The following is a 72,089-nucleotide window of genomic DNA, read 5'->3' on the forward strand; positions in this document are numbered from 1 at the left end:
GGTCTCCCTTCCATATTTTAAGTTTGCCAATGCTTGCTGACATTTATATAACCTGCAATTATTTTATACTCATCCCACTGTGTCTCTCTTGTCCTCCTTTCCTTCCCTTCACTTCCCTTCCCACCCGAATCATCCCTTGCTCATACTACATGTATTAGTTGATGAATGTTTGTTTGAATGTGATCTTTCGCACTTTTATGATTCTTAGTTTTCATAAAGGAAAAAAAAAACATTTGCCATGGTTTACAGTTATTTTATGGTTTTATAGTTGATTTTGCTAACAACTGTCCATCAAAATTTGACATAATGTCCCAGCACCCCTACAATATAACTAGCTAGTGGTATATTATGATAGCTAATTTTGTAATGGCATAGCACTTCAATTGAGCACCAGTATTACAGTACATAATATTTGACATGATATTCTGAAGTAAAGTTTTTCTGTGGTATGTAGACTTGTTTGTTGATGAACCTGTATGTGTCATACATAATTTGCACTGGTATGGCAGCTGTGATGTTTTCCGACAGATACTCTGAAGATGGGCATTGCCTGAAATGCATTAATAAGAAAGTTTCAATAACAATTGTTTCAATTTTTACTTTTTTAAATTGAATAATTTTATAATTTTTTGCTATCTTTAGTGTACTTAAAAATACGTAGCAGATGATTCATACAAGCCATTGAAATATTAAAAAGAGTTTAGTCACAGCGCTCCCAGAAATTCTATGGACTGAGTTAATACTGTAGTTACGATCACTTTACAGAGAACTCTCAAAACAAACATGTTTTACATATATGAGCTATTGCATGTATGTGTCCACATAGCATGAAACTGGTTACAGTTGTGACACACCCATCAATAACATTATAATTTGAAATTGCTGAAAGACTGAAACTGGCCAGTAATGCAATAAAGGCATCTTCCATGATAAAACAGACAACCTACAGTGATTTTTCAAAATGCTTTCATCATTTAGAAATGTGACAGTGGATAACGGGTTCCCTTCAATAACAATTATAATTATAATAATGACAAGAACTTTAGTCAGCTTCATACGATACAAGGATTATTCTGCTGAATTTGTCAGTTCATAATAAAAGGCTACACATATGTACATTTTTTAAAACAAACTGTGAGACAGTAGGGCACAGGTCTACAAGTAATTTAGTTATAGATCAGGCTTTATTTGAAGGGAGAGAGCATTTCCCCTTAGCTGCTAAGATCTGTATCAACAATATAAGGAGAAGATAGATTACTAGTCACTGTATATGTCATGTTCTGTTGCAGAGAGGTCAGGCATAATGAAAGGACACTTTAAACCAAAGCCTTTTTTTAAAAAAAAAAAAAAAAAAATGTGTGTGTGTGTGTGGGGGGGGGGGGGGGGGGGGGGGTATGTAGAGGCTTTGGCAGGAAGATAATGTTCATTTATTGTGCCTGACTGCAACTCAATGTATTACCTTTATGGTGAGCAGCAATCTATCTTTTCCTTATATTGTTGATATTCCAACCTGGAGTTTTCATGTTTGATTTCAACTAAGATCTATTTTAGATTAGTTAGTTAAGAAATAATTTAAAACTGGATGATAAAGCATTTATGTTAAATGATGCTAAACATACATAATGAAGCCTATAAGAAATTGCCTTTATTCTGTGCAAAACAGAAATACTCATCTAGTGGTTAATGTGGGCTAGCAATAAATATTATTTTTGGTTTGGCTTTAAATTTTGGAGTGGGGAGTGATTTACTGAAGTCTCTAATGAATTGACAAGTGCCAATCCTCCATATAGTACATTTCTCTGATAAAGTGCAGTTCAGTGGCTTATGAGATGAAACTGATCTATGTTTCTGCTATTCTGTTTGTTCAGGTCAGAGTTTACATTTAGATTAAGTGCTTGGGCAACATAATCAGTTTAAAAATATACATTGATCAACGAGAACATTATGATCACCGACCTACTACCAATATAAACCCATCCAGGCAATAGAAGCGTCACCTGGTGAGGAATGACTGCTATTCAGACACACTCATGGTGCATTGTAGTATCAGTGTATGTAGGATGGAGAAGGTGCATAATCTGAATGAGTTTGACCAGTTCAGATAGTGATGGCCCGGAGGCTCGAGTTGAGCATTTCAGAAACTACACGACTTGTTGGGTGTTCAAGGAGTGCTGTGGTGAGTGTCTTCAACATGTGGCGAAACCAAGTCTAGACATCATAGGGTTGGGCAGCCACCCCCAGTAGTACAGATGTCAAACATTGTAGTCTGGGTAGACTGGTAAAACAGGACAGGTGGCAAACTGGCAGAACAAACATCAGACTTTAATTCTGGGCAGAGTGTGAGTTTCTCTGAACACACAGTGCACCAAACACATTTAATGACGGGCCACCGCAGCTGATCACCCATGCATGTGGCGATGCTGACACCATGACATTATCAACTGCAACTCAAATGGGCATGTGACCATTGGCACCGAAAATTAGTGCACTGGCAGAACATTGCATGGTCTGATGAATTCTGACACCTTCATCATGTTGATGGGAGGGCGCAAATCTGTCATCCTCCAGGGGAACAGCTCCTTGTTACCTGTACTGTGGGATGCAGACAAGCTGGCAGCAGCTCCATTATGCTCTGTAGAACATCCACATGGGCATCCATAGGTCCAGTGGAGCTCGTGCAAGGCACCCTGATGGCCAAGGAGTATCGTACACTGGTTGCACACATGCACCCCTTCATGACAATCATGTTTCCCAATGGTAGAGGCACTTTTCAACAAGATAATGCATCATGTCACAACACTGGGAGTGTGATGGAGTGTTTCAAGGAACACAGTGATGAGTGCCAATTGTTGTGCTGGCCCCCTAACTAGCCAAATCTGAACCTGACTGAGTATATATGGGATGTGGTTAAATGAGGTATCAGAGCTCATAGAACCCCCCCACCCCCCCACCCCCTGGGAATTGGGTGACTTGTGGGTGTGCATATGTGGTGGCAACTCCCTCCAGTGACCCACCAATGGCTCATTGCTTCCATGTCATGATGCGTTGCCCCTGTTACCTGTGCCAAAGGCGACCATACGGGGTGTTAGGTAGGTGGTCATAATGTTCTGGCTGATCAGTGTACATATTTATAAAGTTAATATACCAACTTCAGGGAAGGACACAATATGAGTCTCTTGGTTTTGCACCACAAATTATTCGTACAGCCTTTTTCTGTAACTTTAAAAGCTTGACATATGATAAGCAGACTGTAGTACATGGGTATTTGTTTAAATATTTGAGTGAAAATATATTTTAAGCCAGTTTGCTTGCCAAAGAGTGAACATGCGTATCCCAGCATTGTTATTCCCAGAATTTTTATGTACCAGGTGGCTATAATTAAACTTTCCCTATTTAACTTGTTATAACACAGAAAATAATTACTGTATGAGTACCAAACTTGGTAGCATTAACGTCCAAAGTATGGGGCGCATGATTTCCGTGAGTCACAGCGCCACAGTCTGGTTTCAACTATGGCCACCAGGTGCCATGATCAGTCATCATGATTCATAGTCTCACACATGTGACCAATCGCAGTGTATCAACATGAGCTTGGACAAAAGGAGCAGGGCATTATTGGTGAAGCTCTATTATCAAAACAACAGTAATGCTGTAGTTGTACTTTGAGAATATACCTGGCTGAAAGGATTACAGAAGGGTCCTCTTTCTCCACCTGCTGCACGGAGCATGATGAAGAAGTTCGAATCAACTGGAGAAATGGGTGTCACTCCCTGCACGGAGCATGATGAAGAAGTTTGAATCAACTGGAGAAATGGGTGTCACTCCAGGAAGAGGCTGATGACCAGTTGCAACACAGGTGGTTGATGAAATTACTGTTGCTATGGCAGACAATGCTGTACACAATTCTCGATCATCAGGCAGTGCACGTGCTGTGTCATGACAGGTGAACATCCCATGATACACCGTATGGAAGGTGCTTCGAATCATTCTCAAATGGGAGCCATACAAGATACATATCACATAGCAACTTGCACCACAGGATGCACAATAACATGTTAACATTGCTCTCCACTTTCTCGCAAGAACTGTCCATCATATGGACAGATGAAGCTCATTTTTCTCTGACAGGTGAGGTGAACACACAGAATTGCCAAGTGTGGGGATCTTCACCTCCAGCCTCTGTGCAGGAAGTTGCTCTGTATGGTGAATGTGTCACCGTGTGGTGTGGCATTACGGTTACATTCACCACTGGCCCATTCTTTTTTGAACAGATTGATGCTCAAGGACCAAAGATGTGCCAACATTACTGGGATGTGCTTCACCAACATGTCATACCCACCCTACAGGAGAGAGACTCATTGAACTCAACAGTTTTCATTCAAGATAGGGTCCCACCACACATAGCTCGTGAAGTTCACCTGCCTCTCCAAAACACAATTTGAAACGATCAAATTATCAGCCAATCATTTCCAAATGCCTGGCTAGCATGATCACCTGATCTCACTCCTTGTGATTTCTGGTTGTGGGGCTACCTGAAGGACAAGGTTTACCAGGGAACATCTACACATTTGCTGATGTGAAGTGCAGCAGCATATCAAGAGAGGTAGCCAGCATAAATACTTTCAATTGAATTAATTCTGCATTACTTCTCTTCCCCATGTCCTTGACATTAATGCTACCAAGTTTGGTTCTCATACAGTAATTAGTTGCCATGTTATAATGTGTTAAATATAGAAAGTTTATTTATAACCACCCGGCCCCCCTGTGGGTTCGGGTGTTAGAATAGGCCCACAGTATTCCTGCCCGTCGTAAGAGGTGACTAAAAGGAGTCTCAATCATTTCGACCTTATGTGATGGTCCCCTGTTGGGTTTGACCCCCATATCTCAAAATTTTTCCGAAGAGCGAGCCGACTGGGGAAGGGCGCCTTACTTGGTGCATTGTGTCCATCTTGCGTTGAGAACTTTCGCCAGCTTATTTGTCATTGCATTGTAGTCCTGCCTGCTCTCCATCTCTTGGGCATGGATACGTTCCTGCGTGCACTTTCCGCTATGCACTGTGCAGTGCCACTTTCTGCAGTGACAGCGACCATGGCCTACATGTCACCTAAAATCCAGCATGGTAGCCAGTCCGTTGTGGTGGGGCCACCATTTACCCTGTTGGTTGTAGCCCCCTGACAACACAGGGATCGCTCTACTGATGCCTGCGCCATTAACTCCCCACGTATGGCAAGGAGTAGATGCCCATCTCCCTGGGGCATCTGGACTCGCAGCAATGGCCATCCTGCCAGGTGGCCTTTGCCATGTCTGAGTGGCAACCGTGGGGAGGGCCCTTGGTCGGGGTAGGTGGCATCAGGGTGGATGACACGCAATGAAGCATGGCACATCTTCTCTTACTGGTGGCCAGCCACCAGCAGTCTCTAAGCATTCAAAAGCTCACTTTAAGGCTAATGTGTATGACCCCAAATTGTTCCCCTCTCTGGCCACACCATGGGAGGAACGAAAGGCTATGAATGACAGCGAAACGTATTTGCCCTGGCATCTTGTCTGTACCAGAGCTGAGGGGGAATCCTTTGTGTCCGTGAAGCCTCAGTTCTTTGTAGAATATTTAGAAGACAAGTTCGGGGAGGTGGAGGGCTTGTCCAAAATGCGGTCAGGGTCAGTCTTAATAAAAACATCATCCTCTGCCCAGTCATGAGCCTTGCTTGCTTGTTCGAAGCTGGGGGATGTTTCTGTTACTATCTCCCCACATAATAGCTTAAATATGGTCCAGGCCATTATTTTCCACAGAGATCTTCTTTTACAGTCTGAGAGCGAGGAGGTGTCCATTTCGTCCAGCACATCCACCGGGGTCTGAGGGATCACCAAGTTGCCACTGATGCCTTCATCTTGGCCTTCGAGGGTGATACATTACCTGAGAAGGTCAAGGTGATGTACTGTTGTGATGCCAAGCCATACATCCCTCCCCCGATGCGGTGCTTCAAGTGTTGGAAGTTCGGCCATATGTCTTCTCGCTGTGCTTCCAGCCTCATATGTCACAATTGTGGTCGACCATCCCATCCTGATACTCCATGTGCCCCGCCTCCCATCTGTGTCAACTGCGGAGAGCACCATTCCCCTTGCTTGCCGGACTGTAAGATACTACAGAAGGAACAGAAAATAATGGAATACAAGACCCTGGATAGACTGACCTACACTGAGGCTTCATCCCGTGCACATGATATCATCTTATGCCGCCACTGTCACTCCTGCTCCAGCTCCATCAGCTGCACCACATACAGTCAGCTCTCAGAGTCAGAGGACCTCACCTGCCTCCTTGACGATGGGGGCCACTTCTCTTGTTGTTGCTCCCACACCACCTACCTCGGGAGCAGCACCCCTTCAACCACCGGGAACACCAGTCCCCACTTCTAAGCCGGAGAAGCGTAAGTCTTCTTCGGCTTCTCTCGCTCGGAAGGGATCCCTTGGGTCACTCCCTTCCCAGGTTCCTACCAGCGGCACAGTAGACACCCACCAGTGGCTGAAGAAGACACAGGCCGCTGGTCGTCGAGCTTCGCGATCATCTTTGGTCCCGGAGACTGACTCCAATAAGCCCTCCCAGCAACGGCAACCAAAGGAACAGTGAGAGAAAATGACATTGAAGACCCGTAAGACCAAGGCACCTGCGGTTGCACCTACTCCACCGCTACCTAAAAGCTCTGTGTCTGAGGATGAGGTGGAGATTCTTGCGTCCACTGAGGACCTCAATCTCCCCGGTCCCTCAGACGCAATGGATAGCACTTGCACAGGTGCTCCATCAGAGGCAGCAGGTGACCCAGCGGCATAATCTGCCTCCCCAGTCCCTTCACGCCTTTCTCTGCCATGGACAATATCATCCTACAGTGGAACTGCGGCGGCTTCTTCCACCATCTTCCTGAGCTCCGACAACTTCTCAGCCTTCACCCTTTCTTCTGCATTGCTCTTCAAGAAACTTGGTTTCTGGAAATGCAAACCCCCACCCTCCGTGGCTATCGGGGTTATTATAAGAACTGGGCAGCTTATGAAAGGGTGTCTGGTGGCGTCTGCATCTATGACCTTCACTCTCTTCACAGCGAGTCTGTTCCTCTACAAACACCTTTAGAGGCTGTCGCTGTTTGGGTGTGGACGCCACAGGCTGTTACCGTCTGCAGTCTCTATCTTCCACCGGATGATGATGTCTCGCAGCATGTCCTGGCGGCGCCGATAGCCCAATCGCCGCCACCTTTCTGTTACTGGGCGACTTTAACGCCCATAACCCTCTGTGGGGTTGGTCAGTGGCAACAGGTCGAGGTGCCACCATTGAGAACGTATTGGCACAGCTCGACCTCTCCCTTTTAAACGATGGTGCCTTCACACATTTCATTGTGGCACATGGCACGTACTCCGCCATCAACCTTTCGATCTGCAGCCCTAGCCTCTTACCATCTGTCCAATGGAGTGTACAAGATGACCTGTGTGGTGGTGACCACTTTCTGATCTTTCTGTCACTGCCACAGCGTCACTCTTCTGGGCACCCTTGCAGATGGGCTATGAATAAGGCTGACTGGGTCTTGTTCTCCTCCATGGCCGCTATTGCGCCTCTTTCTAATGACGCCGTTGATGCGGTGGTTCACTCGGCCACCACCGTCATCGTTACTGCCGCAGAATCTGCTATTCCCCGTTCTCCTGGGTCCCCTCGGCGGAGGATTGTGCCTTGGTGGTCGCCAGGGATTGCCGAGGCAATTAAAGCTCACAGGCGGGTGCTCCAGCGTCACAAGCGGCATCCATCTTTAGAAAATCACGTCGCCTTTAAACGGCTCCGTGCGCGGGCCAGCCGCATCATTCGCCAACACAAGCAGGAGTGCTGGGACTGGTATATTTCCACCATTGGCCTCCATCTCTCTCCATCACAGGTCTGGGCAAAGATAAGACGCCTCTGTGGCTATCGGATCCCTGTCAGCGTCCCTGCACTGTCACTGAATGGGGAAATTTGTACTGACTCCGACATATTTGCCAACCGTTTAGCAGACCAGTTTGCTCTCAGTTCCACATCTGTGAATTACCCACTGGCTTTCCGCTCCATTAAAGAACAGTTGGAACATTGGAGCCTTTCATTTCACACCCACCATCCTGAATCCTACAATGTCCCATTCACTGAGTGGGAATTCCACAATGCCCTAGCCGCTTGCCCTGATACAGCTCCTGGGTCAGATCGCATCCACTGTCAGATGCTGAAACACCTCTCAGTGGACTGCCAGCGACGCCTCCTCGATCTTTACAACCGAATGTGGGTCGAGGGTGAGTTTCCATTGCAATGGCGGGAAAGCATTGTTATCCCCATTTTGAAACCTGGCAAGAACCCATTGGAGGTGGACAGCTACCGCCCCATTAGCCTCACCAACATTCTGTGCAAGTTGCTCGAACGCATGGTGAGCCGGCGGTTAAGTTGGGTGCTCGAGTCTCGGGGCCTTCTGGCTCCATCTCAGGGTGGTTCCATAAAGGTCGCTCTGCCGCCGACAATTTGGTGAGCCTGGAGTCAGCCATCCGTATGGCCTTTACCCACTGTCAGCACCTCGTCGCTGTCTTTTTCGACATGTGGAAGGCGTATGATACGACATGGTGCCATCACATCCTCTCTACGCTTCATGGTTGGGGTCTTCAGGGTCCACTGCCGATTTTCTTCCGAAATTTTCTGTCGCACCAAACCTTCCACGTGCAAGTCACGGCCTCCCATAGTTCCTCCCGAGTTCAGGAGAACAGGGTACCACAGGGATCTGTTTTAAGTGTCTGCCTGTTTTTAATTGTAATTAATGGGCCCACTGCGGCGGTGGGAACGTCTGTCTCAGCGTCTTTGTATGCTGACGACTTCTGCCTCTACTATAGCTCCATTGTCATTGCAGCTGCTGAACGTCAGCTGCAGGGCGCTATCCAGAAGCTGCAGTCTTGGGCTGTAGTGCATGGCTTCCAGTTTTCGGCTGCCAAGACCTGCGTTATGCATTTCTGCCGGCGACGAACAGTTCACCCGGAGCGGCAAACTTCTTGCTGTGGTGGAGGCACATCGCTTTTTCAGCAGCTTAAGCAGATGTGTTGGTGGCATCTTAATGCTCTGCGATGCTTGAGCCATACCAGCTTGGGCACCGACCGCTCTACCCTCTTACCAGGCATTAATCCAGTCCCATCTGGATTATGGGAGCCTGGCTTATGGTTCAGCATCCCCATCTGCATTGCGGATGCTGGATCCAATCCTCCACAGCGGAATCTGACTTACCACTGGTGCTTTCCAGACTAGCCCTGTGGACAGCATACTTGTGGAGGCAGGGGTCCCTCCATTGTGGTTACGGCGCCAATGTTTACTGGCCGCTTATGTTACACATGTTTGTAGTTTGCCTGAGCATCCTAATTATCATCTCCTGTTCCCGTAGTCGGTCGTCCGTCTCCCAGAACGTCGGCCCCGGTCAGGTTGTACGATCGCGGTCTGCGTCAGAGAGCTTCTCTCTGGGCTTTGGGTTTTCCCTCTTCCACCTCCTTTCCAGGACCCTCTGCATACAACCCCATGGTGTATGCCCCGCCCTTGCCTTCAGCTCGAATTGGCACAGGGCCCGAAGGACTCATTCAATCCGGAGGCCTTCCGCCGCCGCTTTCTTTCCATCCTCACCACGTATCAGGGCTCTGGCGTTGTTGACACTGATGATTCGATGGTTGCTGGTCGTGTCGATTATGCTCTGTCTCTAGGAGACCATTACGAACAATATTCATTGCCGACTGGCTGCAGCATTTTCACTGCTGAGCTGGTTGCCATCTTTCGTGCCCTAGAGTATGTCCGCTCCTGCTCAGGTGAGTCCTTCATTATCTGTAGTGACTCCCTGAGCAGTTTACAAGCTATCGACCAGTGCTTCCCTCACTCTCATCTGGTGAGGGTTGTCCAGGAGTCCCTCCATATTCTTGCCCGCTGCGGTCGCTCTGTGGTCTTTGTGTGGACCCCGGGCAATGTTGGGATACCCGGCAATGAACATGTTGACAGCCTGGCCAAACAGGCCAACAGTAAAACATCTCTGGACATTGGCCTCCCGGAGACTGATTTGCGAGTGATCTTACGCCGCAAAGTTTTTGAACTTTGGGACGCTGAATGGCGCGATCTGCCCACACCCAATAAACTCCATGGTATCAAGGAGACAATGACTGTGTGGTGGTCATCCATGTGAGCCACTTGCAGAGACTCAGTTGTCCTTTGTCGGCTCCGCATTGGCCACATCTGGCTGACTCATAATTATTTACTGCATCGTGAGGACCCGCCTCTTTGTCGCTGTGGGGCGGCCTTGACGTTGGTCCACATTTTGTTGGCCTGTACACTTTTATCTGTGGTCAGGCAGACATTTGCACTGCCTGATATGCTCCCTGCCCCTTTAACAGATGACACTGCCATGACAGGCTTTGTTTTGCATTTTATTCAGGCAGGGGGCTTTTATCATTTAATCTAAGTGCTTGTCCTTTTATGAGTTGAGTCTGGCCTTTCACCTACAATTTTAGACTGAGTTTTTAATGTGTCTCTCGGTGGTTGGCCTTTCCCTTTTTGTCGGCCAACCACTGTCACACTCTGTGTGATTTTAATTTCTTTTGTCTGGTCTCTGTCTAAGTCTTCCTTGACCTGTGTCATCTGTCGTCTTTTCCATTGTTCATTTTTTTTTATTCTGTGTGTGTGTTTGAAAGTTTGGAACAAGGGACCAATGACCATAGCAGTCTGGTCCCTTTAAATCCCCCCAAACCAACCAAACAACTTATAACCACCCAGTAGTTTTTTCTTTTTATGGCAATATCAGTTCCAGTGCACAACTGAATTTCAAAATCTGTCTTGTGGGGTTAAAATCCATTACTGCGGTTATCTTAGTGCTGATAATGAGATGACTTTCATTGAAATTCAGCATTATTTCATTTGTAATACAGTTTCTTAGTATTTGCAGTTGCTCACAATCTCTATGCTTGTGCACAGTAGATGTAGCACCAGCATACGGAACTATTTTTGAATTTGGGATGCAGTATTTTAAGTCATTTACATAAATCAAGAAAAGAAGGCATTCCAGAACAGAGCCCTGGGTACCCTGTATTACGTATCAGCAATGTTAGATCTGTGTGTGCCACTCACCATTTTACCAGTAAAAATTGATTCCTGTTAGATAAGATTAGACCATGAACAATTATCAGCATATTTACCCAGCCATTTTCCTAGAGTATTTACTATCTCTGTACAAGCAATTGATAGAGATTAGCTAAAAAATATCTATACTCACAGATGGAGGTCTGTCTATATCCAAAATTATGTTTTCTTTCCCATCTATAGTTTATTGCATAAAGTTCAGTGACACCTTCAACACTTAAAGAACTTACATCTTTGGGGCACTAATTATTACCACTTTTTGCAAATATTGAAACATCACCATAAGGCTTTATCTCCCTACTGAAAGATAAGCAGATATTCTTTGTTAATGGGTGCATAATAAGCTTATTCTTTGGTATACCAGTGCTCAGTAATAACTGAAACATCTGGTTTATCAATACAGTGTTATTACATGTGATTGAAACGATTTCACAGCTCTACAATAACTTTATTATTTGAGATATTTTCACAATGCTTTGCACACACATACAAAAACTCAAAAAGTTTTTTTAGGCATTCACAAATGTTCGATATGTGCCCCTTTAGTGATTCGGGAGACATCAAGCCGATAATCAAGTTCCTTCCACACTCGGCGCAGCATGTCCCCATCAATGAGTTCGAAAGCATCGTTGATGCGAGCTCGCAGTTCTGGCACGTTTCTTGGTAGAGGAGGTTTAAACACTGAATCTTTCACATAACCCCACAGAAAGAAATCGCATGGGGTTAAGTTGGGAGAGCGTGGAGGCCATGACATGAATTGTTGATCATGATCTCCACCACGACCGATCAATCGGTTTTCCAATCTACTTTTCTTCTGCTTTAGCCTTTTCCGTAAGATTTTCCAAACCATCAGCTGTGGTACATTTAGCTCCCTGCTTGCTTTATTTGTCAACTTCCGCGGCTACGCGTGAAACTTGCCCGCGCGCGTTCAACCGTTTCTTCGCTCACTGCAGGCCGACCCGTTGATTTCCCCTTACAGAGGCATCCAGAAGCTTTAAACTGCGCAAACCATTGCCGAATGGAGTTAGCAGTTGGTGGATCTTTGTTGAACTTCGTCCTGAAGTGTCGTTGCACTGTTATGACTGACTGATGTGAGTGCATTTCAAGCACGACATATGCTTTCTCGGCTCCTGTCGCCATTTTGTCTCACTGCGCTTTCGAGCGCTCTGGCGGCAGAAACCTGAAGTGCGGCTTCAGCCGAACAAAACTTTATGAGTTTTTCTACGTATCTGTAGTGTGTCGTGACCATATGTCAATGAATTGAGCTACAGTGAATTTATGAAATCGCTTCAATCATTTGTAATAGCCCTGTACATGCCATGACGTCCAAATCATTGTACTTATTTCCTAGGATTGTAAAGTTTGGTGGATAATCTTGAAACTGTATTTGGATTGGTGGATCATATCTACAGATTTAATTCCAACCTGTGTATTAACTAAGTTTGCAGGTTGCATTGTCACCACATTTTTTTTTTCTTTTTTTGTTTGAAGCCATAAATATCCTCATCTCATTAAGTAAAGCAGATGTACTTGTCAAACTAGTAAGAGGACACAAAAGGGCCATGCATGCAAAAAATAAAATAAAATAAATTAAAAGGACAGATTCCAAATGTGTTCCTGGCATCTGAATGTAAAACTTATTTGTTTTTGGAGATATTACTTATTTATCTCTTTCAACCAAAAACATATGAAGTCTGTTAGTTTAGTGTCTTTAATGCATAATGCTGCTTCATTGTGCATGGCAACAACCAAGCCTGAGATAACAGAGTACTGTGATACTACCTAAGAAGAAATTGATGCACTGGATGTGAAGTGCACAATTTACTCTACCAACAGGTGTTCCAGAAGATAGCCTCACACTGTTCTGTACCATCATGAATATTTCTGTGGTGAATACATTAGTAATATATTCAACACTGACAGAAAATTGAAGAGTAATGTTTTTGCTTCAAGTCTGCACAATGGTAGTTGATGAGACCATATCTGAAGAGACAGCTATCAACCCACACTTTCCGCAGGAGGTAGGACTACCAATTATCAGAATTCTGAAATGTGGATCTTGTAAACCTAGAGTTAATCTAGCAAAATGAGTAAAATGTGATGTGACCCAGATCAAATACCAGAAAACAAAAGGTTGCTGTATTAGTTATTGCACACAAATATAAAGTGACTAAGAAGTGTGTGCAATGACTGTATTCAAAGCTATATAGATTTCTTTAATTCCTGGTTTAAGTAATTTACATTATTTCATTGCTGTGGTTCCTACTGTTATCCATTAATATCAGAATATCAACAACTACTTTGTTACTTCAAAATCTTCAACATGTTCACTGTGGCTGACACTTATACATGTCAACATGAGCCACTAAAGCTGTTCTTTTAAGAGTCAGTCACAGTGAATGTGCAAAACAAGTAAATTTTTGCAATTTATTTGAAAGTCCTAATTCAGCTTCCTTTTTCAGGCATGTTCATTTTGAAATCTGCAACAAAAAGTGCACCATACACATGACAGGATCAATGTAATATCTCCTCTACCACAAATTTGCATCTCAGATGTGTTGGACTCACAGGAAACTGCACCAAATACAGTTTGTTTTCCATATGTCTGGACAAAACCAGTTTTTGCCTGCCCAAGTTTACCTTAACTATAGCCCACTGTGTAGCCGAGCAGTCAGGGGCGTGTTGTCACGGTTCGTGCAGCTGCCCCCATCAGAGGTTTGAGTCCTCCCTCAGGTATGGGTGTGTGTGTTGTCCTTAGTGTAAGTTAGTGTGAGGTAGATTAAGTAGTGCATAAGCCTAGGGACTGATGACCTCAGCAGTTTGGTCCCATAGTCCTTACCACAATTTCCAAATTTCCTCATCTATGCACTGCATCTTTCCCTTAACTTTAGTGTGCTTTACAATACAATTTATATGGAAGGTTTTCTGACTAAATTACCTACTCTATACCTACAGCTAATGCTTATGTAACTCAGTATGCCATTCAGATGGGTTTACTTGTGTGTCATAACAATTGTTAGGTGATTCTGGAGGGTTTCTTGAAATACATTCCCACATCAATTTTTATGTATCTATTTGCAGTTGCAAAATATATTATGCACTGTCAGTGGAATTTCAGTGTAAACATTTTAAATCATGGATGGGAATATACTGATAACACAGTTCCAGCATATCCCAGAAATTTAATTTTAGTAGCTTCAACCAAAGAGAACTAGGGGCCAAGTCTTGCACTGCCCTCTTTTGTGTATTAACCCATTGGCTGGAATGAAGGTGCTGGTGGTCATACCACATAGCTCTGCTGTGGCCAGCAGTGGTCTCATGATAACAACCAGATATCAGCATTTTTACACTTTAATATTACTGAGCAAAAATATTTATTAAGTGTACCATATGCCATAAAATTGTGTTAAATGGATTAAGAATTTGCGCGTTCAATCGTAAGTGGTGCCATACCCATTGTTTCTCACGATCGGAAGTTCTAAATAAGTGCGGGTGCGGTATAGAATGCAACGGGCGGGACAAAGCCAGTGAAATGCACAGGGCAGGTTTGCAAGTGAATGTAGAGAACGAACTCAGGAAAGAACTCGATTATATTATAAAATATGCAAAAACACTTGAAAACTTGGTAATAAGTGTGAGAAATTCCTCAAAACCTAGCCTACAAGAGTTCTCAAATACCAGTCAAATAAGCAGCACATGACCAAAAACAAAAACAGCGGAACTTACTTTAAAACTAAGTAATAGGTTTAGTGTGCTTGAAAATAGCACAGAGGAGAAAGAACAATCAAATTGTACCATCATCCACATGGACAGTTCAGTGATCAACGCTAAATTGCGCTCACAAAGCAAAACAAATAGGCCTGCTATTTGTAAACAAAACAAAAAACACACGTTGGAAAATAGACATGAAATCCTTATTCTAGCAGACAGCCATGGAAGAGGTGTAGCTGAAATTATGAGTTCTAAGAAAACAGGATTCAAGGTAACTGGCGTAATCAAACCAGGAGCCCCACTATGTGAAATTTTAAATAGCTGTAATCAATCTATGACGAATGGCAGCACATGTGTGATAATTGGAGGCACCACCGATGTATACCACAATGAAACTAGATGTGCTACAACAGTTTTAAAGCAAGTAATTTGTAAAATTCCTGAAGCGAAATTTTTTGTTATCAGTGTCCCTCATAGGTATGATCTCATGGAAAACTCTTGCGTGAATACTGAGATTATTACCGCCAACAGACTTTTCGCTAAGATATGTCGAGGTTATCCTAATGCTACATATGTTGGGATAAATAGTGATTGCAGAGAGCATTTTACAGAGCATGGACTTCACAGAAACATGAAAGGGAAAGAAGCCATGAGTGCTGAAATATCGAATGCTATTAAAGACTCTAAAGTAGAACGAAACACTATTACACTGTCTGAAAACGGCCTTATTAAAGTATAAACATTAGCGGAAATAGGAAGAGCTGATGTCCCACAATCATTGGTAGCAACAGAAGATTCTTTGACGTTAGAAGAAGTAAAAAAATCTGAAGTGTCGTCCAGTACAGCAACCACATCAGCCAAATTGTCATTAGTGTCGAAATCATCAAAAACAGCTGAACCATTATCATCAGCAGCAGATGTACCACCCTCCCCAGCAGGTTCAAAATCAAGTCCAGAATCTGTGACTAGTCCATCAATCAGAAGAACAGAGGCAAAAACAGTGGTACAAAATGCCACTCAGATATCATCAACAGAAGAAAAATCAACACCATCGGAGCTTCATTTATCAGCTTCATACGCGGCTTCAACGTCCACAGTAACGTCAGTGCCAACTGTAGTTCAAGATTTAAACAAAAATACAGTTTCAGCAAAAGTTCCAGTATCAATTGGAAAATCACTTACAAAACCAGACTCAGCATCAAAACTGGCAGCATCTCCAACATCCACTGAATCATCAGCTTCAGAAACACCTCCAGCATCCACTGAAACAGCAGCTACAACTACAGATACAACAAGTATGGTGGCACGTCCAGGGGTAAGAAATACAAGGAGCAGGAAATGTGTAATTCTTAAGGATTTTTGGTACCCAGCCTCAGCAAGGAACAGCCGGTAACATTGGGAAACATGAGTACAAACTCCTCTCAATGTAATTTCAATAATTTAAAAATAATGAGCCTTAACATACAATGCATTAAAAATAAAATATTAGAACTTGAGATTGCAGCCAGTGAAGCTAGTATAGATTGTATTTGCATTCAAGAACATTGGTGCATGAGTTATGAACTAGAAAAATTTGCATTTCCCCATACAAATTAGTAAGCCATTTTTGCAGGAAGGAAACAAGACATGGTGGTGTCTGCATTTATGTAAAACCTGGAGTAAAGGTTAAAAATATGACTGTAACTGAATACTTGAATGAAGAAAAACATTTTGTGGCTGCAGCAATACAGTTGAATATGCAAAAGAGTAAATTAATAATAATGTCAGTGTACAGACCACCATGTGGTGATCCTGAAATTTTTAGAAATAAGTTAGAGGCATTGCTCAAAATATTACATCATAAAAAATCAACAATAATTATAAGTGGAGATTTTAATGACAACTTATTGACTGAAGGTGCATCAAAAGGTCAGTTCCTGAATGTTTTACTTAGCTTCAATTTGTATCCACATATAACGAACCCTACAAGAATAACAAACTCTTCAAAAAGTCTCATAGATAATATCTTCACAAATATAGATGCCATAGATTTAGATGTAATAAATGTTGACCTAGGAATATCTCATCACAATGCACTTATCCTTAAATTTCCCATAGCCCCTGTGACCAAAAATAGTTCATACCAAATCAAAGAACTGCAAATACTTACAATACCATCACTGTATATTTTTAAAAGTATTCTGTGTACAAGAGCACATATGAAAAATCTACGTACAAATGAGGACTGCCATAATTATAATACTAGAACTCGTAAGAATTTGTATGTAGAAATGGTAAGGACAACACAAACCCAAAAGCATGTAAGTTATTTTGGAACAAAACTCTACAATGCTCTGCCAGTGTACATGAAGGCAATAATAGATGAAGTAAAATTAAAGACTGAGCTTAAAAATTACCTTTTAAGCAAAATTTTCTATGACGTAGATGAGTACTTTGATTGTGTGCAAATTTATTGCCAAAAATTTTAATTTATATGTCTAAATTTGTACTTTTAAAAAATGCCTTGAAAGTGATCTTCCATTATTATGTCTGTAGTACTTGTACTAGTATGATAACTTTGTTGTGACAATTCCTACATCATGTAAATGATATACAGGAAGATAATAAAATGAAATGAAATGAAATGAAATGAAATGAAATGAAAAATCTTATATTCCTTACCATTTCCAAACGATTTTTGGGTTTGCAGTATTGTTATTTGGGTTTGCAGTATTTTTATTTCAATATCTTAAAAAACTAAATGATTAAATGAATAGAAAGTTGTTCATGAATTACATTTTAGATACATATTTAACATAAGATAATTAACTGTGTAAAGGATAATCACTAAAACAGTAATTAGCATTCTAGCTCTTTAGCCAAGGCTATTGTAGATGCACATACTTAATGCTCAAGGTTCCTGAGAGCCTGTTTAACACACTGATTGCCATGCTCCTACCACAGGCGACAGCAGAGCAGCATGCTTAATGCTGTATGCCTGACCTGGTGGTGAAATATCTGTCACAAACTATGTCAGTAAATTTGTTAAGCTTAGAAAAACTATGCCCAAGAAAGCCAGTGAGATAAACTCTCAGGGAATACTATAATCTAAAAATGTAAAGTTATGACTAAAAAGGCAATTTCCAATTACATCTACCAAGTGAATTATGCTTTGAGTCAGTGATTTCTTTAGCCACAACTGACTAGTAAACATGCATACGGGAGGACTGGTGAATATTCACACTTTACCTGTGAAAAACTATGCACATAGTCCAATTTATGTTGAAATTATCAACTAGGTATTTCACTTAAATTTCATCAACTATAGGCAACATGACAAAGGAATCAAAATTAACAGGCAAACAATGAATAAATTTCTTTATTAACAATGCTCCTATTTCCACATCACCATAGAGGTACCAAGCTTGATGCATTACTCGTTTTTTTACATGGTGAGTTTCCCCATTAGGCCTATAAACCATGAAACACATAAAAAGCTACTTCTTGCTGTCTTCTCGTCTTTGGATTTCCACTTCAGAAACTCTGAAACATCCATTACAAAAACAGATTACACTACTCACAAATCTGGGTTCTATCACTGCAGTTCATAACTATTATACTGTAAAAAAATAGTGACTATGGTCACTGATGTAATCTTGAAAATTCAAAAGTTTTCATGTGTGCAGGATCATATTACTGAAAGCAAATATTTGAGCTGTACTAATGATAGAATACAGTTACTACTCAATTTCTGACCAACAAAAAGTTACGATGATTGCAACTTAAAAACCAAAGCCACTTCTTATGAGAATATGCTGTTATCACAAATAATCCACATAGATGCAGTGAAAGGAACTTTACAGTGTAACATTGCATCAGAATACTTTAGGCACAAAGAACAAAATTCTATAGATTTACCAGACACTTTACTTGTCTTTCACATCATAAAATTATTATACAAAGTTACTTACTATCCATTGTCTGGAATATAAACTTTCCTTTCTACGTTGCAACCATGCACTTTTACTGCATTTTGTTGTTTTGGTCTTCAGTTCAGAGACTGGTTTGGTGCAGCTCTCCATACTACTCTACCTGTGCAAGCTTCTTCATTTCTGAGTAACTACTGCAGCCTACATCCTTCTGAATCTGTTTAGTATATTCATGCCTAGGTCTCCCTCTATGATTTTTACGCTCTGCACTTCCCTCCAATACTCAATTGATGATCCCTTGATGCCCCAGAACATGTCCTAGCAACTGATCCCTTCTATTAGTCAAGTTATGCCACAAATTCCTCTTCTCCCCAATTCTATTCAGTACTTCCTCATAGTTACATGATCTGCCCATCTAATCTTCAGCATTTCAAAAGCTTCTATTCTCTTCTTGTCTAAACTATTTGTCATCCATGTTTCACTTCCATACATGGCTACACTCCGTACAAATACTTTCAGAAAAGACTATCGAGACGGTTGTATATACAAGGTTACTGGAGCAATTAAATTCACATAATTTGCTGTCAAATGTACAGTTTGGTTTTAGAAATGGCTTAACAAGTGAAAATGCTATAGTCTCTTTTCTCTGTGAAGTTTTGGATGGATTAAATAAAAGGTTGCGAATGTTAGGTGTTTTCTTTGATTTAACGAAGGCTTTTGACTGTGTTGACCACAAAATATTACTGCAGAAGTTGGACCATTATGGAGTAAGGGGAGTAGTTTACAAATGGTTCGCCTCTTACTTTAAGAACAGAAAGCAGAAGGTAATTCTCCGCAATATTGAGAGTGGTAGTGATTTTCAGTCCCAATGGGGCACTGTTAAATGGGGCGTTCCCCAAGGGTCGGTGCTGGGGGCCACTGCTGTTTCTTATTTATATAAATGATATGCCTTCTAGTATTACAGGTGATTCGAAAATATTTCTGTTTGCTGATGACACCAGCTTGGTAGTGAAGGATCTTGTGTGTAATATTGAAACATTATCAAATAATGTAGTGCATGAAATAAGTTCGTGGCTTGTGGAAAATAATTTGATGCTAAATCACAGTAAGACTCAGTTTTTACAGTTTCTATCTCACAATTCAACAAGAACTGATATTTTAATCAGACAGAATGGGCATATTATAAGCGAGATGGAACAGTTCAAGTTCCTAGGCGTTCGGATAGATAGTAAGCTGTTGTGGAAAGCCCATGTTCAGGAACTTGTTCAGAAACTAAATGCCGTTTTATTTACCATTAGAACAGTATCTGAAATAAGTGACATTTCAACATGAAAAGTAGTTTACTTCGCATATTTTCATACGCTTATGTCATATGGTATTATTTTTTGGGGTAATTCTTCTGATTCAAAAAGGGTATTTTTGGCTCAAAAACAGGCTGTTTGAGCTATGTGTGGTGTAAGTTCGAAAACCTCTTTTCGACCCCTATTCAATACTCTGGGAATTTTGACATTGCCCTCACAGTATATATTTTCTTTAATGTCGTTTGTTGTTAGCAATATTAGCTTATTCCCAAGAGTTAGCAGCTTTCACTCAGTTAATACTAGGCAGAAATCAAATCTGCATGTGGAATGCACTTCCTTGACTCTTGTGCAGAAAGAAGTGCAGTATTCTGCTGCATCCATTTTCAATAAGCTACCACAAGAACTCAAAAATCTTAGCAGTAGCCCAAACACTTTTAAGTCCAAACTGAAGAGTTTCCTCATGGCTCACTCCTTCTATTCTGTCGAGGAGCTCCTGGAAGAGCTAAAAAATTAAGCAAATTCCAGTGTTACATTCTTGATTTTCTTTATTCAAACTAACGACTTGTCACCTGAATATGTTTCTTATATTTCATTTTATCTGTTTCTACAATCTACAACTGAATATGTTTCTTATATTTCATTTTATCTGTTTCTACAATCATGTTATAATTTCATGTATTGACTTGTTCCATGACCATGGAGACTTCTGCTTAATGTGGTCCCATGGAACAATAAATAAATAAAAAATAAACTTAAATCTACACTCAATGTTAACAAATTTCTCTTCCTCAGAAATGCTTTCCTTGCCATTGCCTGTCTACATTTTATATCCTCTCTACTTCGACCATCAGTTATTTTGCTCCCCAAATAGCAAAACTCATCTACTAGTTCAAGTGTCTCATTTCCTAATCTAATTCCCTCATCACCTGACTTAATTTGACTACATTTCATTACCCTCATTTTGCTTTTGTTGAGGTTCATCTTCTATCATCCTTTCAAGACACTGTCCATTCCGTTCAACTGCTCTTCCAGGTCCTTTGATGTCTCTGACAGAATTACAATGCTGTCAGCAAACCTCAAAAGTTTTTATTTCTTCTCAATAGCTTTTAATTCCTACGCCAAATTTTTCTTTTGTTTCCTTTACTGCTTGCTCAATATACAGATTGAATAACACCGGAGATAGGCTTCAACCCTGTCTCACTCCCTTCGCAACCAGTGCTTCCCTTCCATGCCTCTCGATTCTTATAATTGCCATCTGGTTTCTGTACAAATTGTAAATGGCCTTTTGCTCCCTGTATTTGACCCCTGCCACCTTCAGAATTTGAAAGAGAATAATCCAGACAACATTGTCAAAAGCTTTCTCTAAGTCTACAAATGCTACAAACACAGGTTTGCCTTTCCTTAATCTATCTTCTAAGATAAGTCATAGGGTCAGTATTGCCTCACATGTTACAGCATTTCTACGGAATCCAAACTGATATTCCCCAAGGTCAGTTTCTACCAGTTTTTCCATTTATCTGTAAGAAATTCATGTTAGTATTTTGCAGCTGTGACTTATTAAACTGATAGTTCAGTAATTTTCACACCTGTCAACACTTGCTTTCTTTGGGATTGGAATTATTATACAGGGCTTTTGAAAAAGAAATCCCTAGTTTTAAGTATAAATTTAATGGGGAAATTAATGAGAAATTACATCAATGAGTACATATCATGGAAGAGAATTCCTTCAAGTTTTGTTTAATGTTAGTAGACTTCAATGTGGGATCCATTCGATGCCCTGCACACATCAAGACGATATTTCACTTCTCACCACATATTCACCAACATTTCAGGTGTAACTGTCCCAACCACCAAGATGATTCTTTGCCAGAAATGATTGATGTCTCTGATCTTTTCACTGTACATAACATTTTTTATGTGGCCGCAAAAGGAAAAGTCCAGTGGGGTTAAGTCTGGTCTTCGTGGTGGCCGAGGTATTGGGACAGCCCTGCCTATCCACCTTCCTGGAAAGCAAGTGTCAAGAGCTGCACACACATGGTTACTGTAATGAGGTGGGCTGCCATCTTGTTGGAAAAACACAAGCCCCTTTTCCACCTCAGTATCATCCATTTGGGGAAAGACGTATTCTGTCAATGTGTCACAGTAAACGCCCCTGTTTTAAAACACTATTGGTTTCCTTGAAAGACTTTATCCAACAATGGATAGTTTTTGCAGTAGGCAGTTCACCACCATGTGTCTAAAATTATGTTGCACTGTTATAACTGACTCACTTTTCACAAGCCAAATAACACACTGGACTTTCTGTTGCCGCACGCCTGCACTGAACTGAGGGAACAGAGGAAAAAACAGCACTGGTGCCATCTCAAGGTCAAGCAGACCTGCCAACTGCAGGGGAGCCAAATTTGGAGAGTTGTTGAATCAAATACCACAAACTAGATTAGTGTATGTCACTTTGTACAGATTCTAGGACACATTAAAACTAGGGAGTTCTTTTTCAAACTTCCTGTATTCTTCTTGAAGTCTGAGGGTATTTTGCCTGTCTCATAAATCTTGCTCACCAGATGGTAGAGTTTTGTTAGGGCTGGCTCTCCCAAGGCCATTAGTAGTTCCAATGGAATGTTATCTACTCCCAGTGCCTTGTTTCGACTTAGGTCATTCAGTGCTCTGTCAAACTCTTCATGTAGTATCATATCTCCCATTTCATCTTCATCTACCTCCTCTTCCATTTCCATAATATTGTCCTCGAGTACATCACCCTTGTATAGACCATCTATATACTCCTTCCACCCTTCTGCCTTCCCTTTTTTGCTTAGAACTGGTTTTCCATCTGAGCTCTTGATATTCATACAAGTGGTTCTCTCTTCTCCAAAGATCTCTTTAATTTTCCTGTTGGCAGTATCTATCCTACTCCTAGTGACATATGCCTCTACATCCTAACATTTGTCCTGTAGCGATTCCTGCTTAGTCATTTTGCATTTCCTGTTATTCTCATTTTTGAGACATTTGTATTCCTTTTTGCCTGCTTCATTTATTGCATTTTTATATTTTCTCCTTTCATTCATTAAATTCAATATCTCTTCTGTTACCCAAGGATCTTGTCTTTTTACCTACTTGATTTCATCTCTCAAAGCTACCCTTTCTTCTTCTATTGTATTTCTTTCCCCCATTCATGTCAATCGTTCCCTAATGCTCTCTCTGAAACTCTCTACAACCTCTGGTTCTTTCAGTTTACCCAGGTCCCATCCCCTTATATTTCCACCTTTTTGCAGTTTCTTCAGTTTTAATCTACAGTTCATAACCAATACATTATGGTCAGAGTCCACATCTGCCCCTGGAAATGCCTTACAATTTAAAACCTGGTTCCTACATCTCTGTCTTACCATAATATAATCTATCTGAACCCTTCCAGTGTCTCCAGGCCTCTTCCATATATACAACCATCTTCCATGGCTCTTAAACCAAGCAATGATTAAGTTATGCTCTGTGCAAAATTCTACCAGGTGTCTTCCTCTTTAATTCATTACCCCCATTCCATATTCACCTACTACTTTTCCCTCTCTTCCTTTTCCTACTATCGAGTTCCAGTCCCCCATGACTATTAAATCTGAATAATTTCCTTTATCTCATCATAAACTTCTACAATCTCTTCGTCATCTGTGGAGCTAGTTGGCAAATAAACTTGTACTACTGTGGTAGTTGTGGACTTCATGTCTATCTTTGCTACAATATTGTGTTCACTATGCTGTTCATAGTAGCTTACCAGCACTCCTATTTTTTAATTCATTATTAAACCTGCTCCTGCATTACCCCTATTTGATTTTATATTTATAACCCTGTATTCACCTGACCAGAAGTCTTGTTCCTCCTGCCACTGAGCTTCACTAATTCCCACTATATCTAGCTTTAACCTATCCAATTCCCTTTTTAAATTTTCTAAGCTACCTGCCCAATTAAGGGATCTGATATTCTACACTCCGATCCATAGAGTGCCAGTTTTCTTTCTCCTGATAATGATGTCCTCCTGAATAGTCCCCATCAGGAGATCCAAATGGGGGACTATTTTACTTCCAGAATATTTTACCCAAGAGGATGCTATCATCATTTAACCATACAGTAAAGCTCCATGCCCTCAGGAAAAATTAGGGCTTGCTTTTGGCCAATCACAGTACCAACACAGTAAGTCCATTTTGGTTAATATTACAAGGCCATATCAGTCAATCATCCAGACCGTTGCCCCTGCAACTACTGGAAAGGCTGCATAAGTGCTCTCAAATTAGCCAAGATGTTGAAAGAAAAACTGCACTCATCCTGCAGGCACTTCATCATACCTTCCGTATTTGGCTCTATATGCACACACCAGGAAAAGTGCATGATACAAAGTTTTCTGTAACTGAAATGCTTTATCTCACATAAAACACAAAATCCGCCATTATACATACACCCACAACACACAAGCCATCACCACAGAAATGCTTGGCTCAAAGAATAGCCATGGTTCAACAACTACCAGAGATATTGGCTAGCGTGAGACGACGTCATGATATGATATGACATCATGATTCCTCGGGGTCCGAGAGCCACATCACCTCAAGGTAGTTATTCCAACCTCCTTGGTGCAACTATATTTTTTCCATAGACCATTTGTTATCTATGATTTTCATGGTGCTTATTGGATTTTGGTATTTTTATCACATCTCTTAATAAATGTATGCTGAGATAAAATGAAAATCAAGACATACTGCACATGTCAAGCAAGTTTTCGACTTTCCGCTTTATTTACTTATTTATTTATTGATGAGAATAAACCTTTTGTTGGGTATGATAAATCAGCATTGGATTTACTTCTTTTTGTTTAATTTTTGTCACTTTCAGAGTTCTTTTATTCTCCGAGAGTGTCGTTCCTTCTCTCCCACGGTCCACTTTCTTCCTTTTTCAGACCTCTTTCTTTCCTGAATGTCTGCCTTTTGTGTTACTTCTCTAAAAAGTATTCTTTTATCTATTAAACATGCTCTTATTTCAGCCTTTTTTATGTCTTTGTCATTTTCGGTGAATCACGTGGGTTCAGATTTGTAACTGTTCAGTAAGTTGAAGCCCGGCATGCTTAGTCTGTCACTACCCATTCGACATATGTGCCCATTGAACTAGTCTTCTTTTCCTCATTACGGGTTTCCGTTTTCTAATGGAACTCTGTGTTTTATCTTAATTTGTATTCTACATAACTATTACTTCTAGGTCCCAATATTTTCCTTAGAATTCCTCTTTCAACTATTTCCAGTTTTTCTATCTCCCCAAGCCTTGTTAGTTTTTTTTTTTTTTTTTTTTTTTTTTTTTTTTTTTTTTTTTTTTTTTTTTTTTTTTTTTTTTTTGCTATAATGTTTTTTGTCATTTGAAATTCCCTTTCCATATGTAAGGTACTCTGATTTCTATGGCTATCTTTCCTGTTTCATTGCTTGTTATCCATTTTCCTTGGTACTGGTATTTAAAACAGTTTGTTTTAGATATTGTGTTGTTATTAATTTTAAGATCTGGAGGGGCGTCATTGGTATTTCTCATGAAGTGTGTTTTTCCAAATGATATTTTTAACCTTGTTTTGCCTGCTTGTTTCTGTAGTTATGTGATTTGTTCTTTGCTGCTATCCAGTGAGTCAGTAACTAATGCCATATCAACTGCAAAAGCCAGACCATCTATAGTGATTTTACTCAGGTTTCTCCATCATTTATCTACAATAATACTAGAGGCAAATTAAATGACATCACATACACTGATAATGCATACTTGGTACCGGTAATAACTGGTTGTAGTGTGTTACTTGTTTAACATACGATAGGTGTCTATTTGTTATGTTCATTTTTGCAGAGTATACCATGGAATATCTACCACCACTTTCCAGAACTTCACATCCATACTTGCAGAGAATACTGTACATAGCAAAGGAGTACTGTGGTATAAGCATAGGTTACAGATAGATGACAGCAACTATTTCTCAATCCTTGCAAACCACAATATATGTATTCCAAGTTCATCACAAGATTATGACATCACTTCTGGTTATGAATGCTAAAATTATAATATGTAACATTGCTACTTTTAAATCCACATTACATGATTGGGGAATATCATGTTGTCACTCATGATTCACCTAGAGGATTAACATTTTTGAACAATTTGCAGAATATGTTATGACATCTTATGTATTTATATATTCCAGAATGGAAGTGTGGGTATTTACAAGCAGTGCCATGCTTTGTAATGAATATGTTGTAGTCTTGTGCCTTACTTACTAGCAACTCAACCACATACTGGAATGTTAAAGTATCTTATGTCAATATTTATCATCATTTTGCAGAATATGCTAACTGCAAATGTCAGTCTTTCAGTTGTGCTTAGGTAGTCACCAATGAATACTGTGTGGTTATCAAGTGGCCAACAGAAAACAAGATCAACAGCTGTAAGTTATCATTGTTTGTGGATCATGAAAGCAGTGAGGATATAGTCAAGGCTGTTACAGATCTAAAAACAAGATGTGGTTCCCAGCAGGAGTTGCTAGCATATCCACCAGAATCTTACAGCTCTCCCTCCAAAATATTACCCACCCCATCATTCATTATGTAACTGCTCATTAGAGATGGGCATCTTTACTAATTAGCAAAAAGAATCCAAAGTTATTCCAATATTCAAAACTGGTGGCAAAGTTGAAGTGATTAACTGTCGCTCCATTACATTACCATCCTGTTTTTTAAAAGTATTGGAAAAAATGATGTATAATAAGTTAATAAACTATATAAACAAAACTGGTTCTCAACATGGTTTCCAAAGTAAGAAATCAACGAAGACAGTAATCAATGAATCCATAACCACAGTTTTCTTTTGATGAAAAACAGAAAACAACAGGTATATTGTTAGACTTAAATAAAGCTGTCAACATGTTAAGCCACAGAACTCTTCTAAATAAGCTCGATTACTATGGCATTACAGGATTATGAAATGGGTATATTTGTTCATTTCTCAGTAACCCCAAGAAAAAAGTGAGCATTAGACCTGTAGATGAAAAAGGAAGAATACCTGTCAGAGGAAGATCCAGCCACCTGTGTGGTACCTCAAGTGTTAGTAATGGGAACTGTTCTTTACCTGAAATATATTGTTGTTCTGAATGTCCATGTTGAATCAGACAAAATAATTCAATTTGCTGATGACACAATTATATTAGTAAAAACAGCAGCAATGATGATATTCAACATGAAGTAAACTCTGTTACAAATCAAGAAAGTAAATGGTCAACAATGAACCAGCTTATAATAAACAACAGGAAAACATTAGCATTAAATTTCCAATACTCTCAAAACACCACCCTGCATTATCCAGATATCATCATCAATTAATAAATGAATGAAATAAATAAAGAAGTAACAAAATTTCTTGGCATTTGAAATCAAAGTGACTTAAAACTGGACAAACATACTGAACACATTAATGCCAAGCAGAGTACAGGCTGCCATCTTTTAAGGTCTCTGAAAGAATACATAAATGAACAGGCTCCAATATCTGCATATTATACATATTTTAATGCACATCTAAAATATGGACTCATATTCTGAAGGAATTGACCAGCAGTTTTGGGGACGATCAGACTCCCCCCTCCCAAAGAGAGAGTGAGAGAGAGAGAGAAAGAGAGAGAGAGAGAGAGAGAGAGAGAGAGAGAGAGAGAGAGAGATGTAAACCGATATTTAAAACGCTGAAAGTGCTACCACTATCAATCATGTTTATTCTTGACACACTAATTTATATTAATAAATTTAATTGGAAATAATATCTGTCCTAGAAAATAATGTGATTTTCATAATAACAACACCAGATTAAAAGGTAGCTTGCATTTATATAAAGCCCATACAAGTTTGTATCAGAAGGTTACATGCTACATGGGAATAAAACTATTCAATAAGTTGCCAAATGATATACAGAGTGTTTGACTTAAAAGGGGCCCCATCTTTCATTAGTTTATATTGAATGAATATTGTTTTTGAAATGCATATATTGGAGATGGGTGAAATAGTGTTCATATTGTTGGTATGATTGAAGCTAGAGCAGAAGGGTTATTTTTTGCTTGCACGCTTAAGTTGAAAAAGTGATTGTTGAGGACTAGCTATTGAACAAGGTTGTGTAATCATGTATGATGTTTCTTAAACTGCACTTAACTGTCAAGGAATGTGTACTTGTGATTGAAACTTCTTCTGTGATGAAATCTTGTTATGTGAGATTTGTAGTTAATAGAATATTATTGTTATTGCCTAGATAAATTTTGTAAAAATATTGTAAACAACCATGAATGAGAAGTGTTTGAGCTGCCATAGGAAAGTCATTTCTGGGGTTCTGTGCAGCTGTTGCAGCAGATGGTTACATTGGGGTGAATGTAGTGGCATGGGAACCGGGGAAGTAAATGGGTCTCTTCCATGGTACTACAGATTATGTTCAAGGGATAGGAAAATATTGGAACAGAAAGGGAAGATTAGAGCCCTTCAGGCTGAACTGGATAGTGCTAGTGAGGAACTAATGAGGTTAAGGGGGAAGAATGGTGAAGACAGGTGGGAAATGGTAGCAAGGAACAGAAGCCACAGAAAGAGAACAGTATATGACAGTTTCATCATTGGCACAAACAATATATTTGCCTTCCTACCTCAGTCAACTAAGGAAGAGGCTCAAGTACGTAGATGTAAGTGTATTCAGCACTCAAGGGACTTTCACTAGGACACCAACTGTTGTAAAAAAGTAGAAAGTAGGAGGAAAGTTCTGTTGTTAGGTAGTAGCCATGGAAGAAGTGTGGGCTGGATCTTGCAGGAAAAATTAGGTGACAGGTACCAGGACACAAGTATTTTCAAGTCCAGTGCATGTCTTAGCCAAGTGACAGAGGATGCAGGATCATTGTGCAAGGGTTTTACAAAGCTGGATCATGTTGTGATAGTGGGTGGAGCGGGAAACAGTATTGATAGGGATCACGGCTACAATATTGAGCATGACCTTGTAAAAATAGCATCTGCAATGAACCATACAAATGTTGGCTTGGTTCCTGCTTTCATGCGGTACGATCGGCCCCAATTGAACAGCTCTGTCAGGAGGGTCAATATGGAGCTAGATCAGCTGCTTAGGGCGGCTACTTTGTCAGGCATAGGTTTGGTTCCTGTTGATGGTATTGATAAGTTGGACTTCACAAGACATGGCCTGCATCTCAATAGGAAAGGTAAGGTTAAACTGGATGGGATGATAGCAAAATCTTTAAGGGGGAGGGGGGCACTGAAACTAAGATCAGTGTCCAATCATCATACATTGATTGAAATTAAGCTTAATGAGAACTTCAGAGGGGCAGGTACTAGAGATGTTAAAATATCGCAAGATTCTCATAACAGTACAGTGAAAAATAATGTTAGTATGTCACAAGATTAACATAAAAGCACAGTGAAAAATAATGGTAGTATATTGCATCAGAATATCAGGGGGATTAAAAAACAAAGTAGATGAGCTTCTTGTTTGTTTAGAAGATTTAGAAACTAAGGGTGGCATAGGTCTACTATGCCTGTCCGAACATCATATAGTCATGGGTATGGAAATGGTAAATGTAGGTGGATATAAGCTTTCAGCACATGTAAGTAGAGACACTATGGAGAGAGGAGGAATTACATATGTTAAAATCTGTCATAGTGTGAGAAATTTGGAAACTCAAAAATTTTGCATAGAGCAACATATAGAAGCATGTGCATGTGTGCTTAAACTAAATAATGGCAATTTTAGCTGTGTATAGGTCCCCATTGGGAAATTTTGAACTATTTTTGAAAAACTCAGATTCTTTGTTGTGCTATCTGTCAGACTGAAGAAGGCAAATTATTGTTTGTGTGGATTTCTATGTAGATTTTCTGAAAGAGTCTGATGGAAAGCTTGACTTTGAAGTATTACTTGGTTCTTTCAATTTGACATCAGTTATTGATTTTCCTACTTGGGTGGTAATGGAAAGCAGCACACTGATAGATAAAGCTTTCATAGACCAAGATAAATTTAATCAACTTAAAACTTTTCCTGTTAAGAATGGTCTGTCTGATCATGATGCACAACTAGTTACAGTATGAGATATAGCTCCATACATTAATGCAAAACAATCCTCCAAAATAGTGCATTCAATTAACAATTTAACAATTCAAAATTTTAGGGAAAGCTTGCAACAGTTAGACTGGGATAAAGTGTACAGGGGACATGATGCTAATTTAAAATTTAACCTATATCATGATACCTTTGTGAGTAAATTTGAAAACAGTTTCCCTAAGAAAACAGTGAAATATAATTGTAAGAAATCATGTAAAAAGCCATGGCTTACTAAAGGGATAATAATATCTTGGAAACAGAAAAGGGAAATGTATCTTTTAGCTAGGAGGAGTAATGACTCCAAAATAGTGAAACATTATAAAAACTGCTGCACTGTATTAAGAAAAGTTATTAAAAAGTCCAGAAGTATGTGCATTATGTCTGAGATTAGCACATCTGATAGTAAAATTAAGACAATTTGCAAAATTAATAAAAGGGAAACAGGACAACCGAGAGCACAGGAAGACTGTATTTCTATCAAAAACAATGAAAAGTTTGTTAACAAGAAGTCAGAAGTAGAAAACATTTTAATAACCATTTTAAATGTTGTAGAGAAAATAGGATCCAGCTATTCATTAGAAAATGCAAGGCAGTATACGGAAGAGGCAGTTTCTATGCAATTTGATAAAATTGAAATTCAACCCACCTCTCCTACTGAAATTAGGAAAATAATAAATTCACTCAAAAGTAAAAGCTAACATGGAATTGATGGCATTTCCAACAGAGTGCTAAAAGCTTGTTCTCAACAACTCAGCCACAAAAGTAGTAGCTCACTGAAACAGAGAATTTTTCCAGATAGACTGAAATACGCTATTGTTAAACCATTGCATAAAAAAGGAGATAGGTCAGATGCTAACAGTTACTGCCCAATCTTACTTCTGACAGCTTTATCCAAAATTCTTGAAAAAGTAATGTATTCAAGAGTAGCATCACATATTTGTAAAAATGAAGTACTAACAAAATGTCAATTTGGTTTTCAGAAAGACTTTTCAACAGAAAATGCTATACATGCTTTCATTGATCATATATTAAATGCATTGAATAACTGAACATCACCCATTGGGATATTTTGAGATCCCTCAAAAGCTTTTGATTGTGTGAATAATGAAATTCTTCTAGATAAGCTTAAGACTTGTAGTATGAGTGGGACAGTGCACATATGGTTTGATTCATACTTGACTGGAAAAATGCAGAAGGTTGAAATTAACAGTACAGATAGTCTGCAAAAATCAGCAGAGTCCTCTAACTGGGGAAGTATCAAGAATGGTGTCACACAGGGTTAAGTCTTGGGTCCCTTATTGTTCTTATTATGTATTAACGACTTGCCACTCTATTTTCATTAAGATGCAAAACTAGTTCTTTTTACTGATGATACAAGTATAGTAATCACACCCAACAAGGAAGAATCACCTGAGCAAATTGAAATAATGTCTTTCAGAAAATTATTAAGTGGTTCTCTGCAAATGGACTCTCATTAAATTTTGAGAAAACACATTACATACAATTCTGTACAGTAAATGGCATAACACCACTGATAAATCTAGGCTACAAACAGAAGTGTGTTGCTAATGCAAAATACCCAAAATTTCTGGGCGTGTGCACTGATGAGAAATTGATTTGGAAGAAACACATTGATGATCTTCTGAAATGGTTAGGTTCAGCTATTTATGCTATTAGGGTTATTGCAAATTTTGGTGATATACATATCAGTAAATTAGCCAACTGTACCTATTTTCATTCACTGCTTTCATATGGCATCATTTTGGGGTGATTCATCATTAAGAGAGAAATTACTCATTGCACAAAAGCGTGTAATCAGAATAATAGCTGGAGCCTACCCAAGATCACCTTCCAGACATTTATTTAAGGAACTCGGGATATTTACAGTACCTTCGCAATACGTATATTCACTTATGAAATTTGTCATTAATAACCCATCCCAATTCAAAAATAACAGCAAAGTGCATAGCTACAACACTATAAGAAAGGATGATCTTCACTATTCTGGATTAAATCACACTTTGGCACAGAAAGGAGCGAATTATGCTGCCACAAAAATCTTTGGTCATTTACCAAATAGTATTAAAAGTCTGACAGATAGCCAACAAACATTTAAAAGCAAATTAAAATAATTTCTGAATTACATCTCCTTCTACTCAATAGATGAATTCGTAAATATAATGTAGTAACTGCAAAAAAATAAAAAATAAAAATAAAAAAAGAAAAAAGAAAAAAAATTGTTAATTATTTTGTGTAAAGAAAACTTATGTTAAAGTGGCATATTCCACATCATTACAAAATGTCACATTCATGATCTATGGAACAAAGATTAATGTGTGTGTGTGTGTGTGTGTGTGTGTGTGTGTGTGTGTGTGTGTGTGTGTGTGTGTGTGTGTGTCAGTGAAAGTTCATGGAGAAATCTGAAAAGGAAGCACCAGTGGAAAGTGTTATTTAGAAATTTCGTGAAACAAGTTCAGTGTTCAACAAGAAAGGTGTTAGACAAAGGTCTGTTTTCATGATCCAGGTCATTCAGGATATTAAAGCAGCAGTTACAACATTTCCCTGTATATCTTTGTGTAAAGTAAGCCAGGGAAAGAATATTTCAATTGGTTCAGCCCACATTGCAGTGAGAAGAATACTGAAATGTTATGCATTCCACATGGAGGTTTTCCATCGGCTTAATAATGCTGATTATGTCAGAATTGTTCACTGCTGTCAATGGTTCAGGACCCTTATTAGAGGGAACATCGTCATTTTAGAACAAGAGTTTCTAACAAACAAAGCTTTGTTTCGTCTTGTTGGGTATTTTAATAGCCAGAACTACCAGACCTGGGGTACTGCCACCCCCTACACTTTCACTGAGTCTCCCCTACACCCACAAAAATTGGTGTCTGAAGTGTTATTTCAATGTGATGAACAACAGGAATTTTTTAAAACATCTGTGGATGCTGCCATCCATAAAGACATTATCCAACAATTCATATCCTTAGCGCAAGAGGATAAGTGTGACTGCTGCTGCAACTTGTCAACACTACATGCCATGGAGCTTGCTCTACTAAGGAGATACTATTCAACACGATTGTGCCCACCATGATCTTAGTAGTCCAGATTTCTTTCTGATGGGCTACTTAAAAGATATTGTTTACAGGAGCAATCCACATACCCTGCAGGAATTAAAGACAAATATCACAAAAGCCATCAACAAAATTGACATTGTAAGGCTAACAAGAGTAGCCAGGAGCATAGTCAACTGTGTCAACAAGTGCATGGAAATGGATGGACAACATTTCAAACACATGCTGCAATTTATACTAACTTAATATGTAAGTCTGCCAATAAAAATATTTCTTATAGAATAAAATAAGTCACGTAACCTCTTTTAAGCTGAACACACTGTAAAATATACAGGGTGGTCCATTGATAGTTACCGGGCCAAATATCTCATAAAATAAGCATCAAATGAAAAAACTACAAGAACGAAACTCATCTAGCTTGAAGGGGGAAACCAGATGGCGCTATGGTTGGCTCGCTAGATGGCGCTGCCATAGGTCAAACGGATATTAACTGCGTTTTTTAAAATAGGAACTCCCATTTTTTATTACATATTCGTGTAGTACATAAAGAAATATGAATGTTTTAGTTGGACCACTTTTTTTGATTTGTGATAGATGGTGCTGTAATAGTCACAAATGTATGAGTATGTGGTATCATGTAACATTCCACTAGTGTGGACAGTATTTGCTTTGTGATACATTACCCGTGTTAAAATGGACTGTTTACCAATTGTGAAAAAGGTCGATATTGTGTTGATGTATGGCTATTGTGATCAAAATGCCCAATGGGCATGTGCTATGTATGTATGCTGCTCGGTATCCTAGATGACATCATCCAAGTGTCCAGACCGTTCACCAGATAGTTACATTATTGTAGGAAACAGGAAGTGTTCAGCCACATGTGAAATGTCAACCGTGGCCTGCAACAAATGATGATACCCAAGTAGGTGTTTTAGCTGCTGTCACAGCTAATCTGCACATCAGTAGCAGACGAAGTGCTCGAGAATCGGGAATCTCAAAAACATCGGTGTTGAGAATGCTACATCAACATCGATTGCACCCGTGCCATATTTCTATGCACCAGGAATTGCATGGCGATGACTTTGAACGTCGTGTACAGTTCTGCTACTGGGCACAAGAGAAATTACGGGATGTTCGATTTAGCAACGAAGCATCATTCACCAACAGTGGTAATGTAAACCGACATAATATGCACTATTAGGCAATGGAAAATCCATGATGGCTGCGACAAGTGGAACATCAGCGACCTTGGTGGGTTAATGTATGGTGCGGCATTATGGAAGGAAGGATAATTGGCCCCCATTTTATCGATGGCAATCTAAATGGTGCAGTGTATGCTGATTTCATATGTAATGTTCTACTGATGTTACTACAAGATGTTTCACTGCATGATAGAATGATGATGTACTTCCAACATGATGGATGTCCGGCAAAAAGCTCACGTGCGGTTGAAGTGGTATTGAATAGCATATTTCATGACAGGTGGATTGGTCGTCGAAGCACCATACGTTCACCGGATCTGACGTCCTTGGATTTCTTTCTGTGGGGAAAGTTAAAGGATATTTGCTATCGTGAACCACTGACAACCCCTGACAACATGCATCAATGCATTGTCAATGCATGTGCAAACATTATGGAAGGCGAACTACTCGCTGTTGAGAGGAATGTCATTAGATGTATTGCTAAATGCATTGAGGTTGATGGACATCATTTTGAGCATTTATTGCATTAATGTGGTATTTACAGGTAATCACGCTGTAACAGGATGCATTCTCAGAAATGATAAGTTCACAAAGTTACATGTATCACATGGCACAACCAAAATAAAATGTTCAAACGTATCTACTTTCTGTATTTTAATTTAAAAAACCTTCCTGTTACCAACTGTTCATCTAAAATTGTGAGCCATATGTTTGTGGCTATTACAGCGCCATCTATCACAAAGCAAAAAAAGTGGTCCAACTAAATCATTCATATTTCTTTACGTACTACATGAATATGTAATAAAAAATAGGGGTTCCTATTTTTAAAAAAACGCAGTTTATATCCGTTTGACCTATGGCAGCACCATCTAGCGGGCCAACCATAGTGCCTTCTGGTTTCCCCCTTCAAGCTAGACAATTTTTGTTCTTTGTAGTTTTTCATTTGACACTTATTTCATGAGATATTTGGCCCAGTCATGATCAATGGACCACCCTGTATACTAGAAGTTAATGCTTTTGAAAGATCTGTTTGAGAATATGTACAGCCCAATTGCTTCTTTTCAGTAATTGAATACTTGAACTGCAATAACTGTATAGATCTGCAACTTTTGTAATGTATAACATGTGGAACTATATATAATCTTGAAAACTGTTATCTGTAATGACTAGACGTAAGTCCAATATGATCTTGCACATCATACTACATATGATCAAAGGACTAAAGAAATAAACACAGAAGACATTTGACTGTTGCACATTGCACATATATATTTGAGAAATACTGAGATAATATACACCATTTATAGTGTGAAAGCATTGCATTCAGACTGTTGTATTGAGGATCTTCAATTCTTTTCTGCTGTGTTGAAGCCATAATCTGAGGATAAACATACAACCATATGCATTTAGATTTTATGTTATACAGAATAACCTCACCTTTATAGTCAAGATATGCCATTGTAGAGGTTTCAAATGTGATGCTGACATTGATGACAACAGCAGCTCAGTATTCAGAAACAGCAGCTTTATACCAGGTAGACCATCACTTTGCTGTAGTGTAGCTATTCACCAACTGCATTTTGTGATTTGGTAGTTAAGGTATGTTCTGTAGGCTGTTATCTGTTATTCATAGTAATAGTTTTAAGTCCTGCAGCATGCTTGTTGTCGAGCCTTGTTTTTTTGTGCATGTGACTTTGGAATAGTACGGAGAAAACAAATAGGTAAAATATTGTAAATATCAATGTGTACTATGTGAAAATACTCCAGTTTGCCATTGTTTATTATACTAAGGCAATGTTATAGTGACACCACACTAATAAAGTGAGAATAATATGGACATGATACACATTTCTTGCTAAATGATGCATAGCAGCATTTCCTAAACATTAAAGTATATTATTTTATGTATGTGTTTTGGAATACTGGGCTGTGGTCATGATTTGTAATGCTTACAGAAAATTACATGACATCATTAGACATCATTAGATTCTGATATAAGTTATTGCTATGTGAGAGGCATCAGCGACCATGTAGGCAAGGTTCTGTATCACGCAGGAATGAGACCTACATATCAGAGTGGTCGCAAGATTTGTTGACGCCCACTAAGGATCCCGTGAATGCTCTCCTCATTGGACATGTGTATGAACTTTGGTGTGAATGCCATAAAATCTATGTTGGTGAAACCAGAAGACCCATTAACACTCCCATTTTCTAGCATGAAAGTTACATATGACTGGGACAGATTAACAAGTCAGCTGAAGTGGAACATCATTAGCAATGCGGCCATCCTACCAAGTTTCAAGAACCTTGCGTGCTTCCTCACCAGCTGTGTTTGCAGCAATGGAAAATAAGAGAGGCTACTGAAATAATTAAACACGCTAACAACATGAACAGGGAGTATGGTTACAAGTTACCTGGGGTCTGGCTGCCAGGGATTCCAGCCCAGTGGATCATGTGTGTTCACTGGCCAGCGGCACCATTTGGCTGGGGTTTGGCAGTGTAGACAGCAACCGTGAGAGAACTGCCATGCAGCCATAAAACCTCACTGCAGGAAAACACCATTCCCTGGAAACAAGCTGCCGATTTGCTATTGCATTCCAACCACCAACAAGGGTTGCTGTCCAATCATTACCAGAGTGGCACAGGTAACAGAAAACTGATACAATCATCTCTACTAGAGTTGCCTTCCAGCATAGGCAATAGTGTACCATACAGCCACTGCCATAACAATCTCTTTAAATTGTCCAATGACATCACAGATATGAGACATTGGTAGCCACTAGATAACTGAAAATAACAGTATGTAAAGAAAGACATTCACCAGTATACAGCAGTGAACCACCCGAAGAGGACTGCCACAAGTCATTTGAAATATCGGCAAGTTAGCTGTTTTAGTAGTTACAATGTTGTGGCCCAATACCCAAAATTATTTTATCCAAAACAGAGTAATTCCGTTGATAGGACAACATGCTTGGTTTTACACACACTAGTAATGTAGCGGTGATGCAGATGTGACATGTAGCAGGAGTTTATTTGTTTAAATATTGTATTGTGGTAGGTTAATTGTACTTAAGGACCTTTTTAACTCTGCCAGAGAGCACTGGCTGACATACTCTTCACATACTGGTTTACACACACCAGTAAACATATCTCACATTAATGTTTGGACACTTGGATCATATACAGTTTAGATTTGCATCTTGCTAAAATGGAAGCATATTGTTGAATAACTACGCTGCTGCACAGTGTGAAAAAGAAAACTGCAGTAGTCACCAAGAGACCAGCTGAGACTTTCATAATCTTATCTGGGGAGCAAGCACACTGCTGACGCATGTGTGTGCGGTACTTCAGTAGCAAGCCGAGGACGCATTATGCTGTGGCGTCGATCCATGGATCGATAGGCCAGAACATCATTTGTGTACTATGTCTTCAAGTTGAGCTTTGTTTTGTATACTTCTGGGACCTCAGTTCCAACCTAGTCTTCGACCTGTACGTTTGTTGTGTAATAAAAGTATTGATGATTAGAAGAGAGAACCGTGGTCATTACCTTACCACTTTGATATCTCCTTCAGTGGTGACCCCGAAGTTCGAATAATCCGACAAACCGAGTACAAAGTGACTACCACACTGGCTTCCACGTTCTGCATGGACCTTTGTCCACTACACAATGGCCTTCTACAACACGCCGCTGCCGCCCAGTTTTCACCAGCAACAGCAACTAAATTCAAGCGCACTAGCTGTAGTCAGTGCCCAACGTGAATTTCCGCAGTCCTATAGCCTTGAGAACCCAGGGACCTCGTCAGGTGCAGTGGTTTTGAACATGACGCCAGCGGTCTCCAACTCCACCTTTGTTAGCCCTGAAGTGCTTCAGTTTTCGCCGCACAGCAGTACAAGAAACCACTACACACTGATACCGAACTTTAATGCAAGTACTGTAAATAGTGGGGAGCATAGTTTTCATATTGTGCCACAACAGGACACCTTTTTGAATGTGCAAGCTCCACGTGTGTATCACTCTGTGCCAGTTGCACACTATGTGAATGACATTCGCCAGCCTGTTACTCCGAGTGTTCATCAGTGCAGTAATCTGAGCGCATCACGTTCCACCAAGCTCATCAGTGATTCCGTGAGGGACAATTTCGCTGCAAATGTGGAGCACCAGTTGCATAATAACCTGTCAAGCAACTGCCGTGACCACTTTGACCTTCGGTCACAACAACCGGTACTGCTCCAGCTACCATGAACACAGCCGGCACGTCTGCTTCCTCTGTACCGGCTTACGATGCAGAGTTAACTTTGACTTGCCCACTCCAGCATCTGTGAGCAGCAGCCCACATTCTTCGAGCACCAGTTCGTCGAATCTACTAAAACTTCTGGCATTCGAACCTGCTCACCCGGAATTCTGGTTCAACCTGGTCGAGCAAACTTTCAGTGTCTGTGCACTTGATGACAATGCCCGTTTCACATGCCTCACGAACCACCTCCACGACCGTGTCGACTTAATTTATGACCTGGTTAAGTCACCTCCTCCGAACGATAAGTATGCTACAGCTAAACAAGAAATACTGGAACGTGTCTCCAAGACAAGAAGAGAAAATGTTTGACAGCTTGTCTATGAAGAACGCCTCGGCGACAGATCTCTGTCCCAGCTGTGGCGATGCCTTCGACTTCTCACCGATGAATGTGACATGCCAGACGCCATGCTCACTGAGATTTGGACGGAAAAGCTGCATCTGTCTGTTCAAATGGCCATCTCTGCCTATAAAGATAGATCAAATAGTGAATGCTTGCACGCCACCAGCTGAGCTTACTCCGCTCTACTACGTGAACGCTTTGCCCAGCAGTCCGGCAGCTACGCCAGTTTTCAACCACAACCAGGGCCCCAACGTGGACATCCCACTAAAACTAAGTCTGTCAACAACAGCACATCTGACTCTGTGGAAGATTCTGGGCTGCCTCCATCTGACCACTCGCAGGAGCAGACACCCGCCCATAAATACTGTTTCTTCCATGCAAAATTAGGGGAGCAAGCACGAAATTGTAAACCGCCGTGCTCCTACCCAAACTTAAACCACAGGTAGGCAGCGGTGCCACCTCCTGCGATGTAAACAACAGGCGCCGTATCACGCTCCATTCTGTGTCCAACACTAATGCTTCGAATGGACGAGTCTACATCCGCAACTCCAACTCTGGCATAAACTTTCTCATCGACAAGGGTGCAGATGTTTCCCTACTTCCATCTCGAATTGCTGTCGAAAAGATCATACTACACAAAACTGTCTTACGTGCTGTAAACTCATCTAGTTCGTCGTGCTTAGGTTCTACTTCATATGCAGTGTCCCTCTCGCCTGAGTGCAACCTGAAGTGGTCCTTCCTGGTGGCTGACATCAATGATCCCATTTTGGGCATCGACTTTCTATGACACCACAAACTGTGGCCTGACCTCATCAAGAATACAGTGTTCTACCACCCTACACAGGAACACATCCCGTGTGCTTCGTCGAGTGTCAATAGTACTGCTAAACAGGTCCACTTGGCTAGGAAGGGTAATAACCCCTCCTCCGAGCTCTTGTCATGGACCGATAACTGGCTCACGGAGCGTGTCGATACTACACACCTACGCTTGGAACAACTTGAGCTACGCCGTCGCCCCAACAACTTAAGTAACAAGTTATCTTCGGCACGGCAGCAACTTACAGCAGACGACGCCTCGGCAATACACAAGGTTAGTTGGTGCCACTACAGAGTTCTCGCGCCCGAGTGCATTTGTGACTTTGTGCCACATAAACTGTACAGTGTCTGCACTCCCGCCAGCTCTAACTGTGTTAATTCGAGCACACATTCATCCCCCTCCTCGCTTGGGCAGCTAACTTCCCAGGCGCAGGTTAATGTTTTTGATTTACCACCATCAGCTGTTTATTCGCGCACCGCCCTCACCGAGCTACGGTTTCCCCACCCCACCGGCTCAGCATACCTCTCCATTAGCAGGCGCCACTTACAAGCTGTCTACCCACATTCATCCTAATGACATTTGTGGTTTATCTGTCGTCATTAGTGGTGATACCACATTAGTGCTGCTTGCGTGTGACGATTCATGTAACTCGTTAGGTGGTATGTCACAACGTGTAGTGCAATGTTTCAAAATCTCTCAAAGTGCTACGTGTGGCAACCTACATGCTTACATTAGGCCAAGTGGAAAGGTGATCATTAGGTTCCCTGCCGATGACACCGTTCCACACCAGCACTCCCGCATCAGCCAACGGCTACGACTGCCATCGTCGCTTCAAGACTTCAGCATCAGCATTCCAGGATTTGCTGCACACTCTCCTCCCACACAGCCCATGCCGTTAGACGCGGAGGAACTCACTGTAACCCACTTAAACTCTCGCCAACCCCCCCCCCCCCCCCTCGTCTTTGGATACATACTCCATACTGCAGGGGGGAGCTATGTGGCGTTGATCGATAGGCCAGAACATCATATGTGTACTATGTCTTCGAGCTGAGCTTTGTTTTGTATACTTCCTGGATCTCAGTTCCAACCTAGTCTTCGACCTGTACATTTGTTGTGTAATAAAATATTGATGATTAGAAGAGAGAACTGTGGTCATTACCTTACCATCTTCATATCTCCTTCAATATGACATGCATGCAACAACTTTGCCAGCTTTTTTTGCAGAATATGCCATTACATCATTAATTTATACTGTCAAAGTATCCTACACAATGAATTATCACAGGATAACTCTGCTGTTGGTTGCCTTCTCACTAGAGTGTGGAGACCAAAAAACATCTGATTTATAGGACTGGGATGCAGTGGAGAAAAAGAACAATTTTTGTAGGACATTTTTAAAAATTTAGATATATACATCCTTACAATCATTCACTTCTGAAATATTTAGCTAGATATTACTTTCTATACTCCTTAAATTTGGCTTGAATCATATTCAGGCCTACAGGAGCCACATAATACATAGGAACTTAATCCTTAAATTCCCTTCTAGTGATTTTATAGTTAAAAGCTCAACACATCCCACGTTTGGCACTGGATGAATACAGGTATTTATACACTGTTCTGGTTGGCCCATATTTACACTATGCCTGGATACATATTCTACAAAATCATAGAATGCAGCTCCAACATATCAACACCAATGGCTTAGTCTCTTCAAAGTAATCATTAATACACAGCATAGATCATTCAAATTCACAACATCAGAATGTTTTATGTAAATCTATGTGTCCCTGATGTTAATTCAGGTACAGCTTCTCTATATGTATCAACTACTGAAAATTTACTCCCAAACATATGAATGTTGATATGTATATGGGATGGATCATACTCCACCACCATATTATTCACTGTATGCTCTATCATACTACACAGATGATGACGATGATGATGAGTCCCATACTTCTTTACAGAGCATAGGGGAGAGATGCGGGAGCCCCGCGCCGCCTTACTAGGCAAGGTCCTAGTGGAAGTGGTTTGCCATTGCCTTCCTCCGACCGTAATGGAGATGAATGATGATGATGAAGACGACACAACACCCAGTCATCTTGAGGCAGGAAAAATCCCTGACCCCGCCGGGAATCGAACCTGGGACCCCGTGCTCGGGAAGCGAGAACGCTACCGTGAGACCATGAGCTGCGGACACATAGATACATAGACACATAGATAGTCCCATTCATATCACAAATACTGCACTGAAATCAAAATGTGTTGAATGTTTTCTACTTAAATTACTAGATCAGAGTCACTGTCAGGTGTTAGGTCAACATTCACACATTTTAGAGCCAGTGGCAGTCAAATTATATGTATTGGCAAATAGCAGTGTTCTGCTGGCACTTAACTGAGGTTCAGCAAGTTGAGGAAGTTCCAGTAGTGTCAAGTGTGGTGGTGGTGGTGGTGGTGGTGGTGTTGGTGGTGGTAGCAGGTCTGATAAATCTGGAAGACTGACTATGGACTCCTGTTTATATAGTGGTGTAGGCAACACTTGCATTTCTGCTAGTTCTAGATCAGTTACTTATTGCGTTGCTGGGAAAAATAACAAAACATAAGTATAAAGAAGTATATTAACAACAGCATTATTCTTAATAACTGACAGACATATACTTACTTTCAAACGAAACAGTCTACCTATGTTTTTATTCTCGCCACAGGCAGGGGCTGGACACTGCTAATAGCACTTTATCCTTTAACTATAATGTACAGACCTGGAATGAGAGGCAATTGGGTTTTAAGAAGGGGAGAGAAGGAAACTCTGTTCCTATTGGCTGAGAGCATCTTTCATTTACATGGACTGATGTTGAACACAAATCAATTTACATTGGTTCTATTACAGCTGGATTTGAGTGTTATCGAGCTTTTGGGTGAGGTTTTCCACCAACAGCCATATGTTGTTTTTAAAGAGGCAGTGCTCCACCATTTTGTGTTACCACCAGAGTATCAACTACACAGAATTATTGAAAGTGATCCTTTTACCAGTGGTTCTTCCTCATAAGTACATTGTTTACTGCAAATGCTGGTGACCTGTAAGCTCCTATCTAACTAGAGAATGAAGATTTTTTGTTTACAAACATTGCCCAAAATGTTAGGTCTATTCTATCCATCTTCGCGGAGTGTCCTAGTGATGATCTGGTGCACAAGACACATGCTATCGCCATTGCATGTACGGGCAATAATTCTTGTGCAGCAGTTGAAGAGGTTATGCTGTGAGGCACAAAACTTCACATTCTGACACTTGCAGTGGCAAGGAGGCTGGACTCATGCATTGCTTTGCCACAAATGGAAGTGCTGGGGAAAGAGCCATGTATGAACAAGTTAGCTAGGATGAATGCCAGGCTACAGAGACAGGAAGATAACAACCATTTTCAAGCCTTTAATAGTAAATGACAGAATTTAAAATATTATTGGCCTGTTGATGCTTAGGTGAGGCAGGAAGACAATGCACAAGCCCATGTCTCTACCCAAACTCAACTGATGAATGCCAATAGGCACACACAGTCATGCAGGCCACTCAAAACGTCTGAAGTGCAGCAGAAATGCAATACTGTCAGCAGTTGCAGGCTCATCTCGACTATTTGTAAAGGACAGGAAATCCAGTGACTTATTCTTAATTGATGCTGGGTCTGAGACAAGTGTGTATCCAAAGAGGCACATGTGCACCACTCCTCTATGACAGTTCCACTTCCCAGAGCTGCTAATAATTCGGCAGTTGAGACATTTGTAGCTAAAGAGATGGTCAGTAACAACACATGGACACTTATTCTTTTGCATATCAACAAATCTCTGTATGCACATATGGAAAACACAACAAAGGCAAAATTAGCTCAGGACACCCTAGAAAAATTGTTTGCTGATAAGAATAAAACCAGGTGAATGGATCACTGGGATACTAGGTGAGACACCTTATTATCCACTTGTAAAGGAAATGGTCAGAATTAGGTTGCCCATATTCTGGATTTAGTCAAAAAAACTATGCAGCATGGGCAAGCCAGTTGATAATGGACTAATTATACACATTCTGCCAAGAGGTTTACCAAAAGTTTATCTGCCTTATTGGATGGGCACAGAATCCAGTACAGCAGATGAAAATTTCACACTGGAAAACACGAAATAAAAGCTGCTAAATGGAAGTGTGAAAGAATAGTTCAACTTGGACAAAGATGGTGGTGAGTGTGCTTCATTCACAAAGGACTGTAAGAAATCAGAGCAGCAGTTTTCCAAAGACAAGAAATTAAAAAAATAAAATGTTTCAATCGCCTAAATTATGGTCAATTCAGATCATCAAAGAAGGTTCAAAAATGGATTGAATGGCTCAGAGCACTATGGGACTTCACTTCTGAGGTCATCAGTCCCCTAGATCGTAGAACTACTTAAACCTAACTAACCTAAGGACATCACACACATCCATGCCCGAGGCAGGACTCAAACCTGCAACTGTAGCGGTCATGCTGTTTTAGACTGTAGCGCCTAGAACTGCTCGGCCACCCCGGCTGGCGCATACTCAAAGAAGGATTCCAAGGAAGTTAACAAGTCATTGTTTTGTGCACTGTGTGTCAGGTTTCAATGAGAAAGAGTGGATCGCTGACTTGACTTCAAGAAAGGTGTGGTTTCGAGATTTTGTGCCAGAAAAATGCAAACAAAAAATTGTAGTGTGCTGATAATGTTTAACTAGTAAGTGAAGGGAAAGGAAATTCTATTGTCAGTTATGTTATTCTTGTCCCTGGCTTTTCCCAGAAATTTTTGTCAGTGTCTCCTTTGGTTAAGAGAGGCGTAAATATTGTTTTTGACAATAATACATGTAAGATGCTCAAAAGGGGTGAGCTACTTTGTAGTTGATTGGAGTCCATCAACAAAGGAGGTGGCTTACAAAACACTCGTTCGACCTATACTTGAGTATTGCTCATCAGAGTGGGATCCATACCAGATCGGGTTGACGGAGGAGATAGAGAAGATCCAAAGAAGAGCGGCGCATTTCGTCACAGGGTTATTTGGTAACCGTGATAGGGTTACGGAGATGTTTAACAAACTCAAGTGGCAGACTCTGCAAGAGAGGTGCTCTGCATCGCAGTGTAGCTTGTTCGCCAGGTTTCGAGAGGGTGCGTTTCTGGATGAGGTATCGAATATATTGCTTCCCCCTACTTATACCTCCTGAGGAGATCACGAATGTAAAATTAGAGAGATTAGAGCGTGCACGGAGGCTTTCAGACAGTCGTTCTTCCCACGAACCATATGCGACTGGAACAGGAAAGGGAGGTAATGACAGTGGCACGTAAAATGCCCTCCGCCACACACCGTTGGGTGGCTTGCGGAATATAAATGTAGATGTAGAAGTAGTCAAATGGCATCTATTAACTAAAAATGTTCAGCCTGTGTCAGTTGAGCATGCTCTGGCTGTTAGTAAAATTAGTAACTTGGAACACTTAGGATAGAGTACACTTGGTCATGTCAGAGTTGACACAGAACTTAAGTCATGTTTACAGAGTGGAGGCATCAAGTTGAAATGTTGTCCTTCTGACTTTTTGATAAGTGTAACTCATGTGTGCTTGACAATAATATTTTTTTTTTAACCATTTAAAAGTTGTCGAGCCCTTATATCAAAATATAAGAGAGTAGGAGACCAAGACTAACAGACTTACTTCTTTCGGTTATGGTGAAATGACCAAAAGTTACAGACTAACTGATCCACAGAGTCCCTAGAAAATAGTCAAAGGCAGAAATATTGTTTTACCGGACAATACCAGGTCACCAGCTCAAAGTAAAGATTACTGTGTGTTTTGGACAAGTGAATGGCTTGCTGGATGGGGTGAGTCAGAGGAAGTATTGGAAGTCATCAGTGGTGGGAGTGATACTGCAGACACTGATCAAGACCTGGACCTTACCCAAGGTGCTAAGTCACTGGCAGCCACAGAGAAGACTGAGATGGTGCTGATGGACCTCAATGCTCAGAAGATGATGGACAAATCAGAAGGTCAGTTCACATAGGCAAACTCAAGGAGTACCCTCATTATTTCACCTTTTGGTAAGTGAGTCTTCTAGTTCAGGAGAAGATACTTTCAACCTGGGAAATGCCATGTTAAGGAGTGGCAGTAAAGAATGGATAAAGACCATCGAAGAGGAAATAAAGTGAGTCCAGAACAATGGTGGATCCATGAAAGAGTGGAGGTATAGAAAACAAATGTGTAAGTAAGTTGAAAAGGGGTGCAGATTGCTCAGCACGCTATCATGCTAGACTTGCTGCTAAAGGGATTTACTCAAATGTTTGGTATAGATTATGATGAAACATTTTCATCATTTGTAAGCTAAAGTACTCTTAGATCTCCCCGCAGTTTAGCTGTAAAGCCTGATCTTAAAATTAATCATTTTTATCCTAAAACTCTTCTCACCAAACAACCAATTGGTTTTGTATGAAAAGGTAATAAAATATCTGAGATCACCTATGGTTTAAAACGGTCAGCTAGACAGTGGAATGAAAAGGCAAAAAGTGTACTTTTAGATATAGCTAATGTGAATACTCATAAAAGTTGTTCATTCATTTAATGGTCAGGTAAAAATCTTAAAATTGTTGCTTTGTATCATGATGGTTTTTATGTCTTTTGTGATAACACATTGATGAAAAACAAACTGTTATGAAGACTTAACTGAGCATTTTGAAGTTAATGTTGTAGATGGAGCAAAGTCCCCTCCAGGAATGTGTATAACTAGAAACTAGGAAGTAAGTATTCTAGTTTAAAACTTGACAAAGAGTGTTATATGGCAAATGCTTCCATATCTTTGATTGCATTCCCATGGGAACATCAAGAAAGGCTGTATTAAAGCTTTTGGGTGTGCTGGGTGATGAGGTTTAAGTGCCATTTTAGCGATATTTGCTGTATATCAACACATCTTGTGCAGCAAATATTTTAAGACAATATATCTGTCAGTTCAATAATGTGCATTTGGGTGCAGCAAATGAGTAGGCCTACTTCATTATCTGAAGGGATCAAAATTATGTTCAGATGTTTCATCAAATGTGAGAAAATTTCAGTTTTTTCCAAAATATTTAGCAGGATATGCTTTTCACTAGTAGAAATAGTATGTACTACAAAACACTATATGCTATAGGTACCATAAATGTATTTTGAAAGACCTTTTGTTTACTGTAATGCAGACACCACTATTGGTGGGTAAGTGCCTAATACTACATCAACAACAAATGAATAACTGAAAACACAGTATGGGAAGCCTCAAAGGTCACTTACCACAAGTGGGAAGGAGAAACCTCCCAACCCAAAGGACTGAACATCATTTCCAATACAGAAATGGTATTCAAACTGCAAAAGGTATGCAAACTGACGCGGAATCTATGCAACAAATGACCAGTATTTCATAAATATAAAATTATGATACTGCAACATGAATGTTTCACCAGATCTCTTACATGTGGCAGAAACCACAGTAATTAGAGGAATGATAAAAATTCATGGCACTGAGAACAAGAACAGAAAACTCTTAGAAACATCCATGGCACTATTCCCAGAGACAGAATTTGAGTAAGTCAACCTACAAAGGAACTCTACAAAAATAAGACAACATCTGAGATAAGTTAAGGGAAAGATGCCTACAGTTCTACAGAGACCTATGTATGATGGATGAAAACAGACTTACTAAGAAAAATTTAACACCGTTAATGGAAGTAAATTGAAAGATAGTTAAATGAAAGAAACACAAGATGAGCTGCAGTTATTGGAGCACTCAGAAGACAAAATTAAGGACAGAAAACAATTCAGAAATAAATTCAGAAACACAGAAATTGAACAAATCCCAAGAAGAGAAACAACAAGAAAAAAGAGACAGAGAAAAAGAGGGGAAAACAGTGAATTAATGGAAAGGTTTCTGGAAGAAAAGAAAAGAGGAAAGAAATTGAAACTCTGACTGGCTCAAATTCACATGCTCTCCATATATACTTCCAATATTTACAAACTGCAGAACACACTTCTTCAGGACATTCTTGTATATTTTCCTTATTTTCATTGTATTATATTGTACAGTATTATATTTTGGGGAGATTCTGTGCACTCACCAAGAATATTCTTAGCCCAGAAAAAGACTCTTATCTGAGGTATCAATTTGTAAACTGGGTGTAACGAAAAATGGTATAACTATGTTAATGTACACAAACTGACAACATCCATACACTTTAATATGTTTACAGATGACTAAAGAAATAAATAGATAAATAAATAAAAAGCTATTGTTCTGGTGTCTCAGAATTCTAACTCTGGCGTCCATGTACATGTATTCCATCATGAGACTTGTCGTTGCTAATAGTGACTCATTCAGAAAACATTGCAACATTCATTCAGTGAATGCTAGACAGAAAAATTATATGCACTTGAATAACACATCCTCAAGCAATGGACAGAAAGATGTGCACCATTTAGCAGGTTTCATGTTCAATAGGTTTCTCTCTATAATACTAAACACCAGGAATTTACGAGGTGCATTCAAGTTCTAAGGCCTCCGATTTTTTTTCTAATTAACTACTCACCCGAAATTGATGAAACTAGCATTACTTCTCGACGTAATCGCCCTGCAGACGTACCCATTTTTCACAACACTGACACCATGATTCCATGGCAGTGGCGAAGGCTTCTTTAGGAGTCTGTTTTGACCACTGGAAAATCGCTGAGGCAATAGCAGCACGGCTGGTGAATGTGTGGCCACGGAGAGTGTCTTTCATTGTTGGAAAAAGCCAAAAGTCACTAGGAGCCAGGTCAGGTGCGTAGGGAGCATGAGGAATCACTTCAAAGTTGTTATCACAAAGAAACTGTTGCGTAACGTTAGTTCGATGTGCGGGTGCGTTGTCTTGGTGAAAAAGCACACGCGCAGCCCTTCCCGGACGTTTTTGTTGCAGTGCAGGAAGGAATTTGTTCTTCAAAACATGTTACCGTAGTGCCCTTTGGAATGCAATGGGTAAGGATTACACCCTCGCTGTCCCAGAACATGGGCACCTTCATTTTTTCAGCACTGGCGGTTACCCGAAATTTTTTGGTGGTGGTGAATCTGTGTGCTTCCATTGAGCTGACTGGCGCTTTGTTTCTGGATTGAAAAATGGCATCCACATCTCATCCATTGTCACAACTGATGAAAAGAAAGTCCCATTCATGCTGTCGTTGCGCGTCAACATTGCTTGGCAACATGCCACACGGGCAGCCATGTGGTCGTCCGTCAGCATTCGTGGCACCCACCTGGATGACACTTTTTGCATTTTCAGGTCGTCATGCAGGATTGTGTGCACAGAACCCATAGAAATGCCAACTCTGGATGCGATCTGTTCAACAGTCATTTGGCGATCCTCCAAAAAAATTCTCTCCACTTTCTCGATCATGTCGTCAAACCGGCTTGTGTGAGCCCAAGGTTGTTTCGGTTTGTTGTCACACGATGTTCTGCCTTCATTAAACTGTTGCACCCACGAATGCACTTTCAACACATCCATAACTCCATCACCACAAGTCTGCTTCCACTGTCGATGAATTTCAATTGGTTTCACACCACGCAATTTCAGAAAACGAATGATTGCATGCTGTTCAAGTAAGGAAAACTTCGCCATTTTAAGTATTTAAAACAGTTCTCATTCTCGCCGCTGGCAGTAAAATTCCATCTGCCGTATGGTGCTGCCATCTCTGGGACATATTGACAATGAATGCGGCCTCATTTTAAAACAATGCGTATGTTTCTATCTCTTTCCAGTCCGGAGAAAAAAAATCAGAGGCCTTAGAACTTGAATGCACCTCATAACATGATGTGGGATTTGCAAATACCTGACACTACAAAGAGTCACCTGCTGGATTTATCTTCTTCAGGGTTACTCCTCATTCATAATAATGACAAATAGAAAATTTTGCAATAAGTTCTGACACTGATTTCAATTGTCAGCTCAGTCACCACAATTAAATAAATGGAAGAAAGTATTAGAATCTTACCTGAAATGCAACAAATTCTACTAATTTGAAGAATTCTTAGGAATTAATTAATTAATAATGTTTTATGCTCATCAGTATAATCTCCTTTCAAATGTTATTTCCACATTTTACTTACTGTGTTCATGGGTATATATGATTCAATTACAAAACTTTACACAACAGAATACTTCAATTTAGGTAATTGTTTGGAAAACACTGGAAGATCAATAAATATTTTGCTTCGGCAATGTCATGCAACGTGAAAATTATTTAGCATGTGTGACCAGTTTTAGAGAAGAAAATATGGTGGTGAGAAAGGAAACATGAGAACTACCCACAGTAAAATTATAATTTAGTAAAAGAAGAATATGATATTTGTTTCAAGCTCATCAGTATGGCCATAATTAAACCAATGTGTACGGAATTTGACTGATGACTGACCTGTTGAGGATTGTGTGGTACTCATCTCATAGCATTCATTTTATAGATAATCTGATTGTACTGTACAGGACACATGTCAATTTTTGTCTTACGATATTGATAGTTACTTAATTCTCTACCATGGTTTTACAAGCACAGTTTTGTATGTAACACACTAATATTATTAAATAGTTTCTCTTATGATGTACCAGTACTTGGCATCTAAATTTGCCACACATTAATTTATAAATACAATATTAAACACTACACTATGATATTAAACAGGCAGTGTTCAGATTATCATCTTATCATTCATAAATCCCTCCACTGAGTAGTAGCATTTTCGACCAGAGGATCATGTATTTTTCTCTTCAGTGAACCTATCTCCATACTCAGATGTCCCCTTGTAGATTTTCAACAATGTATTGTTGTTCCTGTTGGTAGAGTTTTAAGAGGTGTTTTGAAAGCATGAAATTTTATTTTTGCCTAGTGTTGTACATTTGTTTGAAATGATTTTCTTCATTTAGTTTAGGATTACTGTGCAAAAAGATAATAATTTGAAGTATGTACAATGGAAGATTTTAGGTACTTGAATAATGGACAACAGGACACTCTTGGATGGGCACCACACATTTTCTAATGAGTTGTTTTTGAAATAGTAATATTCATGACATTGAATTCCGCTCAAAAATTAAACCATACCTAATCATGGAATCAAAGTAATGGTGACACACCACATTCCTGCTCTTTATGAATGTTACCCCAGGTAGTATGTCCACTGCAAAACCAAGGCTGTTTAATTTAGTAGCCACACAATCTATTTGTATGTGTGCTCGCCAGCTTAGATTTTTGTCTAAGTTTAATCCAAGAATTTGATGTACTGAGCTTCTTTCATAACTTGATTTTTATGTATTGCATTGATTTTTGATTGTTTTGTTTTAAACTGTGAGAACAGTGTCTTAGAAATGTGAATGCTAAGACCATGTTGTTGGAACCATGATTTCAGGTTGTTTATTGTGTTCATGACACTATCCATGATTTATCTTGCATTTTCTTTTTCAATAAGTACTGAAGTATCATTGGTAACCATGACTAACTGAGCACTGATACTGAGACGTAAATCATTTTCGTAAAAGGTAAAAGAGATGGCCCTAAGACTGAGGCTTGAGGGACTCCTTGCAAAATTATGTTCCATTGAGATGCATGATCTATAGCATTATATTTTTGATTATCCTTCGCTTCCTGTTTGTCAGGTAAGACTGGTGCCACTGCAGATCACTTTGTCTGATACCGTATCAGTCTAGTTTATGAAGCAGCATGGGGTGATTCACCCAGTCAAATACTTGTGTAAGGTCACTGAACATACCTGCCATTTCATTGTTTTGTGATAAAATTTATTATCTGTTATGCAGCTATTTTTCTCAAATACTTTGGATATGACTGGGAGGACAGGGATAGTATGGTAATTTCTCAGATCCTCATTTCATTGAATTTCTGGTGCTGTTGATGAGTTACTAAGCTGGTTCCATGTCTGCTAGGTGGTTGCCCTCATCATGTACAAACCGATACATACATTGTTAACCAATGCACACACTGTTAAGTTCCAAAATTGTTCTCTACCATTCTTTTCACAAGTGCAAGGAGGCTATAAAAGATTTATTTTTATTAACTCTGGTAGGAGAGCATAGGTGATGTGTTTCAACCCGATTTTAGGCAATAGTAAGGTGGGTACCTAAAAATCAGTAGAGGGTTTTAGTTGAGCATTGCCAGGTAAAGAAGGTGAGTGCCTTTTGTAGAGTCCATTGCTGATAGGCTCCAGCAACAGCAGATAAAGTCTAGCAGGTACAATCAACCACCAAACAGTGGTTGGAGTAAAACTGTAACATAACATGCATTGTACAACACAATATTCTTCTTGACCTATACTCACATTCCATCAAAGTAATCTCAATTAACTTTTTTGTGTGTAGTGCAGAACAATAGCATACTTACTTTTGTTATTAAAATGATTTTTTTACTGTTCTATAAACTTGTTTGTAAAACTTAAGCATACAGCCATATTTAATTACTAATCATGTTAAACAGCCTGTAAACTGACTTTTACACTTCATATGACATATTATACTAATTATCCATACAAAACTACACAAACTAAACTGAACTAAGACAAACATAACACTACAAATGTTGTTCTCAGGAAATGGACAAGTTAATTTTTGTTTGTGAGCAGCTGTGAATTGCCCTAATTGCTGTCAACTGACTGAAACCTGCAGCAAATGAGTGTCTTGGGCAGGCTACTGAGAGGTGTATACAAGAGATACTAAAGGTACCTCAAGTAATATCTTCTCCCATGGGTACTGTCTGCTCTCCATGAAATACAGGATGTATCACCACTTGTCAACTTGAGTGTGACTGGCAAGTCAGTGGTAGATTTGCAGGCCCTATTCATAAGAGACGGTGACCTGGTGGAACTCGGGGTACAACACGTAGTCACTTAACCAACAAGTCTTAGGTGCTGTGCCCCACAAAAACTGCTTCAGATCTCATACTATAAGCCACTGTCATATTATTCAGCTTGAACTGGTGACCATTAAATAACTTTCAGTAAGGTAATCTCAGATCCCATGTTATCAACAATAGACACAGTGACTCCCTCAACAGATGCATCTAAGTCTTTGCACTGTTGCTAATATACTTTTTACATATGAACAACCTACACTTGCACTTCATTCCCCTATGTCTTTTTGTCCTGGAAAGATCTAAGTTCATATACTGAAATGGATACAGATTGTAGCCACTGCAGTATCGTAATGAAGGAGTAGGCTCATTTTCATGAACAGCTAGAAACCATGTTGGCCACTCTTGACCTGCTTCATACTGTGACATCGTAACCACAATCAAGTCCAAATCCAACAGCACAGTCGTCAATGAAGTACAACACTTAGCACTGAAAGCATATAATATAGACACAACAGAACTGCCTCGTGAATGCAGGGCTCTGGTATATATAAGAATCTGAAATATTCCAGAAAATACAAACATTAAAAACATAAGAAATTTTCAAAACTTTCTAGGAATGATAAATGCTAAATAACAAATACCTGCTGGTGATCAGATTTTAAATGGTGAGTTGTTGCATGACTCCACTGTGCATGCAGCACAGCTCATAGCAAAATTACTGCAGCAAATTGTGACAGTTATGGAGTGACGGGGCTGGCTCCTGTTGCAAACAAGCCACAGAGTTTGCAAGTCACTTTTTTCCTGACATGGTCAGCATAAAACCATAGTCTGACACCATGCAGTCATCTGATGGTGACTGGGACGACATGCCACAGTCTGTAGATAAATTGTGAGAATGGTTGTACAAACTTTAAGCATTCAAGTGTGTTGAACCTGTGTGACTTGAACTCTTGAGATATGGATCCCTATGGAGATTCTCAGTATGAGAGGGACGTTTCTTAACCTGCTTTGTGATTACATTGTCAACTATCTGTTGGAAAATAAGATTAGTGTTCCCGACTTCTGCTCAGCATTAAATCCAGGGTGTGCTGTGAACTAGTGTCGCACACTGGTGCCTGTTTTTGATGTTGAAATGTTGTGTTTCAATGTCTTACTCTTGTAAGATATCACCGTGTCGTCACATACATTTACCATTGCTGACTGTCATTTTATAGGAATAATGTGAATGTACCATAATTTTCGAGTCATAATTGGATGTGGATTTCTACATCTACAACTACATCTACATTTAAGTGCCTGGCAAAGGGTTCATCGAACCACCTTCACAATTCTCTATTATTCCAATCTCGTATAGTGTGCGAAAAGAATGAACACCTGTATCTTTCTGTAAAAGCTCTAATTTCCCATACTTTATGGTGGTGATCATTTCTCCCTATGTAGGTTAGTGTCAGCAAAATATTTTTACATTAGGAGGAGAAAGTTGGTGATTGGAATTTCGTGAGAAGATTCCATCACAACATAAAATGCCTTTCTTTTAATGATGTCCTGCCCAAATCCTGTATCATTTCAGTGACACTCTCTCCCATAGTTCACGGTAATACAAAATGTGCTGTCATTCTTTTAACTTTTTCGATGTACTCTGTCAATCTTATCTGGTAAGGATCCCACACCGTGCAGCAGTAGTCTAAAACAGGACAGACAAGCTTAGTGTAGTTAGTAGATCTGTTACATTTTCTAAGTGTCCTGCCAACAAAACACAGTCTTTGGTTAGCCTTCCCCACAACATTTTCTATGTGTGCCTTCCAATTTAAGTTGTTCATAATGGTAATTCCTAAATATTTAGTTGAATTTACGACCTTTAGATTTGACTGATTTATGGTGTAACTGAAGTTTATTGAGTTCCTTTTGCCACTCATGTGGATGAACTCTCACTTTTCGTTATTTAGAGTCAACTGCCAATTTTCACACCATTCAGATATCTTTTGTAAATCATTTTGCAATTTGTTTTGATCTTCTGATGACTTTATTAGTCGATAAACAACAGCATCATCTGCAAACCGACTTTCTGTTAATTACTACAAACTGTGACCTCTCTGACAGGAAATCACAAATCCAGTCACATAACTGAGATGATATTCCATAAGCACACAATTTTACTACAAGTTGCTTGTGTGGTACATTGTCAAAAGCCTACAGGAAATGTTCATAATGTTTGAACACAATATATGTTCCAGGATCCTGCTGCATATCAATGTTAATGATATGTACCTGTAATTTAGGGGATTATTCCAACTACCTTTCTTGAATATTAGTGTGACCTGTGAAAATTTCCAGTCTTTGGATTTGGATCTTTTGTCAAGCAAACAGTTGTATATGATTGTTAAATATGAAGCTAATGCATCAGCACACTCTAAAAGGAACCTAATTGGTATACAGTCTGGACCAGAAGACTTGCTTTTATTAAGTGATTTAAGTTGTTTCACTACTCCGAGGATATTTACTTCTGCGTTACTCATGTTGGCAGCTGTTCTTGATTCGAATTCTGGAATATTTACTTCATCTTCTCTTGTGAATGCATTTCCGGAGGGCTGTGTTTAGTAACTCTGCTATGGAAGCACTATCTTCGATAGTATCTCCATTGCTATCGTGCAGAGAAGGCATTGATTGTGTCTTGCTGCTAACATACTTCACATGGGACCAGAATCTCTTTGGATTTTCTGCCAGGTTTTGAGGCAAAGTTTCATTGTGAAAACTGTTATAAGTATCTTGCATTTGAGCTTCTGTAGATCGCCAATGTTGGGGATTTTGCATCTGTTTAAATTAGGCATGTTTGTTTTGTTGTTTCTGCAACAGTGTTCCGACCCATTTTGTGTACCAAGGAGGATCAGCTCCATCGTTTGTTAATTTATTTGGTATAAATCTCTCAATTGCTGCTGATACTATTTCTTTGAATTCAAGCCACACCTGGTCTACACGTATATTGTTAATTTGGAATGAGTGGACATTGTCTCTCAGGAAGGTGTCAAGTGAATTTTTATCTGCTTTTTTAAATAGGTTTATTTTTGGGGGATTTGGGGGTTACAATATTCAATCTTGCTATGACAACCCTATGTTCACTAATCCCTGTATCCGTTTTGGTGCTCATTATTAACCCACGATTATTTGTTGCTAAGAGGTCAAGTGTGTTTTCACAAACATTTACTATTCGTGTGGGCTCATGAACTAACTACTCAAAATAATTTTCAGAGAATGCATTTAGCACAATTTCGGATGATGTTTTGTGTGTACCTCTGGAATGAAACATGTATTTTCGCCAACATATCGGGGGTAAATTAAAGTCACCATCACCTATAATCGTATGAGTTGGGTACATGTTTGAAATCAAACTCAAGTTTTCCTTGAACCTTTCAGCAACTGTATCATGTGAATTGGGAGGTCAGTATAAGGATCCAATTATTATTTTATTCTGGTTGCCAAGAACGACCTCTGTCCGTACTAACTTACAGGAACTATCTACTTCAATTCTGCAACAAGATAAACTACTTCTAACAGCAACAAACATACCACCGCCAACTGTGTGTAGCCTATCCTTACGAAACACCTTTAGGTTCTCCGCAAAAATTTCGGCTGAGCTTATCTCTGACTTTAGCCAGCTTTCAGTGCCTATAATTATTTAAGCATCAGTGCTTTCTATTAGCACTTAGAGCTCTGGTACTTTCCCAGCACAGTTATGACTAGTTACAACTGTTATGCCAATGGTTCCTGTATCTATATTCTTCCTGTGTTCGGCCTGCACCCTTTGTGACTGGAGCCCATGTGTTTTCCCAAGACCCTCTAACCTAAAAAACTGCCCAGTCCATGTTACACAGCCCCTGCTATCCATCTAGCTGCCTCCTGCGTATAGTGAATACCTGACCTATTCAGCAAAACCTGAAACCCAACCACCCTTTGGCGCAAGTCGAGGAATCCACAGCCTACACAGTCGCAGAACCGTCTGAGCCTCTGATTCAGACCCTCCACTTGGCTCTGTACCAGAGGTCCGCAATCGTTCCTGTTGACTATGCTGCAAATGGTCAGCTCTGCTTTCATCTTGCAAGCAAGTCTGGCAGCCTTTACCACTTCTGTTAGTCATTTGAAACCAGAGAAAATCTCTTCTGATCCGAAGTGGCACACATCGTTGGTACCGATGTGAGCAACCACCTGCAGTTGGGTGCACCCTGTGCTCTTGATGGCATCTGGGAGGACCCGTTCCACATCTGGAATGACACCATCTGGTATGCACACAGAGTGCACATTGGTTTTATTTCCCTTCTTGGCAGCCATGTCCCTAAGGTTCCCCATGACACGCCTAACATTGGAGCTCCCAATTATCAATAATCTCACCCTCTGTGATTGTGTGGATCTTTCAGGCTGAGAGATTTCCTCTGAAACAGGGCAGGCAATAGCATCTGGCTCAGTGACAGTGTCAGTCACAGACAGCACATGGAACTTGTTTGTCAGACAAATCGGGGAGGCCTTATGTGCAGCCACCTGGGAAGTCTTTCACTGCCTGGTATGCCGCAGGGCGACCTTCCACTCGACCACAGGTAAAGGGTCAACCTCAGTGCGAGTAGTAACTGGGCTGGCCACCAGTAAGAACTGATTGGAGGAGTCAGATGTGCTGGACATCCGTTGGATCCCCACGGCCGGCCCACAACAGTTGTACCCATCCACTGCAGCCTCAAGCTGTGTAACCAAAGCCATCACAGCCTGAAGCAGAGGGAGAAATGTCATTAACTTGGCTCGCATCAGCACTCAACAACTGCAGTCCCTGTCCATATTAAAGATCATGGAAAACTGAACCATGCAGATAAACAGACTATTGGCATGTGCTGTGCAACTCTACTGCAGACCCTGACGAAAACACAGGAATTGTGCCTAAGAAATTAGATTTAATAAGTTACAGCTGCAAAATACTAACAGCTGCAAAATACTAATGTGAATTCTCTACAGACAAATGGAAAAACTGGTAGAAGCCGACCTCGGGGAAGATCAGTTTGGATTCCGTATAAATGTTGCAACACGTGAGGCAATACTGACCTTACGATTTATCTTAGAAGAAAGATTAAGGAAAGGCAAACCTACATTTCTAGCATTTGTAGACTTAGAGAAAGCTTTTGACAATGTTGACTGGAATACTCTCTTTCAAATTCTTAAGGTGGCAGGTGTAAAATACAGGGCGCGAAAGGCTATTTACAATTTGTACAGAAACCAGATGGCAGTTAAAAGAGTCGAGGGGCATGAAAGGGTAGCAGTGGTTGGGAAGGGAGTGAGACAGGGTTGTAGCCTCTCCCCGATGTTATTCAATCTGTATATTGAGCAAGCAGTAAAGGAAACAAAAGAGAAATTCAGAATAGGTATTAAAATCCATGGAGAAGAAATATAAACTTTGTCGTTCGCCGATGACATTGTAATTCTGTCAGAGACAGCAAAGGACTTGGAAGAGCAGTTGAACGGAATGGACAGTGTCTTGAAATGAGAATATAAGATGAACATCAACAAAAGCAAAATGAGGATAATTGAATGTAGTCGAATTAAGTCAGGTGATACTGAGTGAATTAGATTACGAAATGAGACACTTAAAGTAGTAAAGGAGTTCTGCTATTTGGGGAGCAAAATAACTGATGATGGTCAAAGTAGAGAGGATATAAAATATAGACTGGCAATGGCAAGAAAAGCATTTCCGAATAACAGAAATTTGTTAACATCGAGTATAAATTTAAGTGTCAGAAAGTCATTTCTGAAAGTATTTGTATGGAGTGTAGCCCTGTATGGAACTAAAACATGGATGATAAATAGTTTGGACAAGAAGAGAATAGAAGCTTTTGAAATGTGGTGCTACAGAAGAATGCTGAAGATTAGATGGGTAGATCACATAAGTAATGAGGAGGTATTGAAAAGAATTGGGGAGAAGAGGAGTTTGTGACACAACTTGACAAGAAGAAGGGACCGGTTGGTAGGACATGTTCTGAGGCATCAATGGATCACAAATTTAGCATTGAAAGGCAGCGTGGAGGGTAAAAATCATAGAGGGAGACCAAGAGATGAATACACTAAGCAGATTCAGAAGGATGTAGGTTGCAGTAAGTACTGGGAGATGAAGAAGCTTCCACAGGATAGAGTAGCATGGAGAACTGCATCAAACCAGTCTCAGGACTGAAGACCACAACAACAACAACAAATTAGATTAATATGCAGAGATTCAAAAACCTAACTACTGAAGCACTCAGGTGAAACTAAATAATTCGTCCCTGATTAGGAACTTGTAATATGCCAGAAAATTGCTTTACTTTCCGATGCAAATGTAAACGTGAGAACTGTGGCTATTAGATTTTACATAAACATGCAGAATCTCAAGAAACTAAACTATTAAAGCACACAGATGATATTATAAAATTCTCTCCTGGTTAGGAACTCGTAAAAGTCACAAAATCGGTTACATCCATGTTGCTGCTTGTGTCTCGGGCGGCTACTGCTGCCTAACTTTCATAAACAATTCTCTTTACACGCTTCCAGAAACCTATAAATGACTTGTATCACAGAGTTGCTGTTGTATTTGGTGTACAACATAGTAATTTCACCCTCTTAAAGTCTTTGACCATAGTGTGTGAAACATGCTAGCTGAATGTATGTTTAAGGAGTTTTAGGTAGCAATAAATCATCAACAATACATTTACACTGTGTATGTCTTGTGCTCTCACCTTGTGTGCATACATCTGATTCAGTAGGAAGTGTTTTCATCTGAATATATTTCACTCTAGAAAGAGGAAAAATTGTCTACCAGTTCAAAAATTATACTGCTGACCATATATTTGTACAGAATGTCCAGCTTCCAAGATGTGGTGGATTAGAGTCTGCAGTAGAAATGAGGAACCCTAAACATGATAATTCAATGGATAGTACTAAGACATGTGAGAACTACACCTGTTCTGTGAGTTCCAAGTTACAGCATAAATGTAAAATGTTCTGTGTGAAGTACCACCAAATTCATACATACAAATAAAGAACGAAATCGCTATTGCTAATCAGATGTTCAGTTTTGGAAAATGTCTTATACTCATTCTGGAGACTGATTAACAACCCAAAGGGCAGTGTTCACACCAATGCCATACTTCTCTATTGATTTTACTTTAACATATGGATCCCGAGGACTGTTGGATGACGATAAATTATCATCAGCATATTCACACCTAGAAGACTGTACAATAAGAAAGCTGCTGCATATGTGGGATGTCCTATGTACAATTTGAAACACTTGTGGTTTTGGTGAGCTCCCATCTTAATTTGATCTATTTAATTTAATTGATATTGGCTCTGAGTTGTGTATACATAGCCCATCACTCTCATTATTGATTATTCTATTTGAATTATTTTAAGGTAGCTTCAATTTAATAAGATAAGTTGTAACATAGCTGCTGTATGCATGTGCTGTCAACTGCTTGCTTAGTCCGGCCCCGGTAGCTGAGTGGTCAGCGTGACGGAATGTCAAGCCTAAGGTCCCGGGTTCGATTCCCGGCTGGGTCGGAGATTTTCTCCGCTCAGGGACTGGGTGTTGTGTTGTCCTAATCATCATCATTTCATCCCCATCGACGCGCAGGTCGCCGAAGTGGCGTCAAATCAAAAGACCCGCACCAGGCGAACGGTCTACCCGACGGGGGGCCTTAGCCACACGACATTTCATTTTTCATTTCATTTCGCTTGACAGCTTGTGTGTGTGTATGTGTGTGGTGTGTGTGTGTCATCACAAATGTGTGTAGAACACTGTTTCCTAGTTGTTGTGGTTTTGGATCTGGATCTGGCTCCAGATCTGTAGCAGAAATGGGAGTGGTGGACATACCTTGAGGAACACCACTGTAATTAATTCCGTATCAGATGAAGGCTGATTGCTTACTCGACAGGTACTTTGCAATGGCGCCCTTTGTTTCCTGTTAGCTAAGTAAGTCTCGAACCATTTTGCAGCACTGCCAGTGACACCATAGTACACGGTGCCCATAAAGTCTATTTACAACTTCAAAATTTTATTGCAACAGCAGCTGTTGAAATATTTTAACAAAATTTCTTTTATTGTAATCACTGTTTACTAAAGTTTTTATATATACTAAAATTTTGTGTTTCAGGTACTCTGTTGATGGAAGGAACTGAACCTCTACAAAATGGCAACTCTTCAAGGCAAGGCACAATGTGTGTCCTGGTTAACTGAGACTCAATGAAATTTCAGAACGAAGTATGGAAGAGATCCACCACTGCGCCCTTCAATCTGTGCATGGCACAAAAATTTATAGAGACAGGCACAGTGTTAGATAAAGGGAGGAGCGGGTGACCAAGAACATCCGAGAAAAACATCGATCACGTTTTAAACACTTTCACTCGTTCACCTACGAAGTCTATCTGCACTGCTGCTAGACAGCTGCAACTACCACGTTCAACAATGCATAAGGTCCTCCACAAGAACTTATGGTTGTACACTTACAAAGAGCAACTGTTACAACACTTGAGCCAAATGAAAGCCAAAATGGACAGAGTTTTCACTCAACATGCTGGAACGCCTTTCAGAGGATGAAGCATTCCTCAAGCAAGTTAGTTTCAGTGATGAGGCAACTTTTCATGTTTCTGGGACATTAAACAGACACTATGTGAAAATCTGGGGATCTGAACACCCCTATGTGACTAGGGAGCTTCACTGGGATAGTCCAAAAGTGAATGTGTGGTGTGGAATCATGTGCAACCGAATAATTGGTCCATTTTTCTTCAATAAGTCCACAATTACTGCAGATATTTACCTTGACCTTCTGACCGAATATGAAGCACCACAACTGACTGATTTAAAACCAACTACCATTTTCCAGCAAGATGGTGCACCACCATATTGGGGACTGCATGTTTGTCAGTTCCTCAATGAAACATTTCCAGGCAAATGGATTGGGAGGGATGGGCCAATTCCTTGGCCACTGCACTCACCAGATATCACTCCCTTGGACTTTTTATTATGGGGGTATGCAAAAGATATCATGTATCAAACACGGATATGGGACATTGCTGACTTGAAGCACATGATTTGTAATGCCATTGCCACCATTCATGACACTATGCTACAGCAAACATGGCAAGAAATCGAGTACTGTCTTGATGTGCTTCGTGCAACTAAAGGTGCCCATATAGAGGGCTATTAAACACTGTGAATAAAACTTTTATAAACACTGATTACAATAAAAGGAATGTTGTTAAAATATTTCTACAACTGCCGTTGTAATAAAATTTTGAAGTTGTAAAGAAACTTAATGGGCACCCTATATTCTAATTTACTTAAGGGAATGCTATGATGCATACAGTAAAAGGCTTTTGACAGGTTGCAGAAAATGCCAGCTGACTCTGAATTTTTATCTAATGAATTAAGTACATTCTCACTGTATGTGTAAATAGCCTTCTCTGTATAGGAACCCATAAGGAACTCAGACTGTGATGGGGATATATTATTTACTGTCAGTATATTAAGAAGATGCTTGCACACATCCTTTTCAAATATTTTTGAAAAAGCTGGCAAAAGTGAAAGTGATCAATAGTTTGCCCGTATCTCTTTATCCCTCATCTTGTAAAGAAGCTTAACTTCAGTGTATTTTAGCCAGTCTCGTAATTTTCAACTGATAAGAGACTGAGTACACAAATAACATAAGACAGCACTCAACTCAGATGAACACTCTTTGATTAACTTCATTGATATGTTATCATAACGACTAGAGTACTTTGATTTTAACAATTTTATTATAGCTGTTACTTCTTCAGGAGAAGTGAGTGTCATTTCCATTTTAGTGAAGTTATTTGCAATGACTGGCCTCAGATATTCCATTGCACTGTTTACTGAACCTGATAACCCCAAGTTGTCAGTAACATAAACAAAGTACTTGCTTAAGAGGTTAGCAACACTACATCCATATTCAAAAGCCTACTGTACTTCATTTCATTGGAGTCAGACGTTTTAGTTTTTAATTGTAACTGAATACCTGTATGGTATGATAAAATGTGTATTGAACAACCCTATTTCATACTGATTTGTCTCAACATTAGTAATTACATTATGAAGGCAACCATTTGGCCTCTTTAGTTATCATTAATATGGAACAGGGCATGTGATCTTAGCATACTGAGAAGGTTAAGTTGTTTAAGTGTCATTAGCCTTACATCAGTATTTACATCATCAAAAATTTAAGTCCTTTATTTAGGACATTTCTCAGGTGTGTAATCATTTTCTGTATAGCTTCCACAAATACTTCAATATCACAATCTGTTGTGCAGTATACAGACACAATTATGAGTTTGCAACTAACATGCGTTCATGTACTGTTCTGTTTATTTACATGTATATTCATTATTTCTTACAGGGAAAGGAGGAGGATGAATCTGATTACCAGGAAGTCATGATGCAGGTTTAGTTTACTTTACTTGTCCATAAGGTGACTCTGTTGTATCATACTTACATTGTCCCTTGAGAGAACGTGCTGTGAATCAACAACAGACTCATTCATTTCTCAGTGTTATACAGAGATGTACAGTACAATACGATGGAGCAGTACTGGTACAGTATATCCTGGTCACTGGATTGGAAAGGAAGGTACTGTTCTGTGGCCTGCAAGAGCACTTCACCTGAATCCCATTGATCATTTCCTATGGGGATATCTAAAGTCACTTATGTATGAGACCCCAGTCAATACAGAGATGGAATTAGTTTCCAGAATTGTAACTGCTTGTGATGTGATTCGAAACACACCGGAGATACTTGTCAGTGTGTGTCAAAGTCTTGTCGTGCTTGCATTGAGGTTCATGGCCATCAGTTTTAGCACATTTTCTAAGATACATTACAAATGGTACATTCATTGTGTCAATGATGGCTTCTGCAGTTAACAAATGTAAGTAAAAACGTACACAGTAATGTAATTTTGTTCCTATTACCTCCTTCAGCTGGCTCTTCTGACCCCAGGTTCCCTACCTCAAATTGTTCACTGGAGCATCTTCTATTTCCTGCTAAATTTTTGCATGCTCTTATGGGAACACGCTGTATAAAGACAAGTCATCATTTAACATTGCTCCCAAAAATCTGGAAATGTACTTGACCGATTTACTTTGAATATTTGCACAACACTCTAATAAACACTTAGATGGAAAGAGGTTACAAACTTTTTTAATACATGTCATCAGGGGAAACAATGTTAGTAGAAATCTCAAAATGTTCTTTACTGATTTCCTTCAGACTTTTACATAGAACTGTAATAAACATTTTCATGTATGTAGGCTAAATATTTTTAATATATATATGACATACAAATATAATAGGGAAACATTGTTACCAAAAATCTCATGAAGTTCTTTTGTTTAGTTTATTTCAAATTCTTACATGGTACCCTAGTAAACATTTAGACAGTCATAGGCCATATATTCTTTTAAAAATCAACATACTAGTTTTCTGTTAAAATGGACTGTGAGAAAGAAAATGTTTGCTGTGTTCTGCTGTGAAAATGTACAGTTTTGTTTTCTTTCTCACTGTTAGATGAATTGTTTCTTCCTTATACCGTGTTTCTCATTATATTCATTTTTAAACACAAATTGTATACACAGCAAAGTACTGTTTTGTTCCTTGCAGTCGGTTTTCACAGGAAACAAGAATGTTGTATTCATGGCTTCTAGGCTTATGAATAGAATACTACTATTCAATCTGAATTTTTAGTAACAAACAAAACTTGAGGTCAGAGAGAAATGGGGAGAGAAGATAGATATGGTGGGGTGGAGTCAGTAGGGAGAAGATGAACAGAGAGGAGGGGGCGGGGGAAGGAGATTAGGATCCATATCCAATTCCCATACATGTTTAGGAATTATAAAACATTGCCAGGTTCACTAGTACATAATTTAGTTTATTCCTAACAAAACCCTGAGGTCATCAGTTTTGTTTTTCAAGGGCTGATATTTATCTGTACAAATAATGAGTCATCCTCAAAGAGGAGTAGGTCTCGTTTGTTCTATAACAGAACATCAGTTTACTAACTTTGTTTGTACATTCTTCTTTCACTAGCAGATTACATGCTTACATCTGTGTCTAGCTTCTTGATCATACTGGACAGATATGGTAGTGACAAAGTGATTTCCCCAGTGCCTGCCATAAAAAAATCACTGCTGCTCCTTGGAACTTTACTTGTTCTAAAATACAAATATACAGTAGCTTATTTGCTTTGACACATGTACTGGGTACTTGTAATTTTTTCTTTCACTTTCACTGTTTGATTATTTTCACATACTGACTGACCACTTACTTTTAGTGCCTTATCTCAACTATTTTTACACAATGACTGGTCACTTGCTTTTAAAAGCTCTACGTGGTCTGGATATGTCAACTTCCCATTTATATGGATACATGGGAATGTTCAGTTTTCTTCTTGCAGTCCACTGGCATCCTGTTGCAATCTTTTGCACTTGAATACAAATCTCCATTTTGAACCAAGAGGGAGAAATCATTTCCACTTGTAGTACTGTGGCCGTGAACTGCTAAATTCATCCTAAACCTATTATTATCCACAAACACCATTTGGGAATACATGTATTGACTTTTTTTGTTTATTTTTTGTCTTTTTTTGCATGTAGTCACCAACTGGTGACTTTTGCAAATGTCATAGCATTTTTATACAATTTTTGTACAAACAGTAGGAATTTGCAATTCACATGTACAAGAAGCCTTTTATGGGTGATGCACTTGACAATATATGGTACAGTACTTCATAATGCAACTTACAGTTGTTACATAGTATAGGTATTTGAATTTACAGAATGTTGCTACAAAAATAATATATATTACAATCACCTCAGAATAGTACATCGTATAAATGAAGAGTTAGGCCTACATTTAAGAATAGCTGCATTTTAATATCAGTATTCATTCTATGAGTACAAACATTTGAGAGTTAAGAATTATTTTAATTCCCTTTTGAATACTTTACCTCTGTGGCATCTTATAGCACTTGGCAGTTTGTCAAACCATATCTGGCCATTAATCCAAGGACTATGATCTGTTGTCTTTAGTTTAGTTCTGTTTCTGAAGAAGCAATCTTTTTGTCTTGTGTTATGGGTATGCACATCAGAGCACTTAGTTTCATTATTTTTATGGTCCACAAAGAATGTTATTAATTTGTATAGATACAAGGAATATATTGTTAAGATATTTATGTTGTACAAAGGTTTCCCTACATGACTCTCTGTTTCCTAGTCGATGCATGGTCCTGATTGCTCTTTTCTGCAGTGTTAGGACTCTGTTCATGTGTCTATCAGCAGCACATCCCCATACCTCTATTCCATAGTTAATATATGAAAATATTGTCCCATAATAAGCAGTTTTAATGTTTGTTCAGAGGCAAATTTTGATAATTTGCTAATTAAGTGCAGTGAACTGCTGATTTTATTGCATACAGAATCGATATAGTCTACACATCTAAGATTTTTGTCTAGGTATATCCCCAAAAATTTACATTTGTCATTGTCTACTTTTTTGATGCCATTTATATTATCAATACAGGTTTGGTATGAATTACCAAGTTTAAATGGTAATAGCTGGGATTTGCTAATATTGACTTTTAGACCTTGATCATGGAAGTAAGTAGTTATTCGACTTAAGCCATCACTTGCAGCTAATGTCAAGTCATTCATTTGTTTGCAAAAGAACAAAAGTGAGGTATCATCTGCATAACTTACTAACCAGGGGTACAGAGGTGCCCCTAAATCATTAATGTAGACCAGGAAAAGGAAAGGGCCCATTACTGAGCCCTGAGGTACACTTTGTTTTACTGTTTCATAGCTGGATTGGAAATGTTTAATCTGATCATCAATTTGATAACTCAGCTTTGTACACTGCTTATGATTGGTTAGATAAGTGATCAGTAGTTGTATGGATGTGGCATTTATATTGTAAGTTTCCAGTTTGCTTAGTAGTAGCTCATGGTTCACTGAATCAAATGCTTTAGTAAGGTCTAGAAATATCCCTGCTGTCTGCATTTCCTCATCCACGGCATCATACACCTTGTGGAGAAAGTCGGTAATTGCCGTAATGGTACTGTGATGCTTTCTGAAGCCATGCTGTGTTTCTGCTAGTAAATTATTCCTTGTGATATAATCAGTAAGATGTGTCAACAAAACTATTTCAAATATTTTACCAAAAGTTGGTATTAGTGATATGGGTCTGAAGTTTGATGGCTCTTCTATCAATCCTTTTTTATGCACAGGTTGAACTGCACTTTTCTTCAATATATTTGGAAATGTGTGCTCGCTGATACTACTGTTGATCATACAGGTAATTATTCTGACTAATTCCTTATTGCATTTTTTAATTATAATACTACTCAGTCCATCCCAGCCAGATGAGGTCTTATTCTTTAAGTTATTTATTATTTTTCCTATTTCCTCCATACTTACTTCCTTAAATTCAAAAGCAGTAGCCAGCCTAGGGTAAGGCTTTACCATCCAAGACAGACCTGTGTTGTTAACTGGATTCACAGCTGAAGATATAAAATATTCATTAAATATATTGCAGATTTTATCTGGATCATTAATAAGGTTTCCTTCATGTTGGATTCTGACAATTTGAGCCTCTAACTTGGGGGTGGCTTTGCAATATCTATTTATTATATTCCATGAAGTCTTCCATATATTTGTTGACTGAGCTATTTCCTTACCTAGGATCTGTTTTCTTAAATTTGAGAGTTGTTGCTAAAATTGTTTTTTAACTTGATTGTACTTATCCTTAAATATTTGCAATTTAGTTGACTTATGTAGCACACTTAGATCCTCAATATTTTGCCTGAGTTTAATCATGTAAGCTGGAAGAGTCAGTCGTGTTTTTTACATTTTGGCTGTGAGTTACTATTTTCTTAATTTAAGTGTAATAATCCGTACATCACTGAAGAGGCTTCAATCACATGTTCAGTTGTCAGCTTTACTCCTGATGAAATTGACAGCATGTAAATGTTTATCAGTGGATGAAAATAAATAAACACCTTATCTCCACTGAGCATTTCAATTTTGTGGATAAATTATGTAGAAAGTATGTTTGATTCCACCATTACATGACATTTGGGGCAGAATTACTATACTGACAGGAAAATGTTTACAGGAATTGGCAATATTAACACTGCAGTAGGCATAACATGTAGAAATTTCTAGAACTGTGGTGAAATGACCCCATCTCCATACCCAAGGTTGCTAACACACTTCTGTGTGGTCAATTTTTACTTGGATGTGAGTCATTCCGGATGGAAAATTTTGACTGCCAGTATTCGGCTGGAAAAGGAATGATAGGTGGTGGCATAAAGTTCCTGATCACATTTTGTGCCAGTGTCCTGGATTAAATTCCATACCTTCTCATAGTGTCTATCGATGTGACGGCACGTGACACTGTCTGTTCATCAGATGGGGGTTTAAGCTCAGCAGCTCCCTCAGTGCAATTTTGGAGGAGTTGGCTGTGTGCCCGCATCAGGTTTCACCCTCTTGCTTCCCTTTGTCCATAAAAACACAAACTCAGCAGTACACTGTACATGTACTCATCAAAGTCATTCACACAACACAGATACATACTTGACACTTTGTTATAGGTCAAAGGAAGACAAAAGCAGACCATGACCAGTGCAACCTCACCAAGTGAAGCAATGTAGGATTGCTGCATCTGCTCTCCTGTGCTCAGTTCCTGAGTATGGGACTACTTTCACTTTGATGGCGAAATGGAATGAAGCAACAAACACAAGATCATCATGTTGAATGTATACATTGCTCTTTCTACAGCAGTTCAGAGAGCTAATCTTACCTGCAAGATGTTTTACCCAAACTTATTTACCCGGCAGTGCTTCACAATTGCTAAATATGTACAGGGACTCTATCACCCCCTGCCCCTCTGTCATCCACCAATGTATGTTAGTAGTGGCATAGACTTGCATTACTGTGAGTGATAACCGTATAGAAAATTTACTGGAAACAGTGGCATTGTCCTGCCCATGTAAAAACTCATAATTGTACCTATATAACTGCACAACAGATAGTGATATTTAAGTATCTGTGCAGGTTTTACAGAAAGTGATTGTACACTTTGAGAAATGGCATAAATATAGGATTTTAATTTTTGGTGACTCGAGTATTGATATAAGACTAAGGATACAAACAAATTAACCTACACAGTATGCTACGAGCATGTGACCTGTTCTGTATTAATGATCACTTAACAAGACAAACTACTTGCCTTGACAATGTATTTACTAATGTTGAGACAAATCAGTTATCAAGTGGTGTTGTTCAAAACACATTTTATCATCAGGTTACCTTCCATTCAGAAAGTGGGTTCACTCAGTGACTGTTATGTGGTTTATAAATTATACAGTGCAGCAATCAGTCATCCTAATTTTTGCAGGTTTTATTATGCAAAACCAGATTTTGGCTAGTGCCTAGCCATTATCAATGAACTATTTTCTAATCTCGATGCATGTTAGTTCCCTGTTGTTTGGGCATCAGTCACAGTTCATTGAATACTACCAGTTCAAAGAACTGTGACTGACGCCCAAACAACGGGGAACTACCATGCACCGAGATCAGAAATTAGTGCATTAATAATGGCTAGGCACTAGCCAAAATCTGATTTTGCATAATAAAAGCTGCAAAAAAAAGGACAATTGATTGCTGTGCTCTATAATTTATAAATCACATTTTATCAGTCCATAAAGGTGTTTCGTTAAATTAAATACTAAAAATCTGATTACAGTGAAATTAAGTGTAGAACATGGCTAAAGATGACAAACTTGAATGACATTCAGCTTGAAAGTAGGCCTACTCACATTGAAAATGCATTTACATTAATTGTCAGTGCACTGTCAGATACATTTAAAACTAATTGCCCTAAAGTAGTGAGAAAAAATAAGGGAACTGCCAGGATACATGGTCTCACATCTGTGCATTGCCGGTTCACAAACTATCTACAAGAGCTTTTAAGTCTGTTAATAATTCCCTATGGTAAATCAAGGGATAGTGAAGAAGAAAGAGCAAACCACATATGATTAAAGAAGAAATATAAGGTAGAAATAAGTCAGATTAAGCAAGTGCAATGTTAATGACGTTTATATTAATAAGTTGCAAAATAAATGTAAAGTAGCCTGGACTGTTGTCAGGACTCATCTGGGAAGAAGTAAAGATATTAGCAAAAATAATTCCTGTGATGCTGGTATCACACCAGATGATTTCAACACATACTTTGTTCATGCTGGCAGTATGAATAACACTGCTGCAGCTGAACACAATCGTAAATATGACAACATCCATGACTCAAAACATGAAAACTCTTTTCCTCCAAAACTTTGAAGATCTAGTTCCTGTCTCTAAATGATAAGAGGTAAAAGTAACCAATAATAAAAGTGCAATAGCAATACTAACTTACTCAAAATCAGAAGACATTTATTGTCTATTTTTGAGAGAAAAAAACTGAGGATATAATAGCACATCCATTATGTCCTCTTATAAACTGAATGTTTGTTAGTGGTTGTTTCCCTGCATCCTTAAAAAATAACAGCCTTTACTTCTCTGCCCAAAAATGTAATGTGTTTTGTTCTAATAATTATCACCCAGCCTGTGTTGTCCCCATCCTTTTTTTTCTTACTGCATTACTGTGTGTTTAGCGTACTAATTACCAGATTTGCAGAAAACTATGACTTTTTAAACCTTGTGTGTGTGAAACATAGTAAGAAGGTGAAATGTGATGTCAAGTTATGTCTGTGGTTACAACAATGGATCTATTGCTAATGTTTAAATACATTAGAAGAGAGAAATGTAATTTGTGATTGTGGAAATGTGCACTGCAATTTTCATGATATTCTATGTTTACAAAAAGAATACCAAGAGGACTGTGTGACTGCCGTATTAAAATATGATCTTATGTTAGCTAAACTGTATGTATAGAAACCTGAAAAAGTCATCGAAGACTATTCAGTGTGTAGTGAAACTGTCATAACCAAACAAAATGATAACTTCATTAGGCCTAAAAAGTTCCATCATGCTAATAGTAAAGAGAACACCACTAGTCTCCCAGTAGCAAATAATTTTGGACTTTTAACGTGTGGTGAGTCAAAAAATGTGAAAATACTAGAACAAATGAAGTACTCCCACAAATGTATCGGCTAAAAATCACTCACTTACGAAACGCTGTCATAACAAGCAAAGAAATAATAGATAATGCTGGGAACACGCAAACATAACAATTATCAGTAAGAACAAAGAAGATATTTACATACTTTCAGGCAATCATGGAAAAGGTTTAGCTGACACCATGTCTAACATACAAGCTACACTCAAAGTTGGTGGAGTAATGAAACCAGGTATCCCTTACGGGTAGTTCTGTGAAAATTTTCTGACTCCTGGAATCAACTGTGTAATAATAGGAGGCGCTAATGATGTTAATAGAAATGAAGATACACTTGTCATAAGAGCGCTAAGAAGTACATTACAGAAAATTACAAACGTTAACTTCTTCCTTGGTAGTACAGTGGAACCTTGCGTAGCGAGCATAATTTGTTCCAGGGCAGTATATGTACTTTATTATCCACTAAACATAACTAATTCTTTTTTACTAGGAAGCTATCTATAGTCATTCGTTTTTGCTAATGCTTCAACACTTGGAGAAATTGCGATACAGCATTATCGTCAAATAAATTTCTAGTGCACGTAGCCACTACTTTAATAGTGTGTTGATTTTCAGTGTACAATGCAACCGATTCCCATGCTTTCAGCATTTCTCTTATTGCATCAGAAGACTGCTTCTTTGCTGTTACTGCCTCCTCCTCCTCCTCCTCCTCCTCCTCTGAAGAACTCCTCTCCACAACATCCTGCTGTGAAACATGTTGCAACTCCATAAGCTCTTCAGTGGTCATTTCTTGGCTGTGATTTTCACAAGCTCATCAGTATCATTACTATCCACTTCTAGTACAATGCTTTTGGCCAAAGCCACAATCTCGTTGAATGCAGGCTTCACAGGTACTGCCTCAAATGCCTGTCACATTCAACAATACACTCCAGCCAAAGCTTCTTCCAAGCAGAAGTGAGAGTTCGCTTGGTAACCCCTTCCCACAACTTTTAGATCATCTTGACACAGGCAATTATGTTGAAGTGATATTACCAAAACTCACTGGAGTGAGATTGATAGCTTCAGTCAGCCCAAAGCAATTTCCAAGAGTGCTTTGGTGCAGAGCTCCTTAAAGTTG

This window comes from Schistocerca americana, chromosome X (genome assembly GCF_021461395.2).
Source record: "Schistocerca americana isolate TAMUIC-IGC-003095 chromosome X, iqSchAmer2.1, whole genome shotgun sequence".
NCBI lineage: Eukaryota > Metazoa > Arthropoda > Insecta > Orthoptera > Acrididae > Schistocerca > Schistocerca americana.